Source organism: Pan paniscus, chromosome 3, assembly GCF_029289425.2.
Source record: "Pan paniscus chromosome 3, NHGRI_mPanPan1-v2.0_pri, whole genome shotgun sequence".
Classification (NCBI taxonomy): domain Eukaryota; kingdom Metazoa; phylum Chordata; class Mammalia; order Primates; family Hominidae; genus Pan; species Pan paniscus.
The window spans coordinates 113,591,835-113,663,923 of NC_073252.2; positions in this window are offsets into that span (position 1 = coordinate 113,591,835).

Consider the following 72,089-nt stretch of genomic DNA (forward strand, 5'->3'; position numbering starts at 1 on the left):
CCCGTACAAATCACCTATAAAGTATAATCTTAATTTCTAGAAAAAAAAACTCATCCTGGTAGATTCTGCATTCTTTATAAAAGATAAAATTAGAATTGAAATTATTAAGTGGCTTGTCTGAAGTACCCCACTGTAGGTATCAGAGTTGAGATTCAAACCCTGTCCAATTGTCTTCAGAGCTGGAGCTTCTTGCACTACATTGAACTGCCTCCTACCATCTCCATCTTCTGGTAACCTCTGTATGAGATCTTAGACAAATTGCCTTGTTTGACTTAACTGCTAAAATGCTCCTAGGCTCACTTAAACTTTGCTACTCCATGAATGTCTGCAAATGACCATGAAAAACTTTATACAGGAAGAACCCACTAATAATAAAGATCCACTGTAAACTGTATATGCCTCTTCTGGGAGCTCCTAATTTGATATCTGCATCAGCAGCAAAAAAATTATGCATTTTCAGTAATTTCATTGTGCTTCATGTGGCAATTTACTATATGAACAATGTAAGTGTGTGTGTACAGATAAGGGTACAACATTTGTCTTTATTAAACAGTTACTACATAGCCAGCTAGATTGCTGTAGAAATTTCACCCAGTGCTCATTCAGCAGACATCAATATGAAATGTAAGTACCAATGTTTGTATAGAATGTATAAGACTATTTTTAGTCTTATAACTCAATATTTAGAATTTTGGGGATGATTTTGTTGAAAATCTTTGTAGATGTATATTATATTTGTGCTGGTAATTATAATGATGTCTAATGTTTATTGAATATCAATCACACCATAGGCCCTATGCTCAGCACTTCACATACACTAGCTTTCTTAGCATTTACATCAATATGCCCTGTGTTCTCTCACTTTTTACATGTCAAACAACTTGGCGGTGGCAAAGCAAGCATTATAATCAGGTTTTTCTGATTATGGAATTTGAGCTTAGAATCTCCTTGTACGTGGATAGCTCCACATTCTTAGCCAATCATTTCTATAAAATTAGAGAATATTCTGTTAAATTATTTTTCTTAATATGAAGAAGACATTCCAAATCTTAAAAAAAAATTAGTTAGTATTGGTTGAACAAAACAAAATCAAAAGCCTCAGAAAGGACATAGGACTTTAGTTTACAGATGAGAGCTAGAAAGAGTATTGTTCCACACAACAAGGAGAAAGAAATACAAACCTTGCATGATGTCATCAGAGACCTGAGGTCACCAGACAAAAAATTACTTTAAATCTGGAGGGATACATTCCCCTATCTGGAGAAAAACCTTTTTTTCTTCAGGAGCCCAAAGCTGATCTTAGGAAATACCGATGATAATCTTAAAAATAAAACAAAACCCACCCAATTTTCTCAATGGTACTGGGTCAAGGAATAATAGGCACTGCCAAAATCAGCCCAGATTCTCTCCCATATGAAACAGAAGCTTTTGTTTGTAGAAAGAAGTCCAAGAAAATAAAATCCTCCTGAGGGCACTGGTAAGGTATTCACTGGTGTTGGGGAGCAGGAGAGCAGCCCCCACAGCAAATCTCTTTTCTTTGTTATCTACTCAGTGAAACAGTAGCCTCACATTGTGGGGGGAATGGCAACTGGACTATAACCTGAAGGTACTGGGGAAACCATGAAAACCCACTGCAGATGGAGGAAGAGGCACAGCAAATGAAAGAAAGAGAGAAATACCTCATACTTGGAAAATGGACAGATATACCTGCTAAGCCCAGGATTACTTTTAGAGAATGGCAGGAATACTTGTGAAGGCCAAACCTTAAGACCAGTGTTCACATGGCCTACTTCAGACTGAGATTTATCAGAACATTAAAGAATGACCTCCCTAGCTCAGTCCTGAAAACATACAAACAGTAAGTAAAAATGCAGTCAAAATACATTTGGGAAAGTTGCAAGTGACAGTGGCTTGGTGTGAACCACAAAGGGAAAGCCGAGAGTTTAATTTGAAGACCCAAAGGCAATGAGAAAGCAGCGCTCAAAACTATCTCAACCTGTAACCACATAAACACGAAAGCTCACACTAAAAGCCTATTAGAAGGAATGACATACTCATTTCTGTGCAGAAACAATAGATATCTCAGTTTTTATCTTATACAACATTTCTAGCTTTCAGCCGAAGTTCCAAGGCATACAAAAAAGCCAGAAAATCCCACTTAAAAAAGACAAAGGGATAATCAAACCCAGGCTCAGATATTTCACAGTTATTTTAATTGTCAAGCAGGACATTTAAATTAAGTAGAATTAATATGTAAAGTTTACACTAAACAAAGTAGATAGCACACAATACCAGATATCTAATTTCAGGAAACAGATGGAAACCAGTAGAAAGCGTCAAGCAGAAATATTGGAAATCAAAACTACAGTAATGGAGGTGAAGAACGCCTTTAATGAGCTTATCAGTGGACTCAACACACAAGGAAAAAGTCAGTAAGTTTGGAAATAGGTCACTAGAAATTACTCAGATTAAAATACAAAGAGAAAAAAGAAAGAAGATCGTGGGGTTAGGGAAGATACAGAGCATGCAATAGCTATATGATCGTAGCAAGAGTTTTAATGCATATATAATTAAAATCTCTTCCCAGAAAGTAAAGAAAGAACAATTAAAAAATTTGAAGAAATAATAAATGACAAGTTTTTAGTGGCCAGCACCAATTTACAGAATCAGAAAGTTCAGAGAATATTAAGGAGAAAAAAAAATCAAAAACAAAAACAAAAACAAAAAACAAAAGGCAAACCAAAGCATTCAAATTGTTGAAGAAAATTTATGACAGAAAAAAAGTGAAGGCAGCTAGAGAACAAACACGTTACCTAAAAAGTAATAAAGATAATAGCTACAATAGGCTTTTTGTTAGAAACTCTACAACCAAGACAAATATTTGGTTTTGGTCTATAACCAAGACAAACTCTCCAACCAAGACACATTTAAAGTGCTGAAAGAAAAGTGAAAAGACTATCAAATGAGACTTCTATGCCTAATGAAAATATTCCTCAAACTAGAGTTTTTAAAGACCTGATTCATAGGAAGTATTAAAAAAGTATTCAGACAGAAAGAAAAACACCATTAGAAATACTGACCTGCACAAACTATTGAAGAGTATCACATATGGGATAAATGAAGATTAAGAAATATATTTTTACATTTTTTAGTTCATCTAACATATAAATGATTGCTTAAAGCAATAAGTGTAACAATGTAGTGTGTGTTTATGACTTATATAAGAGTGAAATATATGAATACAATGACAGAAAGGATGGACGATGTTAACTGAAATTATGTATTATAAAGCTTTTAATATTACACAAGTAGCATTATAATATTAAGTAATAAAATATTCAAATTGTTTTTACAATACATTGAAAACTGTGGGGTAACCACACAATGTTAAGGAAAAGAGATACACATAATAAATTAAGAAATGAGATAAACAAAATTATAAATATATTCAGTTAAACTGATGGAGGGCAGAAAAACAGAGGGAAAAACAAACAAAAAATAAAGCAAAATGGAAAACAACTAGCTAGATGGTATATTTAATCCAACAATATTGATATTTACTTCAAATTCAATGGTTTAAACCTACCAAGAACTTACTGGACATGTAAGAAAAAACAACTATATTTTTTCTACAAGAAGCTGTCTTTAAATGTAAAAACACATAGGTAAAAATTAGAAGGTTTAAAAATATGTTCCATGAAAACATTAAGCAAAAGAAAGCCAAAAGAGATATATTTATCTTAAGTCAAGTCAAGAATAAAGAATGGTTTTAGGAATAAATAGAGGCATTCCACAGTGAAAAAGGAGTCAGTCCTCCAAGAAGAAATAATCCCAAATGCATCTTCACTTAAGAAAAATATGTCAGGCAAATAATTGTGGATATAAAAGGAGAAACAGATAATTCCACAGCTGTATTTGGAGACTTCAACTCTCCTCTTTCATTAGTTAAGAGAATAAGTAGTCAAAAACTCAGGAATGATATAGATGGCCTGAAATCTTTTCTCTAATTTGATTTAATGGATATTAGAAACAGTGTCCATAGTAGAATATTTATAAACTTTAGACCATATCTTAGCAAATGGAAAGTAATAGAAATTTTACAAAGTATTTTGTTGAAACATCAAAATATTAAATTAGAAATTAATTACAAGAAGATATCATAAAAACTCCCCAAATATTTAAAAATTTAACAACATATTTCTATATATTCCTTGGGCCAAAATGTTTCAAAAGACACTAAAAAGTAGTTTTAATTACATGAAAAGAGAAATACAACATATTAAAATACGTTGGTTGAAGCAAAAGCAGTGCTGAAAGGAAATGTGTAATGAATATGTATATTAGAAAAGTTCTAAAGCCACTATCTCAAACTTCTATCAGAAGACTCTAGAACAAAAATAAAATTAAACAAAAAAAAAATGAAGGTGGAAGAAAATGCTACATGTTAGAGAAGAAAACAATAAAATTGAAAAGATAAAAATGGTGAAAACTAATGAAACCAATAACTGATTAATAAAATTAATAAACTTCTAGCCAAACTGACCATGAAAAAACAAGACGCAAATTACTAATATCAGGAATAAAATAAGAGACATTACCCTTTATCTCACAGACTATAAAAGCCTAACAAGTAAGTACCACAAACAACTATATGACCATAAATTCAACAACTTAGCTGAAATAAATGAATTCTTTGAACAACATAAACTGTTATCCAACACAAACTGCTTGTGCTCTATAAATACAACAAGACCGGTTAATAGCACATCTGTTTACAGCATGATTTACTAAATACTTTAAGCTCACTTTTGAAACCTTGTACTCGGGGAAAAGATAATTATTTTTTATATTTTTAGAATATTAGTACTCAATGGATATGCACTTGGTCACCCAAGAACTCTGATGGACATGTACAAGAAGATTAATGTTGTTTTCATGTCTGCTAACACGACATTCATTATGCAGCCCATGGATCAAGATGTAAATTTGATTTTCAAGTTTTATTCTTTAAGAGATATATTCCATATTTCATAAGGCTATAACTGCCATAGAGAGTAATTTCTCTGATGTACCTGAGCAAAGTAAATTGAAAACCTTCTGGAAAGTATTTACCATTCTAGATGTCACTAAGGAAATTCATAATTCATAAGAGGAGGTAACAATATCAACATTCATAGGAGTTTGGAAGAACTATATTACAATCCTCATGGTTGAGTGAGAGGGTAGGGCTTCAAAGGGAGAAATAACTGTAGATGTAGTGGAAATGGCATCACAAGAGAATTAAAATTAGAAGTGAAGTCTGACGATGGGACTGAATTGCTACAGTCTCATGACAGAACTTTAAAAGATAAGGAGTTGTTTCTTAGAGGTAGGTAAAGAAAGCAATTTCTTAATCTGCAATCTACTCCTGTTGAAGATGTGAATATTGTTTAAATGAAAACAAAGAATCCTAAATATTACATAAATGTAGTGGATGAAACAGTGGCAGAGTCTGAGAGGATTGACTCCAATCTTGAAGAAGTTCTATTGTTGGTAAAATGCTATCAAACAGTATTGCATGCTGTAGAGAAAAAATTTGTGAGAGGAAGAGTACATCGATATAGCAAACTTCATTGTTGTTTTATTTTTAAAAGTTGTCACAGCCACCTCAGCCTTTAACAATCACCAACTTGATCTGTCAGCAGCCATCATTATCAAGGCAAGAGCTTCTGCCAGCCAAAAAATTACAACTTACTAAAGATCAGGTGATAATTAGCATTATTTAGAAAGAAAATATTTTTATTTAAGGTATGCACTTTGTTTTTAGACATAATGCTATTTACACTTATTAAGTAATAGAATAGTGTAAATATAACTTTTATATGCACTGAGACACCAAAAACATGGTGTAAGTTACTTTGTTGTGATACTTGCTTTATTGCAGTGGTCTGGAATCATACCTGCAATATATTCAAGTTATGACTATAATGAGACTGACTGGTTGTTCATCACGTAATTGAAGAAAGTGGGGAAAAATAAGGGTGAGCTCATGCTTTTGAATTCCCAGTTAAAATATCCCATAAGTGCTATGAAAGCTTCTATATATGCCTTGAAGAAGACATTTATTTCCTGGATCCTTAGAGCTGAGGTTGCTGAAAATTAAACCCATAATCTTATGGTGTGATTGGCTGAATTAAAATGCAAACTGAACTTCAAGCCTTGTAGGGTATTTACTTTTCAAGTGAAGGCATGGATTGTGTAGGAATGAGATCCTTAATGTTGTATGTGAATTAGTGGAAAAAATCTTATGAAGCTGGGAACATTGTGCTCCACTGCCCTAATGAGTCTTCTTTGCCAATGAAAAAGACCTCCCCATACTCACTGAGAGTATCATCTCCACCCACAATGGAACTGGAAGACAGAATATCAAACCAAACGGGATTTTTTAGTGAGCTTTTTAAATCTTAATATCAAATGAAATATTCTTTTCTGGGTTGTAGACTTGCCTGGGACCCATTATATTTTTTCTTTATGTCTACTTTCCTCACTGGAATGGAAATATCTATCCTATGGGTGTCCCACCATTGTATTTCGGAAGCACATAACTTGTCTGGTTTCACAGCTTCACAGCTGGAGAAAAAATTTGCCTCAGGATGAATTGTACCTCGTGTCTCACCTATATCTGATTTATTTATGTAGATAAGAACTTGAACTTTAAAATATAAATTTGATGTTTGAATGAACTAAAGATGTGGGGGACATTGGAGTAGGGCAAAGGTATTTTGAATATAAATAGATCAAAATTTGATGGAGAGGTGATGTGAAAAATGTTATTTCCTCAATTATATCTCCCCAAATTTATATATTCAAGCCCTAATGAACAATGTGGCTATATTTGGAGAGAGGCTCTATAAGGAGCTAATTAAGGTTAAGTGAGTTTGTAAAGTGGAGTCTTTATCCAAATGGATTAGTGTCCTTAAAAAAGAGATATCAGAGAGCTCACATTATTTCTCTCTCCACATTCACACTCTAAAGAAAGGCTATGAGAGGACACAGTGAGAAAATGGTCATCTGTAAACCAGGAAGAGAACTTTTACCACAAAATGAACTCTGCTAGAATTTTGATCATGAACATTCTAGCCTTCAGGTATATGAGAAAATAAATTTATATTATTTAAGCTATAAAGTCTGTGGTATTTTGTTATGGCATTCTAGACAGAAAACTACACTAAAGATAGTAAGTTTCTAAAGAGTGATTCTGAACATTATTACACTGTTCATATTATACCTTTATTTTTATCCCATATTTGATGAGTGTGTCATTAGAAAAAGTATAATGTCAAAGTGCAGTAATGAACAACATTTAGTCCTATATTATCAGTAAAAAATGGGCATTCTTTAGCTTCTGTATTATCATCACCTTATACTGTACCATTTCTGCAGTGCTCAAGACAATTTGTCATATCCTTATATGTGTACATGAAGAGCAGATTCAATCACGTGTGATAATTTATCCTCTCAATTCCAAAAGAAGTTTTGCTTTCTACATGCGCCTTCGGTAAAATTTTCAAACTAATATGCTATTTATGTTTTGAATTTAATATTATTATTTAAGTAATTTTAGAAATTCTGACTAGAGCTTAACAGGATAAACTATTCAGTAATAGATATGCACAACATGCTTAAAAGATGGAACAGTTTTGCTTTTTTTACTTGCTATGTAAATCAATTATGTTACAATTTCAATCACACACAATTTCATATTGGTTTTACATTTTTTAATTTCACTAATAGATGTATAATAAATAAATATTGCCATTAATAAGTGACCTTTAAATAATTGTAAATCAGTTATTAAAATTATTAAAATTAGCCATTTAAATTTAACTATGATTCAGAATTAGAATCAGTATTAACATAATTCTTCCCAATCTTATTTTCAACATGTTATTATTAATAGAAATTTTTTAAAAATATTCAAAATATTATGTTAAAAAATATTTAAAAATGTTTAGTGGTTTTGGCTTGGGCTGTACCTTATGTTATGAATGTGGAAATGGAAAACACTAAAGATAAAGAACAACTATACATTTGAAGTTTCACTAACAGAATATTAACTGTGTTCTGTGTACTTAAATATCTAATTTATTTTCTGTAGTTCTTCAAGCAAAAGTAAGAAGTGTTTGTTTCACAAGGTATTTTTTATTGTGAGATTAGAAATAAAATTACAAGTGTGTTTATCAATTCAATATTAAAGCTGAGTCATATATTATCTTTGCAATGTATGCCTAAAATGAATACAATATTCCCATCCAAGCAATTTCCTTCTTCATAAATTCTGAACTTTAAGCCTAGAATTTGATCTATGTTTTTCTCATAAGTATGTCTGGTGTTACTCATGTAGAATGTAAATCAAACAATTTATTCAACATATTGGTGACTTGAATCACTCTCATATTTGCATCCTTTAGGCAATCTGAAGGCACAAAGATTAGACAAGATATTTATTTTATCAACAACATTTTATTGAGAACTTTATATACGTTTTGCCTTTTTTGGTGGTAGAAACACAGCAGTTAGCTAAGTAAAGTTTCTGCTCTAACTGATCCTGTGCTTAACGTTAACAAAGTTTATATGTACAGACCTTCTTAGAGTATTTATATGTATTATGGAGATATAATAGATTTATGTAAGATGGCAGAAATTAATTTTCAATTAAACGAGACATGAAAATTACACTTAAAAATGATAAGTTGAGAGAAAATCCTAACCATCAATAAAATCTACATGGGTATCCAATGATACAATCTGTTTTTGTCTCATTGAAAATGACTCATGCTATTATTTTTACATCTCCTCCAAAACTAAAGTTGAAATTTAATTGTCATTGTTAACAGTGTTGAGAGGCAGGATCTTTACGAGATGACTAGATTGTGAGCACAATGGATTATTGCCATTATCCCAGGAGTGGGTTAGCTCTGTCTAGCATATTGCTTATTCTTACACTTTCCTGCTTTGGGATATAATCTAGCAGGAAAGCCTTGTCAGATGTCTGTGCCCTGCACTTGAACTTCTGGCCTCCAGAACTGTGATTTGAATAAATTTCTATGTTCTATAAATTACTCAGTCTGTGGCATTTGGTTATAGCAGTAGGAAATGGACTAAAACTTACTAGAACTGTAACACAGATTTTTAGGAGCTAAGAATCAAACAGTGGTACTTAATACATTTATCTGTGGTATTTAATAGAGGTCCATTAATGTTTTATATTTCCTCTACTTTTTCAATCATCAGCATCATTACTTTGCATCATTATTATTGATGTTATCATTGTCTTTATCTTTTTTATCAATACTCTTATCTTATTGTTTTCACCAGATATTTATTGAGTGCTTGCTATGTTGTTAAGATATTAGGTGTTATATGTATCACACTAAGGTCACAATTCATCTCAGTAAATAGATCCACAATTTATCCTACTGATCAAAGCAAGCATTTTGTATATGTTTCAGACTCCTCATTGCTATCACACCTTGCATTAAAGCAAATGCTGTCTTTTGTCATTAAGATATATCCTAAATCTTACTCCTTCTTACTTTAGCCTATTCCATTCTATTTCAAATCATCACCATCTCTCACTACTTGTTACTAAGCTACTGAAATACTTATCCAAGTGGTTTTTCTGCTTCCATCCTTGTTTTCTACAATGTATTCTCCACATAGCAGCTAAATGGCTTTCTTAAAACAAATCATATGAGGCCATTCTCTTTTCTGGACTCACCAAAGGTATCTTTAGCATATTGAATTGGTTTCATATTGCTGCTAAAGCCAATTACCATACACTTAGTGACTTAAAACAACACAAATTTATTATCTAAATTCTGAAGATCAGAATTCAAAAACGGGTTTCACTGGGCTAAAATAAAGATGTCATTGGTGCTATGTCCTTGTGGAAGCTCTAGCAAAGAATCTGTTTCTTTGACCCTTCCAACTATTCACACCCTTTGCTTCATAACCTTTCTTCATCTTCAAAGAAAGCAATAGTCACTGTTTTTCATGCCACATCACCATGACACTGACTATTCTGCCTCTCCTTTATACATTTAAAGACCCTTGTGACTACATTAGTACTATTCAGATAATCCAGCATAATATTTTTATTCTAAGGTCACCTAATTAACTACCTCAATTTCATCTAAAATTTTAAATTCCCATACCATATACTGTAAGATATTTATAAATAGTGTGTATTAAAATTTGGACCACTGGGAACCACTGTTCTGCTTACCAAACATATTTATTACAATTTCACATAATCTGCTCCAAACCATCTTTCTGATTTTATTTTTTACCACCCTGTCTAATTTAATGCATCTAAGACATGATCAACTCTTTGTTCCTCAAAAATGTAAATTTTATTCAAATGGCAGGGCCTTTATGCTATCTTTTCTCTCCTCCTTATATAGTCTTCTCCAAGATACATGCTTCAATCCTGCATCTGCTTCATTTTACTTGTTTAAATTATCTTTTTTTAAAAAAAAAAAGTCCTTCACTAACAAACCTACCTAATATAATATCTTCTTTCACTATCCTTTTACTCTGCCTTTATTTATTTATAATATATATGTAGCTTTTTTATTATTATCAATATCCCTCATAAGAATTTAAGTACTGTGATGGTTAATTTTAGAAGTTAACTGTAAAGATTACCTAGATAGTTGGTAAAGCATTATTTGTAGTTGTGTCTGTGAGGGTGTTTAGGGAAGCGATTGGTATTTGAATCAGTAGAATGAGTAAAGATTTACCCTCAGTGTGGACAGGCATAATCCAATAGGCTGAGAGCCTCAATAAAACAAAAGAGTAAGTAAACTTACTCTCTCACTCTGAGAGGGAGCTGGCACACCCTCAGAGCTCGGACACCCTTCTTCTCTTGCCCTTGGACATCAGAATAGCAGGATCTCCAGGGTACCAGAATACCAGATTCTCTAGGCTTCGAACTGTGGGATTTGCACTAGTGGACTCAGGACTTACCCCTGAGAATCCAGGGTTTCCAGGTTTATGACCTCCAGCTGAGAGTTGTATCATTGGCTTTACTGATTCTGAAGATTTTGGTCTTAGGCTGAACTTGCTACAATCATCTCTGGCTCTCCAGTTTGCAGATGGTTTCTCCTGAAGCTTCTCAACCTCCATAACTGTGTGAGTCAGTTTCCCTAATATGTTTTCTATCTATCATTTTCTATCTATCTATCTATCTATCTATCTATCTATCTATCTATCTATCATCTATCTATCTATCATCTATCTCTATCTATCTATCTATCTACTATCTATCTATCTATCATCTATCTATCATTTATCTATCTACCTAATCAACATCTATATCCTATTGGTTCTGTCTTTGTGAAGAACCCTAATACAAGCACTATGAGAACTGAGACTTAGTATGTTTTGGGTTCACCTTGGTGTTCTTAGTATCTACAAAAGTGACTGTTGGAGACTAGGCACTTAAACATTTGTTATATCAATGAAGGAATGTGCAAAAGCTTTTTTTTTATGCCAAGGTCTATAGTGGGCACTTCACATGTTAAATCCTATTTAATCTGCACAGTTTTCCAGTGAGGTCACTTATTGCCTATATTTCATAGCCAAGAAAACTCTGTTTCATCAAAATTAACTTATTTGAGACTACACAGTAGCAAAACTTGGATGCAGACTCAGCTACATCTGGCTTTATATTTCGTATTGTTCCACATGGAAGTCTATACATCTACAAGACTATGCTACCTTACAGAGATAAGTAATTCTAGTCCATGCTTTAAAAGCAACTGTCATCTTATTGTAAATGTAAGATATTTAATTTAAAGGGCATAAATTAGGGTACAGAAAAAAATTAGAGTATGGAAAATATAACACTGTACTTGATATGTAATTTACTCTCATAAATTTCATTGAATATTTGTTGAAAATAAATTTCTTTAAGGTCAGACCAGTGAAAAAGTCACTGAAAGTTGGAGTCGTCTGTGAAATCATCACAGAAGCAGTGAATTGGAGTAGCATGAGAACAAAAATTTCATACATGTTACAATACCTACTAATTTTAGAATTCTTTGATGATTTACTTGGCAGATGAATTTGCCTATGTCAAATAGAGATAGAACAGAGAAACCTTGGTTATAACACAGTTAGGACATTTTATAGTACAGTGGTTCTCTACTCTGGTGTAACACTATAATCACCTGGGAGTCTTTACAAATACTGCCCCATGGGTAATTCCCCCCAGAGACAGAGATTCAGTTGACATCAGAATCTTTGAGAGTTTCCCAGGTGATTCTAATGTTCAATGTCGCGAACCACTGCCATAATATCTGTGTTGGTGAGAATATTGAATGAAGGCCAGGGGCTTCATCAGGCATGTAAATACTTTGACTTATTAAATTAATGGTTACTTTAAACTGTGCTTTGGCAAAGAAAGAACATTTAAATAGAAGCTTTGTACTGTCTTCACTGTAATTTCTGTATGTAATAAACATTAAGTGATACATTTATTTATCCAATAATTCAGTTATGATAAACCTATGCATATCTTTGCATTAATGATATAGATTAATATAGTTATGTAGTTAAAATTATCTCTTTGTGCACTCAAAATAACATATGACTTACTTCAAAAATCTCAGAAGTAATGGTTTCTTTCCTTTTCTCTAGGTAGAAGTTTTTTCCATATGGTTCTCATAGAGTAGCAATTTCATTTAAAATCACAGATAGCTTATCAATGTAGCAATCTGAACAACTGAGCACAAGCATTACCTAAAATGTCTTAGGTTATTTTGCTGTATCACTTATTTTCTTTGAAAGAGATTGCTTCTTCTAAAATGCCTGTATGTAAGTGCTTTAGGAGTAATGGGGAAACCACAGTCGATTGTGGCATAGGTCTGGCCAACGCTGACCAAGATAGATGTGAAGTCCCTCTATGGAGGGCTGCTTAACCTCAGCTTGGTGACAAACTGCTCAATTGTCATTGCTGCCAGAGTTGTTTGAAATATCAGTAGAAAGTTACTCCTTGAAATTAGGACACCCCAATTCAGATGACCCTTTAATAGAAGAAGCCCTCTTTTGTGTATACAGTTGCTGTTGCTACAGAGGACTGAGGATAAAGAATTGTTTGACACATCGGGTCATTCTGCTTAGCTTGAGAATCTGTAAGTTAAAAAAAAAAAAAAAGCTCTTAAACTTTCACATTGTGGTTGTGTATTGAAGCCATGCTTGTAATCTGACTCTTGACCAAGAGGACCCACCCTGAAGGAACTCAAATCAAGTAGATCACCTGCTTGTGGTCTTCCCTTTGGGCCTCTCCTGGCTGCTGGGAGCAGTAGCTACTGGCTATGTTAATAGAGAAACCAGTGTTTCATATGAAACAAAGAGTGAATGCAAGCTCCTTTCACTTTCTACTGTTTTTTTTAAATCATAATTTCCCTAAAGCCAGATACACTGAATGACAGAATACAACCTAACTTTATTTTAACATGATTATATCTTAATAATTGTAAATGCCAATGCAATTATTCCTCTTCCAGCCAAGAATAAACCTAAGAATCTAAGAAAAAGGAAGCAAAAAATGACGGCTTTATAGAGTAGGTTGAAGGCTATATAATAAAAAGTTATCATAACCTCCTAATGGAATGACACTGAATATCTGAATCTGCAATTGAATATCTAAATCTGGTCAGCTATACATAAATCACATAAAATGGCAAATAGCACTAAATCAGTATAAATTTTTGTTCTCTGGTTAAATTTACAAGTAAAACACTCCTTAAATCTGTGATTTTTCTTAAGAAATATTTTTTCCTTTTAGATTTTTATACATTTGCTCTTTATATTGTATTGAAAATTTTCATGTGTGTGTTCTTTCTATATTCCTCGCTGAGTGATCTGCAGTGTGCAATGAAAGGGTCTGTGTTCAGGCAGAATTACAATTGAATACATAATCAAAAACCATGATGAAAAATGTTATTCAAAATGTAGAGCAAAGAGAGACAGGACTACAGTATGATAAATTTCTGGGCTTTTATAATCATAGATTCTCCATGAACTTTTCAGTTTAGTTTTCTGTAAGTGACTTATTTTTAAGCAGCAGACTTTTTACACATTACGTCTTTACTGAAAAGGCAGTCATGAGAATACGTTTGAAATTATGTGCTAAAGTTAAAATCAAATGACAATAGTCGTGACTGAGAATGGAGAAAAAGCAAAAGAAAAAAAAATAAAGGTAGATCTGTAGATTTGGGGATGTGACTAACCAGTTATCAAGATAGTAGAATACTTTGTTGCTATAGCAAAGGGACAGCAAAATGGACATGTTGACATTAACTCAGCAGGTGCAGAAACCAATCAATGCCTTCAAGTAGGTGCTCTGTAAATGTTATTGAGAATTAATGTTGACTTCAAAAATATACCTTAGAGAGGGACTGAGCCAAGTGAATGAATATTCAGCCTCTTAGTCATTTAGTTGCTTGTTTTCTTCCTTTGCCTCTTTATGTATTAAGCAAACTACCTACGGCTGCATTTCAGGCTGCACTGTTAATTTTCTGTTTTCAGCTGTGGCCTCACAAGGTACTTGACTTACTTTTGCAATGGCTGTGATATTATTATTAAAATTTATAAAAAGGATTCTGACATTGTTTTATTATTTTGGATTTTATTTTCCAACAATGAAAGTTAAATTGTGGCTCATTACCAAGTTCCTTTATCTTAAGGATATCATAAAAACTTAATTTCATAGATTAATTAGAATTGAGATGGAGATGAAATCAGTATATTTTACTTGAAACTTTTATATATTTTTTTCTTTTTTCCCTTTAACTCTACTACTAGTCTTCTTTCATCACTTATTTCTTTCTTTATCAGTTCCTGCTTTCCCAAACATTCAGATCCCTTGTTTTCTAGCAATGTTGTGGTCATAGGAAACATGGCTGGGTCTTGGATGGGGCGAGCCAATGACCAGGGGAGTAAGGTGGTTAGCCATGGTTGTATATCATTGTGTATATACTTTGTGTATACATTGTGTATATACATTGTGATATACTTTGTGTATATCATTGTCTGCTAGAGATGTTAGACATGTTGAAAGTACTGGCTTGATTTTTTTAATGTTTTAAAAGGGAAAGTTATTGTTTAAAATGAGAAAGTTTTAATAGAATCAGAAAGGATAGAAAATAAAGGCATTATGATAATGAAAGTTTTTATTAATAAGTTTTATGAAAAACACATCTAAATTAGCACAACTGTACCAAATATATGTGATTTAACTATATATATCTTTGGCCTAGTTCACCAATTTTAGACATAAAACATAAAAATAAGAAAATAAATATCATTACAGCAATTTGTATAATTACACTCTATTTTATACAAAAAAAATTCTTTTCATATTACTTTCTTGGCAACAACATGAACCCAAATATTAAAAGCTAAATATAACATTTCCTTGGAAGGGGTAGAAATGCAATTATTTTCCTAAAATTACTATTGATTACATAAAATCATTTTATAAAAGGTCATTTCAAATTGGTCATATTCATTATTCAAGGGCCTATTATTCTGATTTGAATTGAAATGCACATTTCTTAGTATCACATATATAGAATAATAAATTATGTATTATTAAAATCTCAACTTTTGCTTTCAATAAAAATTGCAAAAATTAGCATGAGTGAGTTGAAATAGAAATTTTAAAATATATTAATTAATTTGAATGTTACTTCCCAAAGTTTTTAATTAAATTTTATTCATGGGCTTTTGGAACTTTCTGTGGGAAATGTGGTAAAAACTGTTAGTTATCTATTGAAAATTCAGTCTCTCTTTTTGTATTAGTTTATGAGCAGACACAGGAATATATTCAGCTATTTACATTTGCTTCCCTTGGAAAATGTAAGTGGTCAAACATATCTTACAAAGTCATTGGCTAGGTCTTTGATAAAGAATGTTTACTTAGCTGGAAGACTCTTTCACTTTCCTCTTCTTGTCTTCCTGGGTATGCTTAGGAATTAATGGTTGGTACTTTACCATTATGGTTGGTGTCTTGCCATTTATGATGTGCCAACAATTGTCTCTTATTCTTGCCCTTACCAAATAGGTCTTATAATGTAAGGGTTTCATGTGGTTAACGTACACAAAAAGATGTGACTGTTCCAGTCATGGGGAGTAAAAGCTTTGGGAGTTAAAGCCTTGATATTTACTGATTTGAATGTCAAATTAAAATGTGTATTAATGAGTAGAAAGTTTAACATGCAGGCATATAATCACATTAAGGCAAATATAATTTTTAAAGTTTTAAAGGACTATTTATTTTGATGTTTTCTCACTTAAAAAACATATTAGTATTCATTGTCTACTGTGAGTTTTTTCTGTAAAAGTTCAATATATTTTTCTCTATCATGTTAATTTTTTAAAATTTTATTATACTTTAAGTTCTGGGATACATGTGCAGAATGTGCCGGTTTGTTACATAGGTATACATGTGCCATAGTGGTTTGATGCACCCATCAAACCGTCATCTAAGTTTTAAGCCCCACATGCATTAGGTATTTGTCCTACTGCCCTAATGCTATCCCTCCTCTTGTCCCCCACCCCCTGACAGGTCCCAGTGTGTGATGTTTCCCTCCCTGTGTCCATGTGTTCTCATTGATCAACTCCCACTTATGAGTGAGAACATACAGTATTTGTTTTTCTGTTCCTCTGTTAGTTTGCTGAGAATGATGTTTCCAGCTTCATCCAAATCTGTGCAAAGGGCATGATTTTATTAATTTTTATGGCTGCGTAGTATTCCATAGTGTATATGTGCCACATTTTCTTTATCCAGTCTACCATTGATGGGCATTTGGTTGCTTCCAAGTCTTTGCAATCATAAATAGTGCTGCAAAAATCATATGTGTGCATGTGTCTTTATAGTAGAATGATTTATAATCCTTTGGGTATATGCCCAGGAATGAGATTGCCGTGACAAATGATATTTCTGGTTCTAAATCTGTGAGGAGTCACCACATTGTCTTCCACAATGCTTGAACTAATTTACATTTCCACTAACAGTGTAAAAGCATTCCTATTTCTCCACATCCTCTCCAGCATCTGTTGTTTCCTGGCCATCCTAACTGGTGTGAGATGGTATCTCATTGTGGTTTTGATTTGCATTTCTCTAATCACCACTGATGATAAGCTTTTTTTCACATATTTGTTAGCCACACAAATGTCTTCTTTTGAGAAGTGTCTGTTCATATCCTTTGCTCACTTTTTGATGGGGTTGTTTGCTTTTGTCTTGTAAATTTGTTTAAGTTCCTTGTAAATTCTGGACATTAGCCCTTTGTCAGATGGATAGATTGCAAATATTTTCTCCCACTATTGTAGATTGCCTGTTCACTCTGATGATAGTTTTTTTTCCTGTGCACAAGCTCTTTAGTTTAATTAGATCCCATTTGTCAATTTTGGCTTTTATTGCAATTGTTTTTGATGTTTTAGTCATGAAGTCTTTTCCTATGCCTATGTCCTGAATGGTACTGCCTAGGTTTAGTTCTAGGGTTTTATAATTGTAGGTCTTACATTTAAACCAATTAATCCATCTTGAATTAATTTCTGTATAAAGGGTAAGGAAGGGGTCCAGTTTCAGTTTCCTGCATATGACTAGCCAGTTTTCCCAGTACGATTTATTAAATAGGGAATACTTTCCCCATTGCTTGTTTTTGTAAGGTTTGCCAAAGATAAGATGGTTGTAGATGTGTGGTGTTATTTCTGAGGCCTCTGTTCTGTTCCCTTGGTCTATACATATATGTTTTGGTACCAGTACCCTGCTGTTTTGGTTACTGTAGCCTTGTAGTATAGTTTGAATCCAGGTAGCATGATGCCTCCAGCTTTGTTCTTTTTGCTTAGGATTGTCTTGTCTATACGGGCTCTTTTTTGATGCCATATGAAATTTAATGTAGTTTTTTATATTTCTGTGAAGAAAATCAATGGTAGCTTGATGGGAATAGCATTGAATCTATAAATTGCATATAGCAATTTTCACAATATTGATTCTTCCTGTTCATAAGCGTGGAATATTTTTCATTTGTTTGTGTCCTCTCTTATTTCCTTGAGCAGTGGTTTGTAGTTCTCCTTGAAGAGGTTCTTCACATCCCTTGTAAGTTGTATTCCTAGGTATTTTATTCTCTTTGTAGCAATTGTGAATGGGAGTTCACTCATGATTTGGCTATTTGTCTATTATTGGTGTATAGGAATGTTTGTGATTTTTGCACACTGATTTCAAATCCTTAGACTGCTGAAGTTGCTTGTCAGTTTAAGAAGATTTGGGGTTGAGACGATGGGGCTTTCTAAATATATAATCATGTCATCTGCAAACAGAGACAATTTGGCTTCCTCCCTTTCTATTTGAATACCCTTTATTTCTTTCTCTTGCCTGATTTCCCTGGCTAGAACTTCCAATACTATGTTGAATAGTAGTGGTGAGAGAGGGCACCCCTGTCTTACGCCGGTTTTCAAAGGGAATGCTTCCAGCTTTTGCCCATTCAGTATGATATTGGCTGTGGGTTTGTCATAAATAGCTCTTATTATTTTGAGATATGTTCCATCAATACCTAGTTTATTGAGAGTTTTTAGCATGAAGGGCATTGAATTTCTTCAAAGGCCTTTTCTGCATCTAATGAGATAATCATGTGGTTTTTGTCATTGGTTCTGTTTATGTGATACATTATGTTTATTCATTTTCATATGTTGAACCAGCCTTGCATCCCAGGGATGAAGTCAACTTGATCATGTTGGATAAGCTTTTTGATATGCTGCTCAATTTGGTTTGCCAGTATTTTGTTGAGGATTTTTGCGTCAATGTTCATCAGGGATATTGGCCTGAAATTTTCTGTTTTTGTTGTGTCTCTGCCAGGTTTTGGTATCAGGATGATGCTTGCTTCATAAAATGAATTAGGAAAGAGTCCCTCTTTCTCTATTGTTTGGAGTAGTTTCAGAAGAAATGGTACCAGCTACTCTTTGTAACTTCTGGTAGAATTCAGCTGTGAATCTGTCTGATCCTGGACTTTTTTTGGTTGGTAGGCTATTAATTACTGCCTCAATTTCAGAACTTGTTATTGGTCTATTCAGGGATGCGACTTCTTCCTGGTTTAGTCTTGGATGGGGAGTATGTGTCCAGGAATTTATCCATTTCTTCTTAATTTTTCATTTATTTGAGTAGAGGTGTTTATATTATTCCCTGATGGTAGTTTTTATTTCTGTGGGATCAGTGGTGATATCTCCTTTATCATTTTAAATGGTTCTATTTGATTCTCTGCTCTTTCCTTCTTTATTAGTCTGACTAGTGGGCTATCTATTTTGTTAATCTTTTCAAAAAACCAGCTTCTGGCTTGTTAATCTTTTGAAGGGCTTTTCATGTGTCTATCTCCTTCAGTTCTGCTCTGATCTTAGTTATATTTTGTCTTCTGTTAGCATTTGAATTTGTTTGCTCTTGCTATCAGTTCTTTTAATTGTGATGTTAGGGTGTGGATTTTAGATCTTTCCCATCTTTCTGATGTGGGCATCGAGTGCTATGAATTTCCCTCTAAACACTGCTTTAGCAGTCCCAGAGATTCTGGTATGTTGTCACTTTTTTCTCATTGGCTTCAAACAATTTACTTATTTCTGACTCAATTTCATTATTTTCCCAGTAGTCATTCAGGAGCAGATTGTTCAGTTTCCATGAGTCATGCAGTTTTGAGTGAGTTTCTTGATCCTAAGTTCTAATTTGATTGCACTCTGGTTTCAGAGACTGTTTGTTATGATTTCCATTCTTTTGCATTTGTTGAGGAGTGTTTTAGTTCCAATTATGTGGTTGATTTTAGAATAATTGCTATGTCATGCTGAGAAGGATGTATGTTCTGTTGTTTCGGGGTGGAGACTTCTGTAGATGTCTATTAGGTCTGCTTGGTCCAGAGCTCAGCTCAAATCCTGAATATCCTTGTTAATTTTCTGTCTCATTGATCCATCTAATATTGACAGTGGGGTCTTAAAATCTCCCACTATTGTTGTGTGGGAGTCTAAGTCTCTCTGTAGGTCTCCAAGAACTTGTTTCACGAATCTAGGTGCTCCCGTATGGGTTATATATATTTAAGATCACTCTTCTTGTTGCATTGATCCCTTTGCCATTATATAATGCCCTTCTTTGTCTTTTTTGATCTTTGTTGGTTTAAAGTCTGCTTTATCAGAGACTAGGATTGCAACCCCTGCTTTTTTTCCTTTCCATTTGCTTGGTTAATATTCCTCCCTTTATTTTGAGCCTATGTGTGTCTTTGCACATGAGATGGGTCTCCTGAATACAGCACACCGATGGGTCTTGATTCTTTATCCAATTTGTCAGTCTGTGTCTTTTAATTGGGGCATTTAGCCCATTTGCATTTACACATAATACTGTTATGTGTGAATTTGATCCTGTCATCATGATGCCAGTTGGTTATTTTGCACATTAGTTGATGCGGTTTCTTCATAGTGTGATTGGTCTTTATATTTTGGTATGTTTTTGCAGTGGCTTGTACTGGTTTTCTTTTCCATGTTTAGTACTTCCTTCAGGAGCTCTTGTAAGGCAAGCCTTATGGTGACAAAATCCCTCAGCATTTGCTTTTCTGAATAGGATTTTATGTCTTCTTCGCTTTTGAAGCTTAGTTTGGCTGGATATGAAATTCTGGGTTGAATTTTTTTTTAAGAATGTTGAGGCCAGGCACTGTGGCTCACACCTGTAATCCCAGCACTTTGGGAGACAAAGGCAGCAGATCACGAGGTCAGAAAATCGAGATCATCCTGGCTAACACGGTGAAACCCTGTCTCTACTAAAAAAACGAAAAACAAAATTAGCTGGGCATGGTGGAAGCAGAGCTTTCAGTGAGCTGAGATTGTGCCACTGCCCTCCAGCCTGGGCAACAGAGCAAGACTCCGTCTCAAAAGAAAACAACAAAAAAAAGTTGAATATTGGTCCCCACTCTCTTCTGGCTTGTAGGGTTTCTGCAGAGAGATCTGCTGTTAGTCTGATGGGCTTCCCTTTGTAGGTAACCTGACCTTTCTCTCTGGCTGCCCTTAATATTTTTTCCTTCATTTCAATCTTGGAGAATCTGGTGATTATGTGTCTTGGGGTTGCCCTTCTCAAGGAATATCTTAGTGGCGTTCTCTGTATTTCCTGAATTTGAATGTTGGCCTGTCTTGCTGGGTTGGAGAAGTTCTCCTGGATAATATCCTGAAGTGTGCTTTCCAACTTGGTTCCACTCTCCCCATCACTCTCAGGCACACCAATCAATAGTAGGTTTGGTCTTTTCACATAGTTCCATATTTCTTGGAGGCTTTGTTTGTTCCTTTTTTTCTTTTTTCTCTAATCTTGTCTTCATGCTTTATTTTCTTAAGTTGATCTTCCATCTCTGATATCTTTCTTCTGCTTGATTGATTCAACTATTGATACTTGTGTATGCTTCACGAAGTTCTCAAGCTGTGCTTTTCAGCTTCACCAGGTCATTTATATTCTTCTCTATACTGGTTATTCTAGTTAGCAGTTCCCGTAACCTTTTATCAAGGTTCTTAGCTTCCTTGCATTTGGTTAGAACTGCTCCTTTAGCTCAGAGGAGTTTGTTATTACCTACCTTCTGAAGCCTGCTTCTGTTAATTTATCAAACTCATTCTCCATACAGTTTTGTGCCCTTGCTGGGGAGGAGTTACAATCATTTGGACGAGAAGAGGCCTTCTGGTTTTAAGAATTTTCAGCATTTTTGCGCTGGTTTTTCCTCATCTTTGTGGATTCATCTAACTTTGATCTTTGATGCTAATGACATTTGGATGGGTTTTTGGTGGCGTCCTTTTTGTTGATGTTGATGTTATTGCTTTCTGTTTGTTAGTTTTCCTTCTAACAGTCAGGTCCCTCTTTCGCAGGTCTGCTGGAGTTTGCTGGAGCTCCACTCCAGACTATGTTTGCCTGGGTATCACCAGTGGAGGCTGCAGAACAGCAAAGATTGCTGCCTCCTCATCCTCTGGAAGCTTCATGCCAAAAGGGCACCTGCCTGATGCTAGCCAGAGCTCTCCTGTATGAGGTGTCTGTCGACCATTCCTGGGAGGTGTCTGCCAGTCAGGAGACACACGGGTCAGGGACCCACTTGAGGTGGCAGTCTGTCTCTTAGCAAAGCTTGAGTGCTGTGCTGGGAGACCTGCTCTCTTCAGAGCCAGCAGGCAGGAATATTTAAGTCTGCTGAAATTGTTTCCACAGCTGCCCCTTCCCTTAGGTGCTCTGTCCCAGGGAGATGGGAGTTTTATCTATAAGCCCCTGACTGGGGCTGCTGCCTTTCTTTCAGAGAGGAGGAATCTAGAGAGGCAGTCTGGCCACAGCAGCTTTGCTGTGCTGAGGTGAGTTCCACCAAGTTCAAACTTCCCGGCAGCTTCCTTAACACTGTCAGGGAAAAACCGCCTACTCAAGCCTCAGTAATGGTGGCTGGCCCTCCCCCTACCAAGTTTGATCATCCCAGGTAGACTAGACTGTTGTGCTGGCAGCGAGAATTTCAAGCCAGTGGTGCTTAGCTTGCTGGGCTCTTTGGGAGTAGAACCCACTGAATGAGAACACTTGGCTCCCTAGCTTCAGCCCCCTTTCCAGGACAGTGAACAGTGCTGTCTCACTGGAGTACCAGGCGCCAATGGCGTGAGGAAAAAAAAAAAAAAAACTGCAGCTAGCTCAGTGTCTGTCCAAACAGCCACCCAGTTTTGTGCTTGAAACCCAGGGCCCTGGTGGTGTAGGCACACGAAGGAATCTCCTGGTCTGCGGGTTGCAAAAACCATGGGAAAAGGGTAGTATCTGGGCCAGATAGCACAGTTCCTCGGGGCTTCCCTTGGCTTGGGGAGGAAGGTTCCTGGCCCCTTACATTTCCCGGGTGAAGCAATGCCCCACCCTGCTTCTACTTGCTCTCCATGGGTGGCACCCACTGTCTAACCCATCCCAATGACATGAACTGGGTACCGTAGTTGGAAATGAAGAAATCACCTGCCTTCTGCAGGTGACCAGTGTCTCGCTGGGAGCTGCGGGCTGGAGCTATTCCTATTTGGCCATCTTGCCAGATCCCGTATCATGTTAATTTCTTAAGGAAAATATTGTAGCTAGGATTTGGCAATCATAACTTATTTTTTGGTTTGAGGATACCTATTTATGGAGCAAACACTGGTATTTATATGCTGTGCACACAGAAAAACAGAAATGAGAATTAAGTGAGAAATATGCATGCATCTGAGAACAGACTATTACTCTATGTATATCTTTTTGTTAAACCTATTTTGGTCTGTTTTGAGATTACCTTATCTAAAACATAATTTTAGACGTTTAGAAAAAATAAGTAAAATTATTCTATTTATATATTTGTTACATATTTCTCACATTAAAATAAACAATCATGAAATATTCAATTCAAATACAATATTCAAACGTATCTGGGTTTGAAAATATGACCTGGTTCAATGCATTCTTATTCATAAATCCTATGGAAGACTTTCAACTTTCTAATTACATGATTGGCTAATCTTAGTTTATACTCATTCAAAATAAAAAATCTGATTTATTCACAGGCAAAAATAACTGATGAAAGTTACAGTAGGACCATTGGTCTTGGTCCTACTGTGCTGTCTGGAGACAACAGAAGTACATACTTCTCCCTTCAGCCAACATATGATCTGATATTTTATGAGTTAACATTTAACCATTTAAACTCTATGTCATTTCTCTTTAAATTACTACCATTAAAAGTATTTTCAAACATCATTTCTATCTATTACTGTTATTTTGGTAATTATAATAATAAAAATGTTGTTTGTAAAGAAATTAGCATATTTTAAAGAAATGAATTTAGAGGTATATATAAATAAAATTATCTAATGAGTGATAACTTGCTTTCAAGTTCTTCACATAAATATTGAGGAATAAATAGAACAACAGTGACGAAATCCTAATGATTGCTTAATCTAAGTGATGGCCTTATGATGTTTTATTGAACTGTTATATTTTTAATATGTTAGAAAAAATTTTGTATTTGTTTAAAGACAGATTTCATTGGAAAGAATGATACGTTGCAAATATTACCATGTCATTAAAGATAAATTTTCTGAAATTGGACAAATAAATATTATCAAAATATCATAATTTAGGTGCCACAAAATTTTAACATTTTTCTTACTATAGGACTCAGAAAATCATACATAATATTTCAGATGTGTAAGTGATTTATGGGTGAGGCAGGTGATTTCCGCATTTCCAACTAAGGTACCCAGTTCAACTCATTGGGACTGGTTAGACAATGGGTGCAGGCCACAGAGAGTGAGCAGAAGCAGGGTGGGGTGTCACCTCACCTGGGAAGTGTAAGGGGCCAGGGACCTCCCTTTCCTAGCCAAGGGAAGCCATGAGGGATTGTGCTATCTGGCCCAGATACTACACTTTTCCCACGGTTTGTCCAACCTGACCAGTCAAATGGGCCTGACTGGAGATATGTTACTGTTAGTTTCCTGTTCTTTATCTGTATTCTTATCAAAAGAGTCTAAACCTATCATAGTAGTTTTTGACACATTCATCATGCTAATAGTTCATGTTAAACACAGAACAATTATTTTGTCTAAAATGACAGATAGATAGATAGATAGATAGATAGATAGATAGATAGATAGAGATACAAATACCAGTATACAGTCTGTTGGTGAACTACTTAGTTTTCTTTTCCACAGGGAACATTTAATTAAATAGTGATGTTTTATTTGTGTAGGGTAGTTGTTTCTCTCTAAATCCAGTATGTTTTCTTTTTGCTACAGCCTACTTCTCCAACCTATAAAGATCACTTTAGATATTAATGCTCTCATCAAAATAATTTATTGCTGTTCCTGGCTTCTTTTGATCTGAAAATCTGGTGTATATTATTTCTGTGGTTACAAAGAAGTTTTGTATATGGAAGTATAAAGTTTGCTAAATTCCATTTTAATTTAACTCATTACTGTTACTAGTAGGCTTAATTTTTAAAATAAAATAGAAATGATAAAATCACTGTAAACAAAGACCTAGTAAAGGCAAAAATGTTGCCTAAATTCCAATGGCTTATTAAACATTATTCCTTCAAAATATAGTGAACTATTTTTGACATAAACAATTATAAATAATGACACATAAAGCACCCAGACTCTCACTACACATGTGATGTAATATGTCATTAACATATTGTAATTCCATTCAAAACTTTTGTTTGTGTTTTCTATACTCTGTGCCTCATTTGCCTCCTATAATTTTCTTGAATTTATTTGTAGTTTTACTACCCATTTGTGTTTACATATGTATATACACACATACATATGTATACATACATATACATATGTATATGAGTACCTTTTCATGTTTTAATGTTCATGTTTATTTATAATCTATATGTCCTCATCCAGCTTGTTTTTGAAAAATTTTTATTCAAGTATGTGTATTATTATGTGTATTATTAAATATAATGACAATGGCCCCTCTTGCCAAGAAGATTGACTACTATTCTTACTGAGTCTCTGTTCTAAGGCAACAAAAACCAATGTCCCACCATGTTTCTTTAAGGAGATCAAGCAATGGCTTAGTAGAAAGTTGATAATTGTGTCTTTTCCACCTTGGAAATAACATTTCATCCTAATTGTGTTTAGCATGTGTTTCAGTTATAAATTAGACATTACTGTTCACAGGGTTTCACCCAGTGTCACTATCAGAGTCTTTTGGAAATCTCATTTACAGAGGTGAACTCCTGAAGACATGCTTAAGTCGTAGTAATCTACTTTATGGCAAATGTAATGTTGCAGTGGGTACTCTTATCATGGATTGAACTGGTTCAAGTACATGCTGTAGCATCCGGTAGTTTGTTTCCTGAAAGAACATTGGGATAGCTTCTTGAAAATGAAGCAGAAGCACAAGCTTAGAGATTGTATCTGGGGAGACCACAGCACTCTCCTTCATGACCTAGTATATCCCTTAAATGAACATAGTATAGTTCTGTGATCCCAAACAGATAGAGTAGATGGACCTGGGAATAAGAGATTGAAGTAAGAGCAACTCTGACTACAGAAAGTGAGTCAATTCAAGCGACCTACTTAAGAAATTAGTTTCCACAATCTTAGTCCACGTGAATGTAAAATTCCTACTTGTCAGAGGTTGGAGTGTTAGAAGAAGAACTGAAAGACCAGAAAGAAGAGGCCTATTCCAGACAGAGAGAATAGCAAGTGTAAAGTTGTGATGTGTCCAGAGCAATGTAAGCAGGACAGAGAATATCAATGGTTCATTGCATTATTCTCACAGGTGCAAACACACAGTGCAAAAGACAAAATTTTGACTTTCTTCCTGGCTGCTATAAAATTAATCATTTTTTTTCCTGTTTTCTTCTAAGCTCCTGTGATTATGTTCTCCGAATCAACTCTTCATCTTTGCAGTTTTTACCAATAAGTTTTCTAAGACTCACTGTAGTCATATTATTTGCCATAAAACCAGTAACTGTATGCCATATCTAAACTCTTTAAATTACACAGAATTATATACTGTGAATCATCCACTCCTTGAAATTCTTCTTTAGTTTTGATGATAGAATGGTTTGCTTATTCTACACATTGCTCCTTCTACACAGTGAAAGGAGCAATGTGGTTAGGAAGAAATAGCACTGGGCAGATTTATCACTCTGCAACTGACCAACCTCATTGCTGTGAGTTTTGGTTCTATCACGCATATTAACCATTCACTGAATGGCTTATCTTAACCACATGCTGATCTAAGTGTGCACATTATCTTGTCTAATGTGACCTTTAACATTCCTACCAAAGTAACTATCTTTTGCCACTAAAACATTTCTCCTCTTGTAATAGGTTTTTTAATATTTTTGAGTGAATTCATGGTTATTAGCTATAGTATTCCCTGCTTTCATTTCAGCCTGAAGTCTACAGACATAAATAACATTTAGAAATCATTGATTTATTCTGATTTTTCTCTTATGTATAAAATTTTACCGTATTATTTAATTTATTAAATCCAGTCATTGCTTCTGGCCTTCATAATCTAGTATAGAATGATTTTAATATATTTAAGCAATGCTATTTTCTAGTATTCCTCAGGCACCTAAAAAAAGCTTCAGTTAGATACATTTTCACCAAGAATAGTCCCAAGATTTTATTCATTCTTTTCAGAGTTTCTGTTTTTGATTGACAGCCAATGTTTTTCCATTCCAAAAAGCCTTTTTCACTTAGTAAAAGTCACTCATTTTTCTTCTCTGAAGTATGTAATATTTAAAAATCATATTTTTTGTAGGACTTATTATTTTCTTGCCATCTAATCTCTAAGTCAATATTCATATGTATACATGTGTTTCTGCATGTATGTATTTATGTATATGCATACATGTGTATATGCATGGGTGTATTTTCTTCTTTTGTGTCTGTCACAAACCTTAGAAATGCTGAGTGCACAATACATACTTAGACAAAGCAAATGTTTTTGATTAATTGTTCTTCACTCTAGACCTCCCTTAGTTGAAAGTTAGAGGTAGAAATAATTGGTTTTATATATTCATTTTTCAGGCTCACATTAGAAAATATTTATTGTGAGAGTATTTGTACTAATGACCACGTGCTATGGAGTCACAAAGCCTGGTTTGGAACCCTTGTTTGTGGATTATTAACTGTGTGACCTTAAACAAGTTACCTTTTCTGAGTCTTCATTATCTTATCCTTATTATACAACTCATAGAGTTTAGAGGGGAATAATAATGATGATGGTGATCATCATTACCATCATCAATACTAGAAATAATGATTGCACTAACTGTGTGCCAGAAACAGTACTAAGAATATTCCAAGATAAGGAACACAGACATGAATTTTACTAAACTCAGTAATCTATAGAAGCCAAAAATTTGGAATGACATAATAAGAAATTTATAAGACTGTGCTTTTAGCTCACAATTGGTATTCCATCAGAATTCTTAGAAAATTAGTAGATCAAAAAATATGTACAATATTCAGAATCCATTCCTTATTAAGAACTAGAGCAGTGGATCAGCAATAATATATTGGACAGTGAAACTGGGTACTCATAATGCATAATTATAATAATCTAATAAAGGAGATTATAGAACTACACAATAATGATCTTATACTTAGAAAACTAGATAGAGGATTTTTTTCAGTGAGAATTTATAAAGTACTTTTATTTCCCAGGCTTTGAAATAATTCCTGAAAGAGTGTGCAAATTTATTTGAAAATATTATGCTTATAAAAATTTGACTATAGGACTTTAATAACAAAGTAAGCCAATAAGAAAGCATAAAACAGTGTGCTCACAATTAATGGTTAAATACAGAACATGCAGTAGCAATTCACTCTGAATCACTATTCAGATGCTGAGTATCTTCCTAAACTCGATATGCCTTTGGTACCCCATTTAGAGTATATTCATTGCTTCATCACTTTTCATCCCTCAGGATGATATGGAACATGAGGGAAAAAAACAAAATTTTCCAGCGATGCCTAACGGTTGTTGATGGAAAAACATTTGAAAAATAATTTTACAGTAAGCAGCAAGTTGCTATAAATTAATATGTTGTCACAGATAATTTTGAAAATTTATAAATGTCGAGGAAGTCTGGCCTTCTAGATATTTTAGGAGGAGTATATTGGCCAGACCTTTCTCTTAAGTGCATTGGCCAGAAATTCTAGATTTACAATATTTAAAATTGCCAGCAACTATGTACAAATTCATGGCAACTCCAAGCATAAAAATAAAGCTATTTAATTAAGAATTTGCCTACTGTGTTTCATATAGTCTTAAAAATGCATATGCAAGTCCTTTACAGGGAAAACTACAAATTGCTATTGAAGAAAAGCTGTATGGTGAAGTATATACATATTGCAATGATGCCAATAATCTTCAAACTGTTTATTGATTCAATTAAATTCAGGTCAAAATCTCAGCATACTTTTGGCAAATTGAAGTGATTATATTATGGAATGGTGAAGAGTCAAGGTTAATCAAGAAAAATTTAGAAGAAAATGAATGTGAAGTTCTCAAATTATTATTTATTTGATGTAATTATAAAACTACAGTAACTTAGTCAATGTTGCATCAGCCATAACATTGAAAACCCAAAAATAAACCCCTCACCATTTTATGTAAGATCTAAAAATAGAGACATACATCGTTCATTATTTATAACTATCTAAGTAGATAAACATCAATATCAATATAATTTTAGGTATGTTAAAGAAGGTGTAAAATGTCTGTCAAGGACAAGAACAGTGAATCAGAATTAAAATATTGAACAGTGAAACCAAATACTCTGGTTATATGAGTCCAATAGTCTAGTATTGGTCTTTATAGAATGTTAGAAAAAAAGTCTTATTGTTCAAACAAACTTGCACCTCAATATTTTTAATGGTACTGCTTAGAATAGCCCAAATGTCCATCAACAGATAAGCAAGTAAACAAAATATGGTATAGATACATAGTGATTTATTCACGCAATGAGCTATTATTAAGCAATAAAAAATAAAATACGGATGCATGATACAACATGAATGCGTTTTGAAAACATGTTAAAGTGAAATAAGTATCACAAAAGAATGTATACCATATGATTCCTTTCATATTAAAGATCAGACTAGGGCAATTCATAGAGATAGACAATAAATTAGTGGTTGATTGTGACTGGTAGTGAATGAGGGTGAAATATGGGATTGATAAGTGAAGAATACTTGGTGGTTTAATTTAGGTAATTTAACTGCTTAAACTGACAAGACCATCGTGTGTGTGAACATGCTAAAAACCAATGAATTGTAGAATTTAAATAAATGAATTTATGGTGTTTGAAATATATTTCAGTACAGCTGCTTTAAATTGGCAGATGTTATTCACATAGAAAAACTGCATACATATTGCTACTAAAAATAGACTATTCATGCCATATATGCATATTTAATAAAAGTATATCAAATTTATATTATTCCTCAAAATATAAAATTTCAGAAAAGAAAAAAGCCATTAGAATTCATAATATAACAAAGAATTACTTCCATTGTGGCCTTTGATTAATTGGTAGATTTTAACAAGTAGATTTTGACATAGTATATTTTTCTTTTATTCATTCTACAATGGTAAAACGAAAGGTAGAGATTATTTCTATCTTGGGAAAAGATTAATAAGTAGTCAATTACAATCAAAGCATTGTATTTTTAAATGGAAGAAGTGAGTAACAAAAGGAAAGATAAGGACATTAACATTACAACAGCAAATCTTGAACATAAAATTTGGTTATTATAACTGAAATTTCAGGCAATTACAAACTCTTTCTGATTTTTTTGTTTGTGAAAACTAACAACAAATACTCTTGGTTCAGGACATTATTAAAGTCCCACCTAAATAACCCATGTTTCTTTTCTGCATTAAAGTTTGTAATCTTGATAACAATCACAATAACAATAATAATTTAAATATTGATATTTTATAAGTGAAAAATAAATTTACTAATTTTTTAGGATATACTAGTTAGCAGATCAGAATTTTGTTTAGCAAACATAGAAGAAGATTTTGCATTAGAATTTTTTTTTTTTTTTTTTGAGATGGAGTTTCACTCTTGTTGCCCAGGCTGGAGTACAATGGCACGATCTCCACTCACTGCAACCGACGCCTAACATGTTCAAGCAATTCTCCTGCCTCAGCCTCCTGAGTGGCTGGGATTACAGGTGCGTGCCACCACGCCTGGCTAATTTTTGGTTTTTAGTAGAAACATTTCACCATGTTGACCAGGCTGGTCTCAAACTCCTGACCTCAGGTGATCCACCTACCTCAGCCTCCCAAAGTGCTGGGATTACAGGCGTGAACCACCCCACCCGGGCAGCTTTAGAGTTTAGAATTTGGTTCAATCCAATTGAATTGTGCATCTCTGCTCTTAAGTAAGGTTGGAGCTATATATGCAGATGTGATGCTTAAAACCTTGAATTCACTAAAATACCTAAACATTTCCTAGAAAATAATGAAAATAAATAAGAAAAAACCAGCACCTTGTCTATTTCTTAGAGTCGTTGAGCAGAAGAGTCTGTATAGGTGACAGAAAGAGGACTTTAAAAAAATGTATAAAATGAATTTGAAGAGTGTGATAATATGTAAAGAAACTTATAATCAAGAGACATAAAAATAAAAAGTAGTCAAAAATTGAGAAGATATTTTAGCCTTTATGTCCTTACCCTTAGAGTAAGATATCTTTCATTATACCTATCTATGCTTTTCTATTTACCTATGTATATATACACATTCATATACTTTTTCAGTTGTATCATGTAAGTTCATATGGTCTTTCTGAAATAAAAAGCCAAAACCAAACAGTAGAACATAATAACTGACTTTATGCTGTTTTTCTCTGAATGACAATATACAGACATGACAAAATGTTGACTCATTTGTACCACAAATATGAGCAGAAATATAACAAATAATTTACATGTTAAACAATAAAGGGAAAAGCTAATGGAGTATACCTAATTATTTACAAATTTTAAAATAGCTAAAGTGTTTCATTTGTTCCACAACATTATTATAGTTCTTTTTAATTTTCACAATTATAGTGTGTTGTATTTTATTTTTAATTTGCATTTTTCTGATGATAATAATAATTATATTCCCACGTGCTTTTTGATCATTTATGTGTATGTGAAGTGTATGTATGAAGTGTGGAAATATTCTATATGTATGAGAACTGTGCAAATATTTCATTCCTATTTAAAATCATGTTATTTTTCTTATGATTGACATGCAATAGTATAGAAGGATAGATAGCAGAAGGATATGAGGAAGCTTTTAAGAAGATAGAAATGTTGTATAATTTCAATTGAACGCTTTATAAACAGTTTATCCTATGTAAATTATATATTAACAAATTTGGTAAAATACAAAAATTAGGTAAAACTTTAATCATTAAAATTGCAGTATTTAGGGCAATTGATACAGAAATAAAATATCTTTATAATAGTAACTAACATCTCATTTTAACCTGAACAAGACAATTATTTTAATACATAGTGAATGGAAAAAGAAAATAAGGCATCTATATTGTTGAGCAACTTTTTGAGTCTGACTTATAATCAATGGAATTGGTTATTATATCCGATTATTCAACTAAATAACTTAATGCACTTTTGTTTTTACTCTTCCCTTTAGTTTTGTCTATGGTATGAATAGGAAGTATCTTTGATTATTTGAACTCCCTTATTAAATTTAGAACAGTATGGAGAACTGGTATTCTAATATCTTGTTCATGAATCAGACCCATAAACAGGAATTTATATTTGAAAAGAGAATAGAGCAATATCTAACAGATCAAGATATTTTAGTAGTGTGCTTTATGAATATATTATTTGATATCATTCAATTCCACTCATAAATTCTTTGTCTACTTCTTCTTATCATCTTTGTGACTTTAGATTGTTTACATTCTCTCAGTTTCAGGTGTTTTTATCTGATAAATGGGATCAAACATTTATATTAATGCAACCGTTGTGAAGGTTGACATCAGTTCAATGATTTAAAATTTATTACATGTCTCTGTATCTAGGAAATACTCCATAAACTGGAATTTTTAACGTAATATGTTAGCATTTTGTTTGCATTAAATTCAGAACAAAACAAAAATATGGCAAACATCCAGCTAGCACCCAGGAATCTACCACCACCAACAAACATTGCAAGTTTAGAAAAGTAAGGTGAATCTTGCTTTGAAAAGAAGTTTACCTTTCATCAAAAATCTTCAACGCCTTTTCTGCTTTCTTAAAACTGAGGTACATCCATGACCAACTGAAATGTAGATGTTAAGAAATAAGCTTGAAAATTTTTACTTTATAGTAAAAAAATAATGTTAAAGGCAGAGGTTAGTAAGATTTTTATGAAACTATAAAGGATATTAAAATATTTTAAAATATTTGCGAGGCGTATAGGAAAGTGTATTCTAAACATTTACATGTGCACATGTGCAAACCTCCTGTAATTTATAATGTGGAAGAATAATGTGACAGTTTCAAGAAGCTTCCAAAACCAATTTAAATATTTATCTGAAATGAATCTAAATACCTCTTGAGATTAGCCTAATTCAGATTCTATTGTGTTATGGATAAAAATGAAGACACTATAAACTTGGCTTATAAGTAATATAATAATCAACTATAGCCTTTGGTTTTCTATGTTATAGTAATAAAGATGTTTTGAATTTAGAATTTTCTAGAACAGAGAGAAAGATTGAGGAGGTGATAGTTTCCTTAGGTTAGAAATCACTATGTTTTTGCTGTAGAAATTGTTCTCAGGTTCTTTGTAGTTAGAATGTATGTAGTTCCTGTCATTTATCTACTCCTTTATTAACATCCATTTTTATTGAGGCAAAATAAAATAATTCTTTCTGAGATAAACCAATGAGAAAATTAGACTGTTTTAATTTTGGCTACTTCTGTAGGCCTTCGTTTTGCAAACAGTGACTAAGTAACTAATTGGGCACACATTATTTTCATTGCATAGAATAGCTATAATTTTATTTAGAAATGAAGTAGATTTTGTATCTTATTATAGCATATTCACCTGGTTTTTCAGTTTCAATTTTTTGTATTTGTGCCCCAAAGATAAATGTGCTATGGTTTTATAGCAGACACACATCAGTTACCACCCCAAAATATAAATATGTATGTCATATACATGTGTGTGGATAAAATTTAGTAACAGCGTTACTCATATGGCATGTTAACTCATTATTAAGTATGACTTCTTTTACTAAATTTGCTCTTTTTTGTCTGATTTAGCAGAATAGTTTTGTTTTTTAAATCTCATATGCACTTTCATTGCCTAAATTGTATTTATTCAATATATTTTTTACCTTTTCTGTTTTATAAAGAAGTGCTCAGATATACATATTTTCAAAACATTCTTTGTACCAATAGGGTAAAATATTTACTACTTGATATTTCTGGCAGTTTTATAAAAAAGTTAAAAATCGGTATATTTTTTGTACTGAATGATTCATCAGATAAATGTTTTCTTTTATGATTCCCAACTAAACCAAACTCCAAGGAGTTTTATTATTTGGAAATTTAAGACTAAGGAATCTTTAGAGGTAACTATCAAAAGAGAAAACTTTTTAAAAAATAATATTATTAATGCAAAATATGTTTGAATGTTTACTAATTGCCAGGAACTGTTTAAGCAATTTATGTGTATATCTTATTTAAATTCTAATGCAACTTTACCACCTTATCACAAAGTAAGCTTAACAAATTAAATTTAAACAGAGAAAGAGACACAGAGAGTAAGAGGTGGTAAGAGATTTATTTAAATTTCCCAATGTTACACAGCTACGAATATGGCAGAACAAGAACTCAAAATCACACATTTTGATACCGGAGCTTGAGCTCCCATTATTGAATTTACCTACTGCTCAAGATAAAAGCAAATGAAAAGGAATGATATATTATTGATAATACTAATGAAGCTTGGAAACTTTTTGCCCTTAATCTGACATTGGATCTATCTTTAAAGTTAGAAAACTAACTAAAATGGCCTAAGTTTCATGATGGAAATGTAAAACACATATCAGAAACATACTTTACTGGGAGAGAATATATGCTGTTTTCTCTTGTTATGAGAAACATCCACTTGATAATCTGTAAGCTACCATTTTTAAGAAGCTCAGAAATGCATATAAATTTGTAAAATGAGCATAAACTGTTAGAATTATTACTGCTGTGTTATATCTGAAGTCAAAAATAAGTATTCCTGGTCAGTGCCCCATACAACCTCAAAATGTACGTATTGTCTTTATCATTTTAATCGACTCTTCCAATGCTATTTTTCTGCCTTTAGAAATAGAATAAAGGAATGCACTTATTAATAAAGGGATTTTAAAGTTGAGTCTTTTGGTGCCACCTTCTGGCATAAATTATTGCATAAAGTATTTTAAATTATAAAAATGTCTAATGGTTAAATAAGTTAAATTAGATGGTTTTATGTCTAGGAAAAGACATTTCTACTTTAAGGTAATTTACTTGCACTGAAGTCAGTATAGAGAAGGAAGATTTGAAACTGATTTGAACCATACAAAGACAATTATTCAAAAACCAGTACAATTTTTAGTATGTAATAACTGTAAATAGAAAAAAGAAGAAACCAATAGGAAATGGTAGTAACATTAAACAAACTTTATTAATCTATTAATTTTATTAACTAGATATTGGCAGGAACGTTAACTGCTTTTTTTTTTTTTCCTGAGCAACTAAATACAGGACTCAATACCTTTAATTGTTATTTGAACCAATTGCATTTGATTCATGACTTTAGTTTTTACAAACTACTTCATACTCAGGTTATTTTGTTTCATTAGTATTTTATTTATTGCAAAGTTTAATATTGTGCTATTGTATTTACCACACATTGTGCTGATAAAAATAGAAAAACAGTTTCTAGAAGTAAAGGTGAGGTAAGAAAATTCTATATAATCATGATGACCTATTTTTTCAGTAATCCATTAAATATTGAAATATTTATTAACCTGTCAATCAAGCTCTAAGTTCACTGAGATTATATTTCAAAATTATTTAAAGTCTCCCTTTTTTCCTTCAGAAGAAACAAAGTGTATAAATACATACACACACGTATACGAGTGAAACCTCTCAACTATATACATGCATATGTTCCTGACCTAATAAACCACGTTTTGCCAGAGTTGCCAGGGGTGATTTGAAAGTTGCTGAAATGTTAATTTGGTTGATACCAATTGAACAGAACTTAAACGTAGACTATGTTCTATTCCACTTTAAAGCAAGTAAAACAAAGCAAGAGAGAGTACAAAATTTTGTAAATTACTTTGAAATTTAGTTTTCGTGAACTCAACATACCCTGAAAATGAATTTTGACATACTACCTGAAAATGAATTTGACATATCACAATCACACAGTTTTTTTCAAAAATAAGCTATTTAAGTAAGGAAACACCTTATTATATTATTAGACTTTACCCTGACTTAACTTCTCTTAATTACTTAATTATATAAAACACTATCCAACTGTTTTGAATAATTTATGTAACAATATGCTACAAACATAAATGAATGGACATTTTAAAAAAGCATTTCACCAAGAGATTTCTGGAATTAACTTATTGTGTGACCTTGAGAAGTCCTTTAACTATTTTGAGGCTTTGTTTCTTCATCTATGAAATGAGAGGATTGGAGTCAATAACCCTTTCAATCTTATCAGCTCCTGATATTCTTTGAGCATATACTTCTGCTAGCTAGGGAAATATGAACGTAGTGGGACACTGTATTGTATTAATTTCTTTGTTCTGGTGGCTGGAGGAGAATCTCAGGAAAAACAAATAAGTAGAATGAACAAACTTTTTTTGTATTGTTTGGGTCTCATTTGTCTTAAGGTATACTAATGGACTTTATGTTTCAGAGTCTCAAAGAAGTTAATGGCACCCCTGAAGATTATCCTCAACCAAGCTTGTATATAGTAAAAGCCATTGGCTCATTGACAATAATTCATCAAATTATAGAGGAGGAAAAGATGTATTGAGAAGTACTGATGCTTTGAGTTTAATGAAGTTCCCCAAGATGCAGAGAGATGAGATTTGAGAGTGCGGATGGGTTTCCTGATTGGCAGGGACCTGTTCAGTTGCAGTACCTGTGGTAGGTTAGTAAAATTTGTGTGTGTGTGTGTGTGTGTGTGTATACACTTGCACACAGGCATGCTTGCATGTTGGAAGAGGAGGAAGAGATTGAAATGCCACTAATGAGAATCTAGAGAAAGTAAAAATACTCCTGCTGAATGCTGATACAGGAGAGTAGAGCTGTTTATCTTTCAGTGCTTATGCAGACCATGGTCATTTGGGAGTACCAAAAGTAGCAACCATAAGTTCGCTATAGAAAAAAACAGAAGCCATGTCTTTGTTGTTAGCCTTCTACTTGAAGGGAAGATATTTTTATAAAGGCTTATTTTTTGAATTCCTTTACACTAGGTATTGGGGGCTCAGAATCAGATTTAAATTCAAGAAATCCCACACTTGTCCGTGAAATGTTTAGGTAAACGGGGCTTTGGACAGTGCTTCACATTGAACAGTGTTTTGTAGAACAGTGACAATTTCTTTTATTCCTCTAAAGGTAGGTTGATTTAATTATATCTGACTTCTGTCAAGATATTTTCTTTTCTTGTTTTCTGCAGTTTAAATATGATACACCTAGATGTAGAGGGTTTGGCATTAATTCTGCTTTGTGTCCTCTGAGCTTCCTGGATCTGTAGTTTGATGTCTATAAGTAATTGTTGATAATTATCATTATTATTCAAATAGATTTTTTGCTTCTTTTCCTTTCTGCTGCTGGTAATCTAATTATACATATGTTACACATTCATAATTGTTCTGTCTTCGATATTGTATTCTTTTTTTTCTTTCATTTCAGTTTGGGAAATAGAAACAGTTAAGTTTCTATTGACATGTCTTTTCTTGGCCATATTATGTCAACTGGTAAGTACATCAAAGGCATTCTTAGGTCCTGCTTCAGTGTTTGTGATTTCCAGCATTTGCTTTTGATTCTATCTTGGAGATTCCATCTTTCTGCTTATATTATCTATCTATTCTGGCATATTAATTGACTTTTCCATTTAGGCTTTTGACAGGAGTCAGGTTTTTTTTTACCTATCTTGTCTGTTAATTATAATATCTGTGTCATATATGAGGTTAGTTATGATTAGTTGTTTGTCTTTTCAGAGGGTTTTTTTTTTTTTTGCCTTTTGGCATTTAATAAAATGTTTTTTGAAAACCAGACATGGCAAATGAGCAAATGGAAGCAGGGTAAATAGGTCTTTATTATGAGAATTCATTTTAATCTGGATAGGATTTGTTCTGTAATTAATGTTTATTTTGGTTATAGGTATCGGAGGCTTCAACATCCTTCAGAATCCTTGTTTATGCCTTCACTCTTGACTTTTGGATTCCTTATATACACTTATAAAAGGTGGACTGTGTCTTGCAGCTATTTCAACTATAATCCACTGTTATTATAGAGGCAGCATTCTATAATTTTATGATTAAATCTGCGTCTGTTAGGGGGCCAGTTTCCCTGGGATGTAACCTGCACAAGTGTTCCCTAGCCTTTTTTTTTTTTCTGTAGGTGAGACAGAAAACGTAGAGAGTGCTGGAGTGTATTCCTGATGGGATAAAGCTCTAGAATAATTTCAGAAGGTACCATGAACTTAAGTAAATATATGCCTGCAGTTGTAAAATATGATAGCTTTGGATCATCCTGAGGTTTTTATATCCACAGATTAATACCTTGTTTGCCATATATGGATCTGTAGTCATACTTATATTCATAACTGTACCTAAATATCCATGCATATATCCACATAGACACATATAAATAATGAATGCCATTGTTCGTAATTTTTAATTTTACATGAAATTATAAGAGCTTGGTTTTGAATTCTCTGTTATGGCTGATCAAAATTGTCTAAGTTCAGTAGTTTTGGAATTAGACTAGAGATGTAGTAATTTGTGCAGATACATTGAACAAGATAGAATTGTAACAATCAATTTGAAAATAATTGGCATCTTTGCAATATTGACCTCCAATCATGAGAATGGAATATTTTTCATTTATATAGCTTTTCTTCAGTAGTGATTTGTAGTTTTCTATGTAAAGGACTTGCATGTATAGTATGTTTGAGACTATTTTAAATAATGTCATGTCTAAAGTAGATTTTGTCTATTTTATTTTTATTCAACAAAATAATTTTTACATTTATTTTTATAACGAATTGGTATGCTATATGATTACCAATTTTCCTGTTACATATTTTATGGTAAATTTAATGTAAAATTTTCATGTTATTGACTTAGAATATGCCCCTGAACATTGGATACCCTAGATAGATAGATAGAAAGATAGATAGATAGAAAGATAGATAGATAGATAGATAGATAAAACATAATTCTTTCTCGTTCTACTAATATCCTGAACACTATATATATTTTTATTGATCAGTCATATTCTATAAACTATAGAGGAAACAATGAAATGTATTTTCCACATCAAATTAGAATAAATTTTGACTATTTGGTTCAAATTTTTAACTTGGGTATATATTTAATTTTCTAAGTTTCAAAATTATATTAGGTTTAAGAATGATTATACCCTTTGTAGGAACATTTTGAAAACCAGAGACAAATATATTTAAGGAACATAGAAGTTATGTTACTCAACAAATGGTAGTTATATTGTACAGAAAATAGGTATCATTGGTCTTTTATTTCTTGGATTAGTGCAGTCCAATAAAATGTACTGTATCCTTCTATATTCCTTCATAGTATTTCTCAAACTTAATTAATGATGATATTACTGTAATGTTAGTCAATCCACCTGGCTGTAAATTCCACAGGAACAAGTGCCATCACCTCTGTGTTGATCACCTCTGACTCTGCAGAGCTTGATATCTAGTAAGTGCTCAATTAATGTTTATTAAATAAATAAATGAACTGTTATCAGAGTACTCATCACACTATATGTAACGACAAAAATGAAAAAGTGTAATTCTAAGAAGATTTTATTTTAAAATATAAAATAATTTTCACTAATTTAATTTATGTATCAATATTGGAACCACTACAATGTTATGACTGAATCAAAGAGCACCTGAGAGCTAAAATGTTTATGAAGAATTTAACAATGAATTTTTAGGATAAGATTGTTAAGTTAGATATAAAACTGTCAGTGTTCAATAAGTCATGTATTTTGGGGGTTGTTTCTTTTACTGAGCTTCAGAAACTATTTGTATTAGCTAAGAGCAAAAATTATAAAATTTCTTTACAAATTAATCTACAAATAACTTCTGGGATCTTTAGTCAATAGTTAACAAAGAAAGGACTAACTACTTTCTCCTAAACAATTCCTGGGAAGCCTTTGCCCCATGGGATACTGTAAAGGTGTTCCGTACATATTTTTGTTTCCTTCCTAATTTTCAGATAAATTTTTCCTTATAAGTATATTTGATGACATTAATATTGCTTTCATTCTAAATATTTAATGATTAGTATATAACATTATATCTGTGGCTACAAGCTGAGTCTCAAGAGCCATACAGGCCTGGGTACGAGACTGAGCAAATTAGGAAAAATGACTAACCTACTTATGCCTCAATGTTCTCATATGTAAGAGTAATGTGTTCTATATCCTAGAAATCCATCAAGGTTGGATGCATATAAAACTTTTAATAAATGGTAGCTACTATGTGTTCTTCAAATATTTATATTTAAAAATAATGTATAATAAAGTTAATTGAGATTCCATGAATATTAACATCTGATAAAGCAATAACACTAGGAAGAAGATAGTTATATTTTGTATTTCTATAACATACACTTTATAGGTTTAAATGGCTTATACTATTGGTTCCAAACTTCCTATACTACTAGAACTACCACCACTATCATCACCAGCACCACACAAACACTCTCACACACACACGCATGCATACACACATCTCTAAAATCCAACTTTCACTTTGAAAGTAAAAAATAGGGCCTGCAGGTTAAACTTTTCAAAAATATTTCAATCAAAACCTTAGATGTGTTTAGTGTGCCTCTTTATTACATCTTAATTGTATTGTGTCTACAACTTATCAAACATATTTTAAAATCAAGTGTTATTAAGTGCTTTTAAAATCCAACATGTGAATTGTTTTGTGGATAGGAAAGAGTAAACAGATGAAACCATAGAAATAAACTTTCTTCATGTTAGCTTACAAAAGAAGTTTGTTTGTTTGATTACATTATTAAAATTCTAAATATAGCTTTGTTATTTCTTTTTGCCTTTTTTTTGGCCTAAATAATTCTTAGTATTTTTTTTTCTACTGGAAGAGTGAAACATATTATGAATATAAAATACATTATATTCTAATATTTTTCCTCACATTTTTTCAAATTCCAGTAATGAATTTTGAATAAATAATTCATGGATACTAAGCTGATTTCAATTTATGGTGTGTAATAGTTATCTTTGCACTTTCTTTCAAGGAATTAGAAGAGAGGTATAATATAAATTAAATGAACCAGAGAAAATGCTTCTGTGAAAAAGTAATTGGTATAGGATAGGTTTTCTCAAAGTTTGTTGTGACAACATCTTGAAAAGTGTTGCCTGTGATGCTTGTTAACAATGCACATCCTGACTCTCCGTGAGTCAGACATTGTCTCTGGGATGTTAGTGGCTCTCCAGGTAATGCTTAGGTGAACTAAAAAGTTTTAAGTAACACTAGACAAGCAGGCATCTGTTTTAATAAAATAAAATATCTTTTTAATTCAACACAGAAATAGGAAATCTTACTTTTCCATTTATTGAATCTTCAACAGATACTCATCTTAGCTCTTGCAAAAGCGAGTTATTAAGTGTGTGAACCCCTAAAATCTGAGACAGATCTCAGTTAATTTACCAAATGTCAAGTTTGAGGACACGTGTCCATGACACAACCTCAGGAGGTCCTGATGACATATGGCCAAGGTGCTCAGAGCACGATTTAGTTTTATGCAATCTAGGGAGACATGAGGCATAATCAACACATGCAAGATGAGCATTGGTTTGGACAATGCGAAGGAAAGGCAGGAAGACTCGAAGTGGGGAGGGGTCTTTGAGATTAGAGACAAACAGTTGCATTCTTTTGAGTTTCTGATTAGCCTGTCCAAAGAAGGCAATCAGATATACATTTATCTCAGTGAGCAGAGAGGTGACTTTGAATAGAATGGGAGGCAGGTCAGTCCTAAGCAGTTCCCACCTTGACTTTTCCCCTCAGCTTAGTGATTCGGGAGCCCCAAGTTTTATTTTTCTTTCACATTTCCCCCCTTTTCTTTTTTAAAAATCTTTTGGAGAAAGCATTTTAAAAGAAAATGAGTCTCTGATTTCAGGTTTTGTCTGATCTGTCATGGCTAGGATGGTTTATTCCTAGACAGGTAAGTCCCAAGTTATTAAGAAAGCTCATTTCTAGAAGGTTGTGAAGTCTCATGTCTTGTGAAGAGAAAATAGGGGGAGGAAGGGAGAAAAACAACAACAAACAAAAGAATAATCCTGAAAAATTGATATAGGCCACATTACTCTGAAGTCCATACATCAGTAGGCAAGTATGAAAGTGGCTTATGTATGTAAATAGGTTGCTGCTATTTTCTTCTGAAGTTTAAGTTGTCCAGCTTCAGTTCCCAGGGCTTTATGAAAGCACAGCTTAGTTTTCAGTGACTCCAAATGTTAAAAAAAATGGGTAAAAAGAAGGAAAAAAATTGAAAACATTATTTTGCAGGTGTTTTGCCAAGAAAAATTAGAATTTGGTTCAAGCTGTAGAAAATAATAAGAGCTTCATATACTTCACTCTTCACTGTTCATATACTTCACTCAGTTGTTAACAGCTGTAAATAGCTTAAAAGAAAAACATCAGGCAAGACTAAAATCTAACAACAGGTATATTATAGTTTTTTGAAACATAATTTTTCTCTCCCCAGTATCTCATTTTTACTACAGACAAATCCTGGTAGGACTGATTCGCCTTATTATACTTGGCCTGATTCTTTGTATACAGTGCAGCAAGAATAATTTTTTTTACATAGGCTTTTAAATTGGCTTTGATGGAAATTTGTTCCATAGAAAGAATCTCAGATAAGACTTTTTTAAAGAGCAGCCCAGCCATGGATTGGTACCATTAAATACCTATGAGTTGGGTGAATTCCTCTCCTCTTGAGAGGAATTCTCAGGATAAAACTGGGGCTCCTGGGCCTGTCAGAAAGTGGAACCCTGTACAGGGACTGTGTAGATAAGGATATGAGACTACTTTTTCCAAGGGGCTTTACTGGCCTCATAAGTCAAGTTTGAGTCCTTAAAGGAAAGCACACCATTCCGGTTAAAGTCTAGGTAAAATAACCAGTTTCTCCAATTGTGTCCTGTCACAAATAAAAACAGATTCTTATTGCACTTATGCAAATAACTGTATTGTCATAAGTTAAAAATACTCATAAACATTTTCCAAATTCTGTAGAAATCAGGTAGAGATAACTAAGCTCCAAATTCTGTTCATATACTTCCCTCAGTTGTTAACAGCTGTAAATAGCTTAAAAGAAAAGTTTTTGTAACTCTAAAAAACAAACCAAAGGATCAGCGACATTTTAAGCAAAGAGTTAAAAAGATTACTTCAGACTTCTATGAGTTTAGTTAATGCAGCTAATTCCTGTTCTGCTTGACATTCATGAACATTTCAGATCTCCATGAGTCTTGAAAAATTTTCCTGTATTCTGATGTCACAACTTCCAAAGTTATCAGAAACCTGCATTCAAAGCATCTGTTAGAATTTTATATCTGATTATGAAACCACCTTCTAAAGAGGATCAAAATAAGACAATTGTTCATGGATGACAAAAGTTTTAGGGCAGCCATAGTCAAAGACACAATTGACAAGAAAAGTTGTTACCTCTGTGGCACAAAATAATTTAACATAACAATTAGAATTATTACTGATAATGTACACTAAGTCATATTAAATTTATAGGAGTTTCCCATAATTTTGGAACACATACCAATAACACATTTATACAAATACAGCCCAAAGAAAATCAAACACCATTTCATATTTGACAATGCTTCCTGTATAATTTTTATACCAAATAAGCCAAATATGTCATTTTTGGACTTTAGGGAATCTCTCTCTTTTTTTTTTTTTTTTTTTCTTTTTTGGAGACAGAGTCTCACTCTGTCACCCAGGCTGGAGTGCAGTGGCGTGATCTCAGCTCACTGCAACCTCCGCCTCCCCAGTTCAAGCAATTCTCCTGCCTCAGCCTCCCGAGTAGCTGGGACTACAGGCGCACACAGTCACACCCGGCTAATTTTTTGTATTTTAGTAGAGATGGGGTTTCACCATGTTGCCCAGGCTGGTCTTGAACTCCTGAGCTCAGGCAATCTGCCCGCCTCAGCCTCCCAAAGTACTAGGATTACAGGCATGAGCCACTGCGCCCAGCCGGGAACCTCTTAATAATATCTTAAAGGATTAATTATATCAGAAAAAAACATAATTTATAATTTTATTTTGGAAAGTTTGTCAAAGATTTAAAACACTTGATATCACAAAATAGGATTACAGGTCATTGTAAAATTAGTCATTCATTTCATAAAACTGATAAGGATTTCAAAAAAAGGCAAAACATTCATTCTTTGAGAGAGATTTAATTTTTCCAAACAATATGCCCTAATAAAAAACAGCATGAAGCCAATTAAATTTGTTTTTCAAATTTTATAAACAATCTATAAAATTTAATCTTGATCATAAGATATAGCTTTCATAAGCCTTTTATAACCTTTATAACCTTTAAAAAGGAGTTGGTTAATGGTTCGAAAAAAGTGTGTTAATCTGACACAGGTGCCCATATGCTGGCCTTGCATCAGTGTGCCTTTGACATTAATGGTTAATTTATAGAGAAATTGAACTTATTTTATCTCTTAAAGTTGACCCTTAAAATCTTACATGCCCAACTTTTCCGCAATAGTCCCTGGGCCTCGAAGAGTTGAAGGGCTTTAATTTCTGGCCCTGTGTCTTAAGAATGCAGTTCATTTGATTGGCATCTTCTATGGGCCCTGAAGTTGAGGCTTTAATTGCTTTAAGATTTAGCAGGACTTGGTGTCTTTTTAAGACCCAGGAGTCAAAGGCCTGTAACTTAATGTCACAAGTATTTTGAAAGCATATACAAAAAGATAGATGGATGTAATAAACTTAATTAAAAAATTTTTTTATCTCAGGTTTTTTTTTTGGTAAGTGAATCAAAGCTTAATGATAATGGCATAGTAATTATTTTGATAAAACGTAAAATCTGTTAGGCCAGTTACCAAAAGGCAAAAAAAAAAAAAAAAAAAAAGAAAAGACATTCTGCAGTGTACAGAATATTATGCTGGAAGAAAATATTTTCTTTAGATCTTTAACAAAAATATTGTTAGCATCAGGCCACAACAAGCAGAACTTGAGAAAAAAATTTATATAACCTGAAACTGATTTGAAGGAGAGATGATCATTTAGCACCTTTTAAAAGAGGAGAGAAACTAAAAATGGTGAGATGCAATAAAAGTTGAACTTTCGGGTAAAAAATTAAAATATCTTATAATTTATTGAGTAAATTAATCTCTTAAGGAAAGTTATTATTCTAATTAATTCTTTAGTGTATAAGTGTTTTTTTACATTAAACCCAATCTCTAGAAAGACCATTATAATTTCCCTTTAATTATAAACACTTTTGCTCAAAAAAAAAAAAAAAAAAAAGACAAGGTTTTAGGAGAGAAAAAAACAAAAACAAAATTAAAAAAAACACGAAGTCTTGCTAAAAACAAACACACACACCACATGTGTTGAATGTTAGCTTTTAATTAAGCTGGCTTTTAATCATCAAGTTCCTTTAAAATAAATCTTTTTAAATCTCATTACCATATTTCAACTAGGACAAATTGCTGCTATTTCATCAGTACCAAATATCAAACCAGAAAGGGCTTGATTTAGGAACCAAACTTAGGCTGTCATGGTGGGAAAAAAAGAAGACAGAACCCTAGCTATGGAACTGAAGTATGGGGTGACAGTCACTGCTTTCTGTTTGGCTTGGCTAGCAAAAAAGTGGCCTTGTTATGTAAATAAAGCTCATTTAATAGTTAATCCTTTTTCTGGCCATTTGTCTCTCCCACCACAGCTCCTCCTTCTCCTCCTCCTCCTCCTCTTCTTCTTCTCCTTCTCCTTCTTCCTCTTCTTCCTCTTCTTCTTTTTTTTTTTTGTTTTGTGGGAATTTAGCCACTTCAGCAAACTTGTTCTCTGAAAAAGGCTTAGCTATTACAATAGTTTGGGGCCTTCCCGAGCTTAAACCTACTGGGCAATATAAACATATCACATATTTGTGACATTAAAATTTTATGGAGGTGGGGTTAGGAAAAAGTATCTAGAAACCTTCTAGGAGTTAATAAAGAAAAATTGTTTATAAAACAGTATTTCAAAGCCGTTTTTTATCCTAAATTCTAAATGTATGGCACTTCCATAAAAACTGATATTCTAGAATGTGATCCTTGTTCAGTATGTATCTTTAATATAAACTAAGAAAAGTATCACCAAGCAGTGAGAATTAAACTGATTATTCATTTAGATAGCCATTGCAAATTTAGGTGATCTTTGAAAAAAGAATTAAGTTATACACTTAACTCACAACATAAATCAGTGAAATTTCAGAAAGATTAAATGTTACATGCTTAGATATTAGCAGGGTTAGTTTTTGGGAGACTGAGTGAGTTGAGAACAGACAAAATCCAGAGATGTTTCCTCTTACTTCAAAACCTGTTCTGGTAGACTGAGTTTTCCCCAAGAATTTGATGTTGCTTCCTTTTTAAAAAACAGTTACAGATTCCCACCCTGCCCCACCCCCAGCCTTAGAAAAAATAGTGGACTTTCTGCACAGAAGTGAAAAAAAGTGCTAAGACATTTTTTTTAAAACTTTATCTCCTTTTATTTAACCTCCTCTGTTTGTTTAAGAACAACAGGGCCTCATCTGTTTTCATGGGGCAGATGGTTCCCAACGCTCTGTATAGTGTCTTGCATTTTGTAGTCTAGGCTGCAACTTCTTTACTTTTTTTTTTTTATGTTGGAATTCACCCCTTTACAAGCTATTCATTGAATTTCACTATCAAACATAATCTCTTTAACTTTTAATACTTGATTCCTTTGATTTTTAAACTACTCTTCTAATTTTACTAGTGTCTCAGATGAGGAAAGACAAATCTTTTTTTTTTTTCCTGTCCTCCATCTTGAACTTCTCATGAACAACTGTTAAAAAATCATTTTGCTAAAATTTGTATTTCATTCAAGGATTCTGCATCTCCACTAATAATTACTACATCTCGGCAAGCCCCAGATTTCTTGTAAGGGAAGGGATTCACCTTCTGGACCCATGAATGAAAAGAGCATGGGGGAAAAGTGATGTACTTGTAATCCTATTAATTGCCTGTGAGCCACAAATTCCTCATAAGCTAGCCTTCAGTTGTCCTTATCATAATTTTACATGGTTTTACTAAATTAGAAATACATAATAATTCATTTTATGAAATACATGTGCCTTTAAAGCCTTGGCTGAAAATTTTTTGACATTTAAAAAAATGGAATTAAAAATTAATAAATTTATATAGTACAATATTATCTTTATTTACCTAGGGTTCATAATAATAAGTATGTCAAATTTCAAAAAAATTAGAGCTCTCAAAACAAACTTGCATTTTTTATATAAAAATACATTCAACTTTTAGTAAAAATTGTTTATATTAATGTCAATATTTTTGGTGAAGTAAAATTGAATGTAGAAATTTTACATTTAAATTTTATTTTAGTTGTTGAATTTTTTATATTATTCTGTATGAGATGTTTAATTGAAGGTATTAACAAGAATGCCTTATATAAATTAAATCTGTTTATGGATGTAAAATATAGCACTTTTAACATTCAATGAAGTAAAACCAATTCAGTGTAAGAGCAAATTAGGCAGTAAACTTGTTTTTAGAAGGAAACTTTGAAAATGTGCCTTGTACTATATGATAACATTAAAATAAGTTACCAAAGTGTTTCGAAAAATCATTTATGTGTTATTGAAAATAGTAAGAAGGAACAATGTACTCAACACCTCATTGCATTGATGCCTGTTTTATGGCTTCATTAATAATGGGTTAATTTAACAATGTATGCTCATTGAGAGAGCTGACTTTTTTCTTGTATGCACAAATTATTCTATTTACATTTGAATTTAAACTCATAACTAAAAATATCTGTTGCTTAAATGAAATACAGGGAGCTAACTTTTTTTTTTCTGGATGCTACCATGGAAGCATAAAAACCTCCAATTTTAACAAAGGTAATTATTTTTTAATTATTTACTAAAAGGTGTACATTGTAAGTGGCTCCCAAATATAGAATATGAATAGTTTATAATTAGCCTTTTTGTAACATTAAGCAGAACACTATAAATACTCTGTAGCACTAGTGCAAATTACTGTATCACAATATTCTCTTTATAGCTGGTAAGTGTTGGACTCTATCTAAGAAGTCGCATTAAAAAGACCTTTAGGTTTTTTCAGTTTTACCTAAGAAGAAATCCTATAGCATGAAACACAATGACAGTACTTTAGCTATACATAGACATTTATTATTTACAGTAGAAAAACTCTACATATATCTCTTTTCATGATAAAATTGTGTAAAATTATTCTAAAGAAATTCTCTTAAAATAATTCTCAAGTTAAAACACTATTTTAACTTCAGAAATGTCTGCTTCTTCAAAGCATCTCCTTTGAGTTCACATCTATATAATTGCTCCCTTAATAAGAGTAATTATTACCAGCTTTAAGGAATATTTCAATCTTACAACTCCCCTCCCACCAAAAAAATAGGCTGTTTGTCTTCAGCTTGGGCTTTTCCCATGAACATCAGATGATAAATCTACCTCTATATTCAACACCTTCACCTGGATGCCCAACAAGCAACCCAAGCTTCGAAATATCCAAACTGAGCTCCAAGTCTTTACTCATCAAACTTGGACTACTGAGATTTTCTCTCATATCAGTTATTGCCAAGCTCCTCCTTTCAATTTTTCAACTCTAGAATACTGGAACTATTCCTGACTTTATCTTTCTCTTACACTATTTGATCCATCAGAAAATTCTTTGGCTTTTACCACTTCCCCTTATCTCCATTGCTATCATTCTGATTCAAATTAATGTCATCTTTAGACCCTATTTTTATGTTTGTTTTTCCTCTTTCCTTCTGTAGTTCATTCAATACAGCTAAACAGAGTTCTCCTTTGGTGTTATAAACCATATCTACCGCTCAAAACCATTCAAGTTACAAATTGCACCATATTATTTCTTATCTCTGATATTAAATATCTTACTCCTCAGAATTTATTTCTTTCTACATTTCTTTTGTTGCTTTGCTCTAAGTAGTTTCATGTTCCTCATTTATACCAAAAATATCTCCATCAAGCAAATTTTGCATTTGCTTTTCTCTCTTATCTTATTCAGTCCAGGCTGTCATAACCAAATACCAAAGACTGAGTGGCTTAAACAACATTTATTTCTCATTGCTCAGGAGGTTAGGAAGTCCAAGATCAAACCTTAGGCAGATCCAGTTTCTAATCAGGGCTCTCTTTCTGGTTTGCAAAAGATGGTCTTCTGCTTGTATCCTCATCTGACAAAGAGAGCAAGCTCTAGTTTCTTTCTCTTTTCGTAAGGGCACTAATCCCATCATGAGGACTCTACCCTCATCACTTCATGTAAACCCAACAACTTCCCAAACATCCTACTTCCAAATACCATACTATTGGGGGTTAGCGGTTCTTCAGGTGAATTTCGGGGGAACACGCATATACCATCCAATACATGCCACACCCCAGTCCCCCAAAACTCATTCCTTGCTCATATGAAAAATACATTCGTTCCATCTCAAAAGCCCACAAAGTGACTTTGGACTAAAATCCAAAGTCACATCTAAATGTCATCTCAAATAGATATGGGTGAGACTCAAGGTACAATTATCCTGAGGCAGAATTTCTTTTCAGCTGTGATCCTGTGAAATCAAACACGTTATATACTTCCAAAAGAAAGTGGTGGGACAAACATAGGATAGACGTTGTTATTTCAAAAGGGGAAATAGTGAAGAAGAAAGGATTTATGGGTCCCAAGCAATTTCAAAATCTGCATTTCCTAACCCCTGCTCTGCTTTATTCATCAGGTTCATCTCATTAGAATGTGAGGTTCAAGAGAACAGATTTTTCCCTCCATCCCTATTTACTCAAGAAACTTTGTATATAGAAGATGATGCATATTGAATATACCATTGACTAAATGAATAAATGTATACTAAAAATTAAATATTTTGACTTTTCAAATAATTTAGTAAAGATAAATAATTTCAGGATTTAAGAAAATTATATCATCAATATGACTATAGCAATAAGAAGTAAGGAGATTAAACTCAAACGACAATTGTTTTGATCCATCAGATCATACAATGTTTTAAGACTACATAGAAGAAAGTATTTAAAGAAAAATGGTTTAAAATGTCAGTTTATCAAAAGATAGATTATCTTGATTTTGGGATTTAAGATTGGTAATCTTAATTGATTAAAGTGTATCTGTCTCAGAGTCATCACCAATAATTGACTGTTGAGCTAGGCATGGGACACTCTGACTCATGTCCCCTCTTAATTGAATTTGAAACAAAAACAGAATAACTTGGGTAATCTTTAACCACTTATGTGAGAATAAACTAAAATACTAAAAGAAATTCATTTAGGCTAAAAGGACAACTGAATAAAATACTTCTACAGGTTTGCAGGTGGTAACCATGCATAATTTCCTTCTGTAAGTTAGTGATGTGATCAGTCTGGGAGACTATATATATATATATGCCCTTATATATTCTACTAATATATGCCATATATATATATATATATATATATATATATATATATATATATCTCCTAAATATATTCTACTGTTGCATAAAGGGAGGGAGTTTTAAAAATCGTTCTATTACCAGTGTGAAGAAAAAATTGGTAAAGAATTCCCCAGATGTCCTCAATCTTGTTAGGAGTGGTAAAGGGTAAAACTGCATGTTAACAGTAGACTCACCTTTTGTTCAACAAGGGTCAAGAGTTAACCGTTGCCCTAGATCTAAAGATTATGCTTTCTTAAGCCTTCTGTCTCCTTCTTCAGGGATAAAGAGGAAGCCTGAGACTTAGAGTAAAACTCTTATCTTCAGAAGTCTCAACCCATCAAAAATTTACAAAGCAAAGCCCATAAACCAGTTTTACATAGGCTTATTTCTCTCTTGACATGTGTCAAGGTGAACTCACACTCCTGGTATAAAACACACCTCCTCTAGGGTTTATTTCTGCCAACAGAAGCCAGAGGGGCTCTCATTATGGAACTAAATTAGAGCTTCTCCACACTCCTTGGCTCCACTGACACCTTGACTTTTACACCCACTATCTATCTTGAATCTATTACAACTATTTTCATTCTACCTTTTCTGTTTTTGTTACTTACCTCAAGAAAGCCTCGAACTCCCAGGTCATCCCTTATTACTGTATTCTACATCTCATGAAGCTCCACACAGTCACAAATTATCACCTCCTACCTTTTCCATTCTACTGTTGATGGATACTGGGCCATTTTCAGGTTCTGGTTATTACTGATAATGTTAGAAACATTGCTGTACATTTATCTTTGTGCACATGTGCAGACATTTCTGTGACATATACGTAAGGTTTCCACATAAAACACAGATATCCAGTTAAATATCTAAATTTCAGATAAACTTGTACTAAACGTAACTTGTTAGTATAAGTATCATTAAGTATTCACTCCTTCCAACTCTCACTTGGCACTGTGGAACTCACAGTCCATCAACAAGAAAATTGCTTGCCTCCTCAGCTTCACTGAATTGTCTCTTCACGTTCTCATTCTGACAAAAACCTGTGTTTGTCTGAAAACACTGGATTACCAGCAGACCTCTCATGTATTATTATTTCTTTTTCTCCCAGAGTCCTCACGCCTCTGGGACTGGGGGTTGGTAGGAATCTTTCTTTTTCTTTATTGCTAATTTTCAACCATTCTTCCTCTTTCATTCTTTAAACCTCTCAGTTTTGAAACATGCTATTACATTGTATGATCCAGAACTACTGATTACTGTTCCATCAACTTTTTGTGTACTCCTTGAATTTCTCTGTGAATTTAATTCTTGTTACTTATTATTTTCTCCAACAGTGAACCTATTTTAATGTTTAGAGATTTTAATTAATAATATATTGATGATCCCTTCAACATCCTGGCTCCTCATGTCCTTGAAATGCTCTCTTCTGAGAATCTTAGCAAACCATTCCTATGATCATGCTCTAGATCTGGTTATCAATAATAATTGAAGTGCTCTTGGTTTTCATCATGTCTCATGGATTATTACAACTCACATTCTTTTTCTGGTTCCTTCTGGTCTCTCCTCTTCTTCCAGACGTGAATATTATGACCCTCACTCTTGCAGTCTTCCTCTTTGTCATTTATAGCAATTCCTTTCTTCCAATTACTAAGGCAAAAACTTATCTTTAATTTTGTTTTCTTTCACAACTTACATCTATTTCAGCAAGAAATCTTCCTATCTCTACCATCAAAGTAGGTTCAGAATCTGACCACTTCCCACCATCTCAGCTGCTGTGATCCTGGTTCAAGCAGCCATCCTCTATCACTTACATTGCAAGAATAGTCTATCAATAGGTTATCCTAACTCCACCTTTGTGCTTTCAAAGTCTAACCTCTAAATTCCAGCTGATAAATACTTTTAAAATGTATTTTAGGTGAAGTTGTTTTGCTGCTTAAAATTCTTAAATGGTTGTCGTTTAATTAAGCCTATAATCGCAATCCTTACAATGTCTTCCAATTCCTTAGACTCTCTAGACTCCTGTAACCTCCCTGACTTTATTTACACTCTGTCTTCACTCACTTTCTCTTGGCACACTGACCTCTTTGCCAGTCCATGAACCACCGGGCTTATGTCCCCACCGTAAGCTTTTGCAATGGATTTTCCCTCTGCCTGGTGTACTCCTTCCCTAGTTATATGCAGACCTATTTCCTTATATTCTTCAAGTCTGTTATCAATGGTTATACTCTCAGTGACTTATCAACCTATCTAAATTGCACAAATCTCCTCTCTTATGCCTGCAAATCCTCCACACCCTGCTCTATTTATTTTTAAATTATATATATCACCATTTAATATAGGCTTTTTGTGGTTTATTCACTGTTTCCCTCTTTGGAATGTATGCTTGACAGAGATAAGGTTGGATATCTGGCACCTAGTCGATACTCAACACATATTTGCTGCATTAATCGAGTAAACCAATGTTTTTTAAAGTGGTACAATTTTGTAAGTATTTGCTTTTCTTTAGGCAATATGAATCTTGTCTATAGCTATTCAACATCATTTTCTTATGATAAATAAACTTTATAATTCACTCACCTTCACTGACATGTAGAGACAGCTAGGTTAAGAGTATTATTCATAAACCCAGGTTCTGAAACAAATTGAGTGCACAAATAATGCTAGTATATATATATATATTTTTTTTCAGGGGGGTTCCTTAACAACATTTCCTTGTTCTTCCTTATGCCATCTTCTCCTAGCTAATTTCTACTTCAAATTTAATGTTTTCTTATAAGAAAAGATGTCCTTTAATAATAAAGTAATTTTATTGTAAACTACTATACATTACCTCACTTAAATCATAATTTCTACAATTGTAATTAGATAATTGCTTCACACCAAATTTACCTTTTCCCAATAAAATAATAAGTAATTTTATTATAAACTAGTATACATAAACTCACTTAAATAATACTTTCTACAATTGTACTTAGGTAATTGCTTCAATCCATATTTATCTTTTCCCAATAATGAGTTTCATTAATATGAGAATTGGTCACATTACATTTCTCTAGTATCTATTTATAATTTGTATAGCAATCCCCAATAACTATTGAAATATTCCAAAAATAATGGTAATTTTGTGTTGAATAAATTATATACAAGGAAATCAATGGCTTTATAAACCCAACTATATTTTCTGACAATCAATTCATATTATTTTTTGCTAATGAGTATTACAAAACATTCTCATTAAGAATGATTGTCAACAATAATATTAGGTATCATTAAAACACTTGAATTTGCATTTGGCAAAATTTACAATATAATTAATATGTTTATGTACATTTGTACAAGAATGAACATTACATTTCTTAAATGTTCAATGAATAGCATATCGCAAGTTCTTAAATGATTGATTTTATTTAACAGGAACATTAAAATTATCTATTCTAATTTTGCTTACGAAGTATCAAGGATGAGATCTGTTTAAATACTGAAGCTGAGTGGCCTAGAGAATCCCTATAACTTTCAAAGTTCACTTCAATCACATTTACTCATTTAATTTCAAAAAGTAACATTTTTGTTTGCGGTAATGTCATTTTAAAGTTCTTAGTTTTTGCTATATGGTATATCATTTTAAGCATAAGTTATCTAATGAATAACACTGTCATCCAAAATAAGTTATCTTATTAGATTATACACTAGAAAAATATGCCCTGGGAATTCCCAAAGCATTTGGAGCATAGTAAAAATTTTTTAAATGAATTAGACTTTATGAACTAGTTTAGCTCCTGAAAAAAAGATACTAATAATATATGTCTTTATAGCCTTAGGCAGGAATGAAACTATATATCAAAACCACACTGTTACTGCAATTGATATATTTAATCATTGACTATGGAATATGGCACTCCTCTATACAGGAATACTTATTTTTATCAATCAGTAATATTAAACGAAAATGACTTTTCATCAATCTCACCAAGAGCAGTCATGCTTTTCTAGTTTGAAACCTGCTATAAAAATATGTCTTTGGCTATCACATCTCTATGGCAAACAGAGCTGAAAATGCTAGCTCGAATTAGTTTGTGAGAGAACAAATAGCTCTATTTGGTCTTGACCAAGTTTTAAAAGATGTTCTTAGGTTAGAAAATTGGATAAAAGCTAAATGCTACATTTAAGAATCTTCTTAAAATTTATGGTGAAATAAACAGTTGTATAAATTTCAACCAACGTTTCATCAGAAGTGAGTTTCAAGTGGTAATTTGTAAATATTAATTACTCATTAAATATAATTCCAAAGTAAATGAAAAGAGAATCTTTAAAATATAGCATAAGAATGTATTCTCTGTAAATAAATAAAAATGCAAAGTTTTAACCCAGATTTATTTTTATGGAATATTATTTTAACAACATTTTAAGTTATTTTATTATATTACTATATGATACAGTCTTTTATTATTTTTATTTATATTTTTATAAAGAAGTGTTGAAAACATAAAACATCATAGCGTAAGTAATACATTTTGTAATCTGACATAACCAAACAATTTAATGAATTTGGAACATCCTGCTTAAAAAAATTTGATTTTCTGGTGTGCTTTGACCAAAGTGCATGATATATAATAAAAATATAAAATGGAGTGCCTGTCATTCAGAACCCAGACTTGCATAAGATATATTGGTTTCGTGTTAAAAATGGCAGTTTTTATGTTTACTATCACTTTCATTTGATTTTTAAGCTGCCATGTTAGTTTATATTGTGAAGAAAATATAATTAATATTGATCTATTTTTTAATTTGGTTTCAAAAATACAGTAGAAAGTTTTAATGCTAAGAAGTACAAAGATAGACAAATAAATGATCTATTGAAATATGAATGAGGTCTAGAGACTAAGTGTTTCTTGTATATATAAGAAGATGTTACACAATAACTTTTGATATTGCATATTCATATAAAAGTATGAGGAAATTATGTGGTCCAATTTCTGAACAGAATACTAACATAAGCCATAAAAAAACCCCAATAATGGTCTTAGGTCATACCAGCAAGATACACAGCAGCAAAAATGGACCAGTGATCACGTTGCTAACATCCAGAATTTACATGTACTATTTAGTTTTAATTTTATGTAAGAAATATAATATATACTAATTATAAATAACATGAATTATTAAAGCACTATGAAGAAATTCTTCTGTCATCCACTTAGTCATACTGACCTCCTGGCTATTCTTCAAATATATTAAACAGGCTACCAGCACATGCTATGGTTCCTATTGTTCCTTATACTCTTAATACTTTCTACCAAGAAGGAGTTCCTTGATTCACTCCCACGCAACATGACCCTGTCCCTATCCCAATACCTTGCTTTTCGCTTCTTTTACAGCTCTTTTCATTATTTGGTATATCATATATTTATCTTTTTTTTCTATATGTAGCCTCTAACTACAGTTTAATCTCCATAAGAGCAAATACTTTCGCCACTTAATTTACTACTGAATCCTTCATGTCTTTACTAATTCTGGGCAAGTAGTAGATACTCTGAAAATATTTGTAGAATGAATAAACATCTCTAATCTACCCCTCTCTCCAAAAGTTGAAATTTAAATATACACGTTGCAACTCATGGTCTGGGCAACATATATTGTGACCATGAAAGAATCTTCGACACAGCAAGAGCAGGAAACTGCAAGAGGAGGAAACCATTTCTAGAACTAGAGATAGCATGCAAGGCCTGGAGGAAGCAACTTGAAAAGAGACGTGACTCTAGTTTGGAGATGTCAGTCCTTGGCAACTCCACAAGAAGGGAGCCTGAAAAATAAGACCTTGACCTAACTGCCTACCCTACCTCCAATCTCTTGCTGGGGCTCACAATGGCAGAAGTAATAAAATTCCAAAGATCAAGGGAGCCCATTGAGACCGATCACTTAGGTCAGCCTCCCATATAGGTCTGGGCAAACACAGAGATGAAAATAGACTTGGAGGGAGAAACAAAAATAAATTAGCACAATAACATTTTCAAACACTTTTGCAGTTATTTCTGATTCACAAAGCACTCTATGTGGCCAAAATCCCATATATTAAACACTTCTCGGATGTAAAATGGGTGTAATAAAAGTAAATTCCTTATATAGTTTATATAAATATTCAATAAGTTAATTCTGTTACAATGCTTAGTGAGTGCCTGCCATGTAGATAATGTTCAATAAAAACCAGCCATTATTATTTTACTTTTATTGCTGGGTTATTGAGTTTCAGTAATTATAAATTATTTTTTTCAGTAATTATAAAAAAGTTTTTTGCATAAATCTTTGAAAGAGCTTCTATTTTTCAGAATTAATCATTTGCATAGTGGTCTTCTAGGGACAAACTATTAAAAAGGTATATTTTATGTTACATATGTTTATATCACTACATTGAAACTTGGTAAAGATTTTTATTCTCAGAACAATAATTGAGGAGACTTATCACCACTCACTTATTGAAAGAGTATTCACAAGATTTACATTTTTGTTAGTTTGACAGATAAAAATCCTATCAGATTATTTTTAATTTAAAGTATCTCACTAGATTTTATATGTTTACTAGACATATTTAAAATATATGTGTAATGGGAAAGATATTATTGAAAACCAAGACTTACAGGTCACTTCTGTTTTTGTTTTTTGTTTTTTTTTTTGTTTTTTTGAAATGTAGTCTCGCTTTGTCGCCAGGCTGGAGTGCAGTGGCACGATCTCAGCTCACTGCAACCTCCACCTCCTGGGTTCAAGTGGTTCTCCTGCCTCAGCCTCCCAAGGAGTTGGGACTACAGGTGTGTGCCACCACATCCAGCTAATTTTTATATTTTAGTAGAGATGGGGTTTCACTATGTTGGCCAGCATGATTTCGATCTCTTGACCTCCTGACCTGCCTGCCTCAGGCTCCCAAAGTGCTGGGATTACAGGCGTGAGCCACTGCGCCCAGTCCACTTCTGTTTTTTCAAGGTTAGAAATCTAATTTTTGTGAATGGTGAAAAGAGTTTTTAAATTCTCTTATTCTTAGAGACTTTAAGGGGAAGGAAGAAAATACTGAAATTTTCAAATTTTTAAAATGTTTCAAATTTCAAATGTTTACCCAGCAATGAAAAGCTGGAGTCTTCAGCCCATTTGAATGTTGGTTAAATATCAGTTTGCTTTAGTTGGTGAAATATAGAGGAGATCCAGAAAGGTTTGAGATCTAAATTTTACTTGGAAGAATTTAAATTTAAAGGGAATTTGAAGGGAGAAGTTCTACAAAGAGAGGTAGAAGGAAGATATCCATTGTCAGGTATGTGATTTTCAAATATACTGGCTCTGTCTGTGATTTGCATATTCATTTTCTTAACAGTGCTTTTTGATGACAAGAATATTTTAAATTTAAAGAAGTCCAACTTAGCACACTTTTATTTATGGTTAGTAGTTTCCTGTGATCTCTGTAAGAAATATCAATGAAATATCCTGCTATGTGTTCTTTTAGTCATTACAATTTTAATTTTTTTGTTATTTTGATCTATCATGAATAATTTTTGTATATAGTATGAAACAGACATTGACCTATTTTTTTCCTACATAGACATTCATTTTTTCCAGTACTACTCGTAAAGGTTTTATTTTTCTCATTGATGGCACCAGGACTCTTTTCTAACATAAAAGCTTATTCTTTCACAAATTTCACTATTATGAACATTGTAACTTTTAGAAAATTTTAAAGTCAAGAGACTCAATCTTTAAAAATTTTATTGTTGTTCCATTAAAAAAAAGGTTTTTGTTAGTCTAGGTGTTCTGTATTTTAATGCATATATATTTTAGAACCAGTTGGCAATTTTGTTTGGAATTTTGTTTGGGCTTGCATTGAATCTATACATCAATGTGCGTAGTTTAGTTACTTTAACAATACATATTATTTACAGCAATTATTTATTTGTACAAATTTATTATTACAAATTTATTACAAATTATAAATTTGCTGTATCTCTTCATTTATTTAGGTGTTCTTTAATTGCTCTCAGCAGAAAATTTTGTTTTGCAATAAATATTTTTTCTTAAATTGATCCCTAAATATATTGTGACCATGGATGCTATTGCTGATGTCAATCTTTAAAAAAATTATATTCCAATTGCCTGTGTTTGTTAATGTATAGATTTTAATATATTTATTATGTGATATTACTAAATTCATTTATTAAGGTTAGCCTTTTTGCAGTTTTCTTACAATTTTCTGTGCATTTTCTAGTTATCTGAGACTAAAAGCAGTTTTACTTCTTACTATTGTTACAGTTTTTAAATTTTTTACACAACGTATTCCATTTGCAAGAGACAGATAAAGTAGTGTTTAGAGAAAGACAAATTGACTTAAACACACGTTCATTTAAGACAAAGAGTTAGAAAAATGAATCATCAATAGACAGGCAATAGACCATAAGTAAGGCAAACTTAAAGAGGGTTTATATAATTGATGTCAAAATTTATCAAAGAGCTGTAGGAACCTCGACTGTGTGGAATGGGCACTCTAACAGAAACACTGCACAATAGAGGAAGAAAACATGTTTAGAAGCAGTCCCTCACATGCTCAGTGCTTGACAATTGAAATTGACACTTTAGTATATTTGAGTGAGGATAATCATCACAATAGATTTTTCTGGATCAATTGGTTATTATGTAGGAGAAAATGAATATGGATTCATATGACATGTCATATACATATAAATTCCAGATTCACTTTAGGTCTCTGTGAAAAATAAAATAATAAAGTCATTACAACACAATATGGAAAATAACTTCATGAACACTAACATTATCAGAAGTTTCATTAGCAAAAATGTAATAAATCATAATACAATAAGATATTATATACCATGTAAAATATTTAAAAAGTTGTTTATTCAAAGATATCAAAAAGGAGTGAAAAGGTAAGTTATTGATTGAAAAATTATTTCCCTCATGTATTTCCCCCAAAATATGAATATAGAGGATATCAATAAACCTTCTAAATTAATGGAATAAAATTTAAAATTTAAAATTTGGCAAGAGACTTGAACAGATAATTTACTAAAAAAAAAAAGTCCAAATAGATAAGAAACCCATGAGAAGCTCATCACTTTTAATTATCATTACAATCTACGTAAAACCATAATGTGAAATACTGCATACTACTAAAATGGCTAAAATGGAGAGGATAGAAAGCATTTATTGTTAATGAGAAAATAGAATAATCAGAAGTGTTACACAATGGTCGATTGCACAAACTTTGAAAAACCATTTGGCAGTACCTACTCAGTTTGACACTCTATGGCTAAAACATATATCCCAATGTATATGCTAACTAAAATGCCTATATGTCTTCACAAAGCCATCTGCAAGAAGGCTCTGAGTAGCAGTGTTGTGACAAGCAGGATAGTACTTCCCTACTCTGGCCACACAAGATACACATTCTTTATTCTAAAAAGCTGTAATTATCTTTTGATAATTATCTTGTGATAGAGGGACCTTGCAGATATCATCAAGGTTAAAGACTTTAAAGTAAAGAGATCATCTTGGATTATCTGGGTGTGCTACTCTAATCACATAAATCCTTAAAAGCAGAGAAATTTCTCCAGCTGAAGGAGAAAAAATGTGGCATAAGTGAAAGAGCAATTAAAAGCATAACAAGAACTTAACATGTTCCTGCTGCTCTGAAGCTGGAAGTGACAACCTGACAAAAATGTGGGTTATCTCAAGGAGATGAGAGAAGCCTCAGGCTTAAAGCCTGCAGGGAAACAGGAACTCAGCCCCGCAAGGAAGGAACTGAATTCTGCCCACAAACTGAATTTGTCTAGAGGCAGCTTCTTCCCCAGGACCCCCAGATATTGCCCAGCTGGCTGACACCTTGAATTCAGTCTTATGAGACTTGGGACAAAGGAAACAAATAAGCCAATCTGAATTTCTGACTTAATAGAACTGTGAGATAACTAATTAGTTTTTTAATCCACTAAATTTGTTAGTTTGTTCTGGAAGTAAAGAAAAATAATATACCTATTCATTACAGCCTCAAACTAAAAAGAAACAACTAATTTTCCTCTAAAGTAGAATGAATGCAAACATTCCAGCATAAACATATGATGCAATAAAATACAGCAGTGAAAACGAACTGAATGTCACTTTATACTATAGCCTAACAAATCTCACCCACCAAAAATGTTGAATAAAAGAAGTCAAAGATAGAGAAGTGCATACTGTATGATTTTATTCAAGTGCCTCTAGATGTTAGGATACTGTGAAAGTTTGGGCAGGAATCCTAACTGGAAATATGCATGAGAGAGTTTTTGAGATTTGGGTAATGTTTCTTTTACATATTGCTAGTTACAATTTGTGTTCATTTTGAGAACATTTATCAAGCTGCATCCTAATAATTGTTCCCATAAAATATTAGGTGAACATATACTACTAAATATCAACAGTTCTTAGATAACTAAAATGAATAATCCATTGGAAGAGTCAGTCCAATGAATACAACAGAAATTCCAGAAACATATTCATACAAATATGATCATGTGATTTATGACAAAGAGGACTCTATCATGCAACAGAGAAATAAATGGTTTTCAATAAATGGTGCTAGTTTAATTGGATATCCATATTAAAAAATGAATTTTGAACTCCAACTCACACTATATGAAAAAAATTAATTTCAGATAGATTGTAGATCTAAAAAGGAAAGAAAAACAATTAAGCTTTTTATATAAGAACCTATATGGGATAGGCAAAGATTTATTAAATGACATAAAAGTACTAACCATTAAAGAAAAAATATTATAATCTGGACTATATTAAAAATGACAATTTCTTGGAATCAGGAAAGATAAATCTTAAAGAGTGAAAATAAAATATTTATAGTGAGAAAAGATCTTTGCAATATATATTAGAGAAAAAATTTATGCAGTAATACTCTTTATTAGTGGGGCATATGTTTGAGGATCCCCGGTGGATGCCTGAAACTGAGTAGTACTGAACCTCACATGTACTATTTTTTTCTATACATACATACTTATGATAAAGTTTGACTTAGGCACAGTAAGAGATTAATGACAGTGACTCATTAGTAAAATAGAACAGTTACAATAATATATTGGAAAGTAAAATAAGGTTTACTTGAATACAAGCACTATGATACTCTGACAGTCAATCCAACAACCAAGAAGGCTAAGTGATTAATAGAGAGGTAGACAGTAGACAGATTGGTATAGTACACGATTTCATCACAATACGCAGAACAGGAGTGCAGTTTACGATTTATTAATTGATTATTTCTGGAATTTTTATCTAATATTTTGGTCTGTGGTTGATTACAGGTAACACAAACAATTAATCAATTGTTTGTTTACCCCTGTAAAGTAAATAAGAATAATTCAAGTAAACCAACAGAAAAAAAATGTGCAAAATATTTCACAGGCACAGAAAAGAAGATGTTAAAATGACCAAAGCATTAGAAAATTTGCTCAATTTCATTAACTTTCAGGGAAATGCAAATTAAAACCACTATATCAGACCATTACACATCAACAAAATGAGTAAAGGTAGAAACGAACAAAACTCCAAATCATACAGGTGTTGAGGCTGAAAAGAAATTTGAACTCACATACACAATGAAAATCTAGAATTCTATCTGCTTTTATATTTATAATCAATTTTCACGTTCCTTGGGTTTTTCATTTATCAGAATTTTGTGTCTAATTTGTACTCATTTTTGTGATTATTTTCTTATTTAATAATGAATATACATAACTATATATACTTGGATATATATATATAGTTGGAGATATATATTATATATAGTTGGATATATATGTGTGTGTGTATATATGTGTGTGTGTGTGTATATATATATATATATATATATCCAGGAAGGTAAGAAGTCTGGCTGTATTTTAAGATATCTACTGATCACTGTTGAATTTAATTGGTAAAAATCAGACAATGGTGAAGCACAGAGGATTTTTAGGGCATAAAACTACTCTATATGATACTATAATGGTGGAAACATGTCATCATTGAAAGCCATAGAATGCACAACACCAAGAGAGAACTCTATTATGAACTATGAGCTTTGGTTGATGATGTATCAATGTTGGCTCATCAGTTATAACAAATGTACCATTCTGGTGTGGCATGTTGGCAATGGGAAATACTAAGCATGTGTTGGGGCAGGAGATATACGGTATATGTCTAAAACTTTTTCTCAATTTTGTTGTGGGCCCAAAAATGTTCTAAAAAGGTCTATAAAAAAAGCATACACACACACACACACACACACATCAATGTATTCAGTCTCAACAGTTACCCTTCTTTAATTTTTTCATATATTTTAACCATTAATATTAGTATATTTAATTGCTTTCATATTGAATGCATAATTCAGATGATTATATTTGCACTTGGGAGAATATGTTTTCTAAGTGTCCATTTTGATGTTTATAACTATAACTTCTTTTAAAATACTTTAATGTTACCATGTGTCACATATTTTTTATGCTTTATAATTGGCAAAAATCAGTTGCTAATCTTTTTATTATTAGTCCTTCATGTCATCTTGTTTTATTTTGGGAGTGCTTGTTTTTAGATTGGAATAATAGCAGTTTCAAGTACGTGAATTACCTCAGGAAACAACATTTGTAGTATATTTTAGAATGTCAGAGTACTTAAGACTGTGTTTCTGAAAGTTTAGACAATTTATTTTGACTTACTATAAAAACTGAAAAATAATTTCTAGAATAATGATAATTGCATCTCTAAATAGCATCTAAATGTAATTTTTGAAGAAGTTTTACAGATTTTCTATGTCTCACATTATCATTGATTCAATGTTTAAAGAACATAATTTATTTAAAAATTTCATATAAACAAAATATGTTCTGTAGTTGAAAAAATAGATCTCTGCTTCTATGATGGCAGAGTATTTCACTTCTAAACACCTATTGTAACTTGATATTAGTCTCTTAATAATATTAAATAAAATGCTAACTGATTTTATAGTATAATAAAATGATATTACAATATCTTATGTTTTATTTTTTCTAATCCATTGAAAAATTAATGGATTAGATAAATCTTTTCTTTATTGATGGAATGATCCTTTTTATTTCTGCACTTTTTTACATGTTATATCTATCCTTTTACTCTGCTACAACAAGTATTTTATCTTTTTCTCTATTGTTTGAATTATATTGATATTGGATTGAAAAAGAAACAAACACTATATAGCTCATTATTTTCACATTATTGAGAAACAGAAGAGTTGCTTATTTGTAAGTCATCAAAGCTAAACTTTCCTGTTTTTCAGTGAAGATTTCTTTCAACAATGTATGTTTTTTCTATAAATCCCTAGAGAAAATCTTACTGTGAAATAGCTTCAAATTTTAAATTTCTTCATTTTTAAATAGTATTTCCCAGAATACGCAATTATATGCTGAGGAAATTACAAAAATATTTAAACATCCAAAACTTTTTTGTTTTTTATACACATTATCTCTGTTGCATCTTCTAACTTTCCCCAATGCCTTGACTTGACCTAGAATGAGTACTACTGAGATATGTTTTTCTATTAGCTTCCTTGTTACAGGGATACAAATACATTTTTTTTTTTTAATTGAGACAGGCTCGCTCTGTCACCCAGGCTGGAGTGCAGTGGCACGACCTCAGCTCACTGCAACCTCCACCTCCTGGATTTAAGCAATTCTCTGCTGCAGCCTCCCAAGTAGCTGGGATTACAGGTGCGTGCCACCATGCCCAGCTAATTTTTTGTATTTTTAGTAGAGACGAGGTTTCACCATCTTGACCAGGCTGGTCTTGAACTCCTGACCTCGTGATCCAGCCACCTTAGCCTCCCAAAGTGCTGGGATTACAGGCATGAGCCACCGCGCCCAGCCAGACACCTTTATAAAGTGCCTCTAATACAAAAGAGAGCCAAGAAATCAACTCCCTCTTGATGTGCCACTGGGCCCATAACAATTAATTTGCGCTGAATCAATGAGTGTGGCTTAGGTAATACCAACTTTGAATAATTTGTTGAGTTAGACTCTTTGGCCTAGGATAAGATAATAGTAGAGAATGTTACATTTGCATTTGAAAATTGTATATTATTATTTAATAGGATGTGCGTACATCTCTTAAGTCAACCAGCTTGTCTTCTATAAACATTCTATAACCACTGAAAACAGTATGTTAAAGAGTCCTAATAGTATTTTGTATTTGTTCATTTTTTTAGCAATTGTTTTCTATATTTAATATATATTTTGAAGCAGTATTATTAGGTACTTGAAAGTCATTAGCATCATTTTCATTTTCAATGGATTTTTAAAAATTTTGTCAATATGAAATATCTTTATCTCTAACATTTTTGTTCTTAAATTTTTAACTACATAAATATTTTTTGCATTCATCTCTGATTATGTAATTTTTCTTTACTGTTTCATCTCCTGACTTTTGTGAATAGAATATAAAAATGCTTCATTTCTAATTATTTATTGTGTTAATCATAATTTACATCACCTCAAAAATTTAGAATATTAATGTATATTTATTTGCCTTCACTCGTTTTCTTCCACAAAACTCAAACTTCCTGAGTAGATCTGGCAATCAAGTTGCAAATTTTCCCTTTACCGTAGAGCACAAAATGTGACATTTTGACTTTTTCTTCTTCCTTTCCTCCAATAGCCTCCTTCTCAGAGGTTACCTACTAATATGATTGTATTCTCCTGGCCTTTTTTCTATACATTTATGCACTTGTGTATTAAAATATACATACGTTAAATGTTCCCATATGCACTTCGCTTTACTTGTTATTTTATGTGCTGTTTTACACAAAGAGCAGTATTCTGCATGTATTATTCTGAAACATTTTTCTTACATAAACCTATTTCAGAAATATTTCTACACAAGTAAATCCTAGAGTTACTTGCCTTGTCATAACCAGGATAGTATTTTATATTTAGCATGAAACATGAAGTAACTAATCCTACACTGAGGGATATTGTATTAGTCATGGCTCTCCAGAGAGAGAGCCAATGGTATAATTCAATTTGAATTTAAAGGCAAGAGAAACAGGGGAACTGATGGTGTAAATCCCAGTCTGAGGGCAGGAGAAGAGTCCCAGCTCCAAAAGTAAGGCTGAAAATTTTTCCTTTCTCTGTTTTGTTTGTTTATTTGTTATTATTCCATTCAGGCCCTCAATGGATTGAACAATGCCCAACTACATTGGGGAAGACCATCTGCTTTCTGAGTTCACCATTTAAATGCTAATATCATCCAAAACACCCTCACAGACACACTCAGAAATTGTGTTCAATCCAAGCACCTGTGGTCCACTCAAGTTGACAGGGAAAATTTAAGCATCACGGACAGTTAAAGTCAATCCTCTCCATGGGGTTACAAACTAAAATTGTGAGAAAATACTTCTTTTTTCTTTTTTTTTTACTTACCAGAGCTTGGATTTAAATAAGAAGAATATTTTAAATTCCATTAAATACTTCCAACTTGTTCTAAGGAAATGCCTCTACAAGTTTATATTATGACAAAAAATACAAAAACATGCCTATTTTTTATATCCTTACAAACTCGAAATTATTCAACTTCTTGATATTTCTCAGTCGGATGATTAAAGAATGCTATTAAATTGTGGTTAGTTTTGTATTTCCATTATTAATGATGAGAGTAAGAATATTTTTGGTATCTTTATGGATGATTCAAATTTCCACTATCACTGCTTTTCACATATGCTGCAAATATTTATATTGAATTATTAGACTTTTTCATATCAATTTCTTGGAATTCTTATTTCAAATATTATTCCTTTGTGACATATATTGCATATAGTGTCATGGGTCAGTTATTTGCCTGTAAATTTGCTTATGATATTTCTGCTATTCAGAAATATTTAATCAAGAAGTATAAATTATATACATCTTTATCTTTGTGCTCTTGATGTCCATGTTTTTTTAAAAGATTTGTTTACAATTATAAAACATATTCTCTTACATTTTAGAGTGATAGTTTAGATAATTTTAATGATACATATTTTTATGAATGCTCTAAGAATGACACTTTTTTTTAAAAAAATTGTCTCAGCCCTATTTGCATTATTTCTTCAGTCCCCACTTATCTGAAAATCAGCCATTATCATGTAACAACATCTTTTTCTTGCCTGAGTAAATTTTCAAATTTTCCTTTTGATACAATTGATATACTTACTTAATCTTGTGCAAATATATCCTGACATATTTCCTTAAATCCTTTTCCAAATTGAGTTGCCTCATTTTGGGCATTTATTCTTTAATATTCACTTTAGAATCTGCTTTTCAAATTACTTGACTAATAATGTTGACATTGTAATACGGATTTTATTTTCCAATGTGTATATTAACTAGAGGAGAAACAAAGTGCTTATATCATTGAGTTTTTCTAGCCATGAACACATTTATATTCATTTTTGTGTTCATTGAAAGCTCTTGTGGCATTCTATGCAAACACAGTAAATATTTCTACTTGGGGATATTTTGAGGACAATTCATTGTTCACATTGCTATTGTTAGATGGTTTAGTGTAATTATTGCTTGTGTAAACCACATTATTGATTTTTGTTTATTGAGACTATTATAAATTTAAGTTTCCTATAGTCACAGCAATAATGCATAATGAATAACCACAAAGTATCAGTAGCATACAGTGATCTGTATAAGCATTTATTTAGACCATGAGGCTACACTTTGGCTTGAGGTCAGTTGACCTAGACTGAATCCAGCCAGATACTTCTGTTGGTGTTATCTAGTCTCACTCACACATCTGAGCCTAGCTGGAAGTCAGCTGAAGTAGAAGTGACTTGTCTAGGAATGCATCTTCTCCTTCCCATCCTCAGCCTTTCATAGTCAACTGGCTTAGGAGAGTTTCTTCTCATTGATATGGCAGAAATGAATGCAGGGAGAACATGCCCAATATTACAAATGCTTTTCAAGCCCCTGCTTGAGTAAATTCTGATAACGTTCTGTTATGCAAAGCAACTCGTGTGGCTAAAACCAAACAGAAGTGGAGTAATATACTCTACCTTACTAGTTGCAAGAACTACAGAGTTACATGGCAAAGCGTGTTGATTGAGAAACAATAGTTTTAATGCCATTAATGCAATGTATGAGGCATCTACAATTTTTAGCTTCCTTATTATTTCTAACAGTCTTTCAGTTTGTAGTTGTGCTCACTTCAAAGGAGCGTATATTTTTACGAAGTTATAACTATTACGCACAAATATATATATTGCAGATGACAACAAGTGCTATCAAGCAAAATAAATCAGGGTTATGGAAGTAGAGAATGCTGGGACTGCAGTAACAGGAACTTCTCTTTTTTATAGGGAAGCCAGGAAAGGCTCCTCTGATAAGGTGACATCTAAGTTTAGCAGATATCTGAACCTAATGTACGAGTGAGTCAATGAGAATATGTGGTGGGAAGAATGCTCAAGTCAGTGGCAAAAGAAAATGCTATGCGATCATTTTGAAAAACAGCAAGTAGGCTGTGAGGCAGAAGTGGAGTGTAACTTAATAACTGTGGCAGAAGATGAGCTCAGAGAGGGAGCTGGAAGTGAGACAAACAAGCTTTCTGCCCTACGATAGGCATTTATTCTCACTGATGTATAATGCTACTGGTGGATTTTGATCAGAATAGGAATGTGAACTAAATTATTCCATCAAGTTCATTTTACCTGCATTATGGAGAACTGATTATACGTAGACAAAGGTGGAGAATAACTTCTACCAGGGTAGTAGTGGTTGGTTGGTGAGAAACACCCATATTTGAGATAAATTTTGAAGGTAGAGCCAATATGTCAAGTTAATGCATGGGCTATGATATAAAAAAGAAAGGAAGGAGCCCAGATATTTAGTTTTAGTATCTAAAAGAAATTATTTACTATTGAGATAGGAAAGAATGCGGGAAGAACAGCCTTGAGAGACAAAATAGGTAAAACGACTTGGGAACATGAAGTTTGAGAAAAATATTACATACACAAGTGGAGATGTTGAAAAAGCAGCTGTATATATGCTTGGCGTTTTAAGGGGCAGGTCACAGCTGGAGATAGAAATTTGAGTGTTGCTCTTCTATAGCTAATATTTAAAGACCCTACTGAGTGATTCAAAAGGAAATCCTCAAAGCACCAAAGGAGTAAATGTAGAGAGTAAAGAAAAATGGAAAAAGAACTACGCTTAGAGGGACTTCACTGGTAAGAGATGGGTATGGCAGATGAAGAACAAAAGTTATCAGGAAGTGTGGCTAGTGAGGGAGAAGAAAATCCCCCAAAAATTGAATCCTCGGAATAAATTAAAAACAAAAAAGGTTTGAGAAGTAATCAATATCAAATGCTGCTAAAGTATGATATTTGTTTAATTTTTACAATAAAATATCATTTTAAAATTAAAGGCTTCATGCCTGTTTCTAACTTGCTAATAGTGGTTTTCCTTTTTTCATTTGCAATAGGAGTGTTAACCTTTCCTAATTGTGATTATCTTGTTTTCATGCTTCTAATTTGTGATGGGTGTATTGGAGTAAGTGTATTCATATTATAGCCTTATATTTATGTACTAGAAGAAACCATATTAAATCTTTCATTGAGATATTTATATTATGCGGATGCTCTGAAATTATAAATGGATTTAATAGCTAATTAAGTCATTATTTCTTATTTTTGTATAAGGTAAATGAGTATTTGGTTGAAAATGGTACAATGATATCAGTGATGTAATTTTTGAAAATGCATCTATGGAGAAGAAGGATGTACATGGATGCTGGAAAAAGAGAGACTAACTCTAGTACCTATAATTTTCCTTCTGCCTAGTCTCTACTCTTACTTATTTTATTAATGACGTTTACTTTTTTCTGAGAAGCCACTCCTCCTTGACTGCAGGCTGACTAGAGTTACATTTCAACTGTATAGCAATTATCAGGTATATGCTCCTGGCTTTAATGACCATAACAGCACAGTCCCTTCATAAAATAACAGTTTTTATACACACAAAGCCAAAACGCTAAAGCTGTATCCCAAAATTATTGAGGGGGAAAATAAGATGTCTTTCCTCTGGAAATAAATCTCTTTGATACACTCTTGGGGTCACAATGTCAGGAAAGATCTTCTGAGAATGAGACCACAACAGAAGAAATGGAGCAAAAGATTATTATAGCACACAAGCTTCTGACAGGGCCAGTTCAACACCAGGATGCAGTTTGTTTGTTTGTTTCCACAGAAATTTGATGCTACACTCCTCTCTTGCACAACTTCTTAAGGGAATTATATCTTGGATGCTGTAAGGATTCACTAAGTTGCAAGGGGCAGAAATATCAAGATAAAATCACTTTTATAGGTTCACCTAATTGAAAAGTTCATGGTAGATTTTGTTTTTTTCAGAAACTGCTGAAAATGGACACTTAACTGATTTTTATTCTGACTTCCACTCCATTTTCACATCATGCCATTTTTTGAAGTGACAAGATACCGTACAAATGATGGGAAGAAGCTGTCAGACCTTTCTGTATTTATCTAGACTAGGCAAATTAGGGATCACATATCTATGAATGGTCAATCACTTTAGTTCAAAAGATTCAGGCTTATTGTTGGCTAGAAACTGATCTGAGCCACAAAGACTGAGAATGGTAGAGAAACTTCAGGGCATTGTGACAAGGAAGGGTGAAGTCATGGTCAGCAAAGCAAGAATTATCCACTACTAATGCCCATCCACATATCTATTTATTTGGACAATTATCCCTATTTTCAGTTCATCTTACAAACTTTTTAATTCAATTATTATATTTTTACATTCTCAACTTTTCGTTTCTCTAGAAAGATGAGTTTTCCTTACAAGTGTCTTGGTTAATTCTTCACCATGAATATGATAATGTATCCATCTGTTTGTCCTCTTACCTGTTTGGCTGTGAAAATTTTCCATTGTTGAGGATGATGTTTGTTTGTTTCTGGTACCTCAATGTTTAGTGATTTGTGGATATAGACTTATCTATGGCTTCATGTACTGTAACATAGTATCTATTTCTCTAACCTATCTTTAGTGATTGCACTGGTGCAGTCAGACCTGCTATATATGGTTTACCAAGTATGTGTCAGCTGCCCTTCCTGCCTGGTAGATAGTAGCTACTTAAGGAATTTTGTTGATATTGCTAGCCCATTACTCATATTCATAGCAAAAAAAAAATACTTTGCTTCCTGCTTTCTGCTGTCACAGTATTAGAGAACAGCAGCTGAACAACTAGAGGCTTTAAAAGCAGCATCTCATGTATCAAATTGATCATCGAATCAGAACTTAATCCTTAACCTTCAGTCCTCTAAATTTGTTCTCAAAGCTCTACCAAACAATGCCTATCTCCCTAAATATTTGCTCCTGCTACATTTTTCTATTTTTTTATCCAGTATTGTTTTCCACATATACACTACAATTTTTTATCTTCAGACTGGTCTCTTCTTTTCCAATGTTGCATTAATTTTTAGTTTCATAATCTTCCATTAATGGTATTTAGTTTGAGGCATAAGAGATAAGTAATGTTGTCTATATTTTCAATCCTATTTATAGTGTCTTTGTTTTCTTTATTCTTTAGACAGAAGATATTTTTATTTTTTAAAATATTTATGTATGTAAGTATGTATGTAGGTATGTATGTATTTATTTATTTATTTTTGAGACAGAGCTTCGCTCTTGTTGCCCAGGCTAGAGTGCAAGCTGTGATGTTGGCTCACCGCAACCTCTGCCTCCGGGGTTCAAGTGATTCTCCTGCCTCAGTCTCCTGAGTAGCTGGGATTACAGGCATGTGCCACCATGCCTGGCTAATTTTGTATTTTTAGTAGAGATGGGGTTTCTCCATGTTGGTCAGGCTCGTCTTGAACTCCCGACCTCATGTGATCTGCCAGCCTCGGCCTCCCAAAGTGCTGGGATTACAAGTGTGAGCCACCATGCCTGGCAGATATTTTTATTTACTTTTAGCAATTTTATTATTTCTTACTGAATGTTCTCTCTCTCTTTGTTTTCTTCTGAGTTAGCTTTTGAAAACATAAAGTTTAAAAATATAACATTTGAAAATATAAAATTGTGGTATATATATTTTGAGATTCAGTATAAAAATGATTCACTATGATGTATCCATGAAACACTACTAAGTACCTTTCCTGGGTATGAAGACTGGGGACAGTTTTTTCTAAATAATTTATTACTAAACTTAATGCATACCACTTGGTCATGAAAATGTGTTTTCTTTAACATGGAAAATTATTAACAGAATGTAATATTTAAGTGGCAAAAAATATAAATGAAGTTCTGAGTATATAGTTACACATGCAGTACATTCCCAATGTACTTTAATTATTATATCCCACAATCTAGTAATTATAAAACAGATTCATTGGTACACAATGACTAAAAGATTTTGAATATGAATCAAAAGAGTCTGTTTCCAAGAATGGTGTTTGGTAAAACTTTGAGACAAAAAAAGAATAGACACTCAACATGGAAGTTGATCA